Below are 72089 nucleotides of genomic sequence, written 5' to 3' on the forward strand. Positions count from 1 at the left end.
ATAACACTAAGGCTATTAAATTACATCAATTAGGTTTAAGTAGCAAAGCTGTATGAGTCTGAAACTGCCGGAGACTTCTTCTTTCATAATTTTCTCCGCGTTTCAAAAAATGTTGACTTTGATTGCACAGAATCCTTGAAATTTCCACAAATGCGCCAGTACTGAGACGACTAGAATTAAAACATGTTTACTTCCGGGTTTACTTCCGTAAACATTGCAGGAAGTGCGACGTCATGACGCCATGTCTGTATTCGGGTCAGTTTGGATTCACATTGGAGTCTGGACAAATTTTGTTTGTAATATGAATAACTACATCAGAAGATAACATTGGCCTAACGACGCCAATGCTTGTTAGTCTTTTTTTTTTTTATCCTTAATTTTAGATATTTAATATTCATTGGATTTGTTTGGATTAAAATAATAGAGAGAAATGTACATTATTTTTGTTTTTGAAAATATAACTAAAATTAACGCTTCAGTATATCCTGTTAGCTATTCTGTTGGCAAAAAAAGAAGAAATATATTTTCTGTATCTTGATTTTAGATATTTAATCGGTTTTGTTTATAGATAAACAATTCAATAATATTTACTTTGCATTTGTGCCGACATTACATGCCAAATATAATACAAACAAATAAGTTACATTATTTTCAGATGCCTCAATGTACCTTTTTAGCAGCGGGATTACACCTAAATTAAAATATGTTATTCCGTATCAATCGTCCACTTTTTTTTAAGAAATGGAATTAAACGGTAAATCAATAAACTCCTGCATTCAAAATTCTGCATTGACTCTAGCAGTAGTTGTCTGTCACTTCAGTCCAATAATATTGTATTTTATTACTTTTTTTTCTGGAAAAAAAAGTGTTCATATTCACCACAAGGGCACATTAACATATAGAAAGACTGCCTTTTCTGTCCATAGTTGCTATGGTGAATTACAGGATCAGCATTTTAAACGCGGAGTTTGTTGAACCTCCTACCTAGAATACGCCCCTTGTACCGATATCATCAATATTTGGATTGTTCCGCCCACCATGCTAAGATCAATAAATGCTGTTTTTGGTAACAGGACAGAATGCTGCAAGCAGTCAGTGAGGTCCTTCCTGTCCTACCTGTGGGATGTTTACTCTTCATCCAAACCAGCAGGGACACATATCTGGATGCTGATGGCTCTTTGTTTCACTCTAGTCCTTGTTACTGGCGGTCTGCTTCACCACTGGCTCTCCAAAACTCTGCAATATGATTACGACGCATCCCTTCACACAGCGCTGGTTTACAGCGTGGTCACGTTCTTGGCGTCTTTCCTTTGTCATCCACTGCGTTGTGTGCTAACAATGATCCTGCCGACCGTCTGCACCAAGCAGGGCCGCAAACTCCTCATCTCAGCCTCTGTCATGATCATGGTGCTGAACGTCATCCCCAACATTAGCGTGAATGTCGGGGCGGTGGTGCGTACCCTGAAGTGCACCGCTGAGGGCTTTTCAAAGACTTTACTGAACTCATCCGAGCTTTTAAACACAGCAAGGAAGGACATCGTTAAGGAAGCCATTAAAGTGAGGAAGGAGGACCTGAGCATCGTCACCAACTTAGTGAAGTTGAATAACTTCACACATTTCGACGTGTCAGAAGTCAAAAGCAGGTTTGCTCAGATGATCGGGCAAATAGAAATCAACTTTTCACGGATTAGGACCCTGCTATCAGAATACAAGCTGCTGTCCAACCGGATTCTGGCAGCCATCTTTGTTGCCTTGCTGATCTTTGAATCTGCTCGCTACCTGAGATCTTATCTGACATCAGTGAAGTTCGATAACAACTTCCAACAGCTCCTTCAAAATGAAGCTCTCAGCGCCACCAAAACATCTGCTACTTTGGTGGCAAGGTGCAAAATAATCAGTCGGGGATGCACTTCAAGCATGGTTTCACAGCTGGTGGTGACTTTGTATTTCACTGCATTAGCTTTAATCGTAACTTTGGACTATATTGTGTACCATGTAGTTCACTTGATTCTGCCATTGCTGCTGGACTTTCCTCCCATGTCTGCCGCCATCAACATCAGTTATAAGGTAAGAAACCACCTTGCAACTCCTCATTCACCAAGTATTTCATCACCCATTATACTGTAGGCAAGGCAAGGCAAGTTTATTTATATAGCACAATTCGTACACAAGGCAATTCAAAGTGCTTTACAGAAAGTGACAAGAAGGCAAATATATATATACATAATAATCATAAAAATAATCACAATTCAAATTCAAATCAATCAAGTAGTGTGAATAAAATAAATTGAGTTGTCATATGAACATTGAAATAAAAGTGTTTTCAGCCTCAATGTGAACATTGCCAACAACAGATCTTCTGGAAGACTATACCAGATTTCAGGAGCATAAAACTGAAAGGTAGTCTTACCATGTTTGGTACTGTACCTACAAATACTACAAACACAATGGCACCTGACCTTTGTTATAAATCCGTTTCAAAGGATCCGTCCGCTGACAACCGAATCATATGAAAACCGAAACAATCTCTCAAAAATCAAAGGACCAGCGTGTACCTAAAAGGGTACAATGCTTGTTGCTGGGGATGTACCTTTTTGAGAGGCATTTCTGTACTGTTCAGGCCCTTTCATTTGGATTCATGCACATGTGCGGATGCGGGTGGGAGTACATGAATTCCAATGGGGAGCATGTCTCACCAAAACACCAGCATATTAATATAATAATAATAATAATATAATGGCTGTTAAGGTTATAGCACTGTATTGGATCAGGCTTGCTCTTGTTTTTATGCATATTTGAAATAAAAATATATCAATCAATCAATCAATCAATTGTCGCATCACTGCAGATGCCGCACCGATCCACCTGTCGATATCAAGATCCACTGTTCCATCACTCGTGAACAAGACTCCGGGGTACTTGAACTCCTCCACTTGGGACAAGATCTCCTCTCCAACTTGGAGATTGCACTCCAACCTTTTCCGGGCAAGAACCATGTACTCGGACTTGGAGGTACTCATTCTTATCACAGTCGCTTTACACTTGGCTGCAAACCGATCCAGTGAGAGCTGAAGATCCTGGCCAGATGAAGCCATCAGGACCACATCATCTGCAAAAAGCAGAGACCTAACCCTGCAGCCACCAAACCAGATCCCCTCAACGCCCTGACTGCACCTAGAAATTATGTCCATAAAAGTTATAAACAGAATTGGTCACAAAAGGCATCCCTGGCGGAGTTTAACCATCACTGAAAACGGATCCGACTTACTGCCTGCAATGCGAATCAAGCTCTGACACCGATCATACAGGGAGCGGACCGCCACAATCAAACGGTCCAAAACCCCATACTCTCTGAGCACTCCCCATGGTTGAAGGTCTTAAACCAGTCCACAAAGCACATGTAGACTGGTTGGGCAAACTTCCATGCACCCTCAAGAACCCTATCGAGAGTATAGGCTGATCCACAGTTCCACGACCAGGACGAAAACCCCACTGCCCCTCCTGAATCCGAGGTTCAACTATCCGGCGTAGCCTCCTCTCCAGTACACCTGAATAGACCTTACCGGGAAGGCTGAGGAGTGTGATCCCACGATAGTTGGAACACACCCTCCGGTTCCCCTTCTTAAAGAAAGGAACCACAACCGCGGTCTACAAATCCAGAGGCACCATCCCCGATGTCCACAAAATGCTGCAGAGTCTTGTCAACCAAGACAGCCCTACAGCATCCAGAGCCTTAAGGAACTCCGGGCAGATCTCATCCACCCTGCCACTGAGTCTTTTAACTACCTCGGCAACCTCAGCCCCAGAAATAGGAGAGCCCAACACAGATTCCCCAGGCACTGCTTCCTCATAGGTAGACATGTAGGTGGGATTTAAGAGGTCTTCGAAGTATTCCCTCCACCGATCCACAACGTCCTGAGTCAAGGTCAGCAGCACACCATCCCCACCATACACGGTGTTGACGGTGCACTACTTCCCGCTCCTGAGGCAGAAGATGGTGCTCCAGAATTGGTTCGAAGTCATCCAGAAGTTGTTTTCCATGACTTCACCGAACTCTTCCCATGTCCGAATTTTTGCCTTGTCGACCGCCAAAGCCACGCGCCGCTTGATCAGTCGGTACCTGTCCGTTGCCTCCAGGGTCCCATGAGCCAAACAGACCTGATAGGACTCCTTCTTCAGCTTGACGGTATCCCTCACCAACGGTGTCCACCAGCGGGTTTTGGGATTACCGCCACAACAGGCACCACCTACCTTGCAGCCACAGCTCCGATCAGCCGCCTCGACAATAGAGGTACGGAACATAGTCCACTCGGACTCAATGTCCAGCGCCTCCCTCTTGACATGTTCAAAGTTCTTCCGTAGGTGGGAATTGAAACTCTCTCTCACAGGAGACTCTGCCAGACTTTCCCAGCAGAACCTCACACTACGTATGACCAGCATCCTCCCCCACCATCTGAGCCAACTCACCAACAGGTGGCAATCGGTGCAAACCTTCTCCCCTCTCTTCACCAGGGTGTCCTGGTGCCAAGTGCACATACAGACACTCTTATGTTTGAACAGGGTGTTCGTTATAGACAATCCGTCATGAGCACAAAAGTCCAATATTAAAACATCACTCGGGTTCAGATCCGGGTGGCCGTTTTTCCCATTCACGCCTCTCCAGGTTTCACTGTCATTGCCAATGTGACCGTTGAAGTCACAAAGCAAAACAAGGGAATCACTCAAGGGAGCACTCTCCAGTACTCCCTTGAGTGAATCAACAAAGGGAAGGTACTCTGAACTGCTGTTTGGTGCATAAGCACAAACAACAGTCAGGACCCGTGCCCCCACCCAAAGGCGGAGGGAAGTTACTCTCTAGTCTATCGAGTTAAACTCCAACTCTGAGCCGAGGAGCAAAAAGAATTGCCACCCCAGCCCAACGCCTCTCACTGCTTGCAACGCCAGGCTCCTTCCCAGGCTCATTCCCCCCCAGCAAGGTGACGTTCAAACTTCCAAGAGCTAACTTCTGTAGTCGAGGATCGGACCGCCAAGGGCCCTGCCTTTGGCTTCCGCCCAGCTAACACTGCACCCGACCTCTAAGCCCCCTCTCATGAGTGGTGAGCCCATTGGAGGGGGGACCCACATTACCTTTTCGGGCTGTGCCCGACAAGGCCCCATGGGGACAGGCCTAGCCACCAGGCGCTCATCATCGAACCCCACCTCTGGGCCTGGTTCCAGAGGAGGGGCCCCGGTGACCCGTGTGAAATCTGAGTCCTTGTTTTTTTCTTCTTCATGAAGGTCTTCGTGCTGCGCTTTGTCAAGTCCCCCACCTAGGATCTGTTTGTCTTGGGAGATCCTACCAGGGGTAATAGAAGCCCCCGGACAACATAGCTAGCTCCTAGGATCATTGGGACACAGAAACTCCTCTACCACGACGAGGTGGTAGCTCAGAGAGGAGTGCTAAATAGACAATATGTGTAATATTTTTTTTATTTCTGGCAGTCCATATACTGTATGTTGACACACGCATAGGACGGCGGAATCTCTGTCCATTGTCTGTCTTTGCGTCACAACCGCCTTCTTTTTCACAGCCATTTGTGCCTAACTGTGCCAGTTTCAAACGTACAGAAGCAAAACATCAGTCGCAAAACAGTTTTAAAGTTAAAAAGTTAAAGTACCAATGATTGTCACACACACACTAAGTGTGGTGAAATGATTCTCTGCATTTGACCCATCACCCTTGATCACCCCCTGGGTGGTGAGGGGAGCAGTGGGCAGCAGTTTAGCCTAGAAATATCACATTGCAAGTGTTAAATGATTACATTTTCATATCTTCCTCCCACTCTTGTGGGTGTTTCAATATTCAGCATATATTCTCCATATTCATGAAGATTATTGATTACTCATTATTGTTGCTGTAAATGGTTTCACTGCTCTTGTTTAAACATCTGACAGGTACAGTGGTTTCCTCCTGCATTTTGCATCATCCCACAATCCTGCATCACGCGACAGCTGACTGACTATCATCAAGAGTACAAGTGGAACTTCAGCCCCGAACAGTCGCTGTGTGACGCCACAACTTCAGTGCCCAACGCAGGCGTGACCACGCTCCTTGGATGTCTGTGGCTGATGAGCTACATGCTGGTGTTTGTCGAAGTGTACGCCTTGAGGATACGCAGGAACATTTCTGCATCTTTTTATAAAAAACAAGAAGAAAGGAGAGTGACTTACTGTATTGCAAAAGTACAAGAAAAGCAGGATATAAAGAAGCAGGAGGATGTTTCTGTTGAGGTTGTCAGCACATGAAACTCACAGGGAAGATCATTAGCAAGGCAGGCAGAAGTAGCATTAGTAGTGATAGGTATTAACCCCTTTGTTTCTTCTTTTGTTTTGTCAAACTGTGACAATGTGCCAACACCACGACCCATAATGATACATAAACATTTGACAAACACTTTGTATTTGCATTACGCCATTCATGATGTGCTGGACTTTATTTTTCTGTATGTACAGTAGACCACTTATAGGCCACGGTTGTCCAAACGTTTTCCACTGAGGGCTGCACCCTGAAAAATCAAATCATGAGGGGGCCATTTTGATATTTTTCATTTTCAAAACCAATATATGTAGATGTACCATACATAGATTTTTTTTTTACCTTTAGGGTTCCCCTTATGTTTGGTCATGGGGACCCCCAAGCGTTTCAGTCATAAACATGTGCTTAAATATCTAGATCAACTTTAATAATAATACATTTATTTGGTATAGCGCTTTTCAGGGTACTCAAAGACGCTTTACAGGATAAAAATTAAAATATAAAACAGTTCCAAGTAATAATACATAATACTGGAAATATAAAAGCAGTACATAGTAATAATACATAATAACACTGGACATTACGAGACGGGACATTACAAGATCTGTTAGTGTCGGTCATCTTACCTTAAAAAAGTACACAGTTATAGTTACAAATTATTTCTCCCAAATAGTAATTGAGTTAGTAATTCAGTTACCTCATTGTAAGAGTAACTAGTTACTCAGCAAAGTAACTGAGACGATATTTTTAATTTTGTTATTTTATACATTATTACGTTCGATAACATCTTTAACGTCAAAGATGTTAATAATAACTGGTTAAAGAGTAAAAATACTATATACAGCATTTAACAAAACGTTTAGACTTAGACTTTGACTTTGACAAACTTTAATGATCCAGAAGGAAAATTGTTCCACACAGGAGCTCAGTTACAAAGGATGGAAAGGATAAGGATAGAAAGGATAATACACACATGGGCAAAAAAAGAGGGCAAAATCAAAAGGTATAAAGTAGACTAAAAATGTACCATAGTAGCAATATAAAATATAACATATGTAGGCCGCGGGGAAGACCCAGGACACGTTGGGAAGACTATGTCTCCCGGCTGGCCTGGGAACGCCTCGGGGTCCCACAGGAAGAGCTGGACGACCTCGGATAAGCGGAAGAAGATGGATGGATGGCATATGTAATATTTACATATTATATATACAGTATATAGTATATACTGATATATTATATTATATTATAATATATTATTATATTATATATACACAATACGGCATTTATCTGAACTCAATAGATTGCAGTGTGCCATTTGATATGCATAGAAAAAAAAAAGTATAAAAAATGTATATTCCGTAACAACATCAAACATTAAGACTATAAAACCCAATACCACCTGTCTACCAAAATACACCCTGAAAGAACTTTAGATAAAGCTGTTAGCATGTTTTGGGCAAATGACATGCATGCAAGTAAAACTTAAAAAAATGTTCCTGAATGACATTCTCACAATAAATTGCATTTGAGTACAAATATTGGGGTCTTTTCTTAAGCTAATTTTAATTAGGGAACAGGGCTAGTTCTAGGCAGGCATGTATGAGGGGGCAGTCAGAAATGTGAACGGGGCATCATGCTGCAGCACTTTTTTTCTATGCTAATACTGTAGTAACATTGCTGCTTTCTTCAATGAATTTGGTCATTAGTTACAGTATATGTCCAACTCCAACCTGGATAAGTGGACTGCACATTCAATATATGTTTTATGTCGCCTTGCAAATTTTTCCACAAATTTAAATGTCTTTAAATACACATTAATAATGATCAGACACACTCTAATGTAGTTTAGAAATTGCAATAATGTGGTCACTATACTCACTGTACCTTGGTTTAAAATAAAAACATGAATGATTATTTATATTTCTATATTTACGTCAGTATTTAGGATATCTAGCGATTAGCGCTCTTGTTGCCAGCTAGCGATTAGCAGAATAAGCTGCCAGCTAGTGATTAGCACACCCGTTGCCAGCTATCTATTAGTGGCATTATACCTATTTGAATATCTTAGTAATGCACACCAAATTGGCCCTTGTGTGTGAATGTGAGTGTGGATGTTGTCTATCTATCTGTGTTGGCCCTGTGATGAGTTGGCGACTTGTCCAGGGTGTACCCCGCCTTCTGCCCGAGTGCAGCTAGGATAGGCTCCAGCACCCCCGCGATCCCGAGAAAATGAATGGATGGATGGATGCACAATAACAAGGTACCGTTAGGAACAGTTCTATTGAAAACACACTTTATACAAGATATACAAGTAGGGGGTCTACGCACCATCTCTTCATCAATTTGGGGGTCCTTGACTTGGAAATCGTTGAAGACCCCTGCCCTGAAACAAACCTGTGATGTTCAAACGTTTTTTTTAAGGTCTGCGTCTTTCTCATGTCAGTTTATGTTACGCCATCGCCCCACTAGATGTCATCACTGTGCTTTGGTCAGAATAAAGAACAACACTTCCTGCAACACATCAGACATCAGACAAGTCTTTCCAACAACCAGGAAATGATTGTAGACACAACAAAATGAAAATAAATACATTTTATTTTTAGTATCAAAAATCACTTCATCTCTTTTTGTGTGTCATCCTGCTTCAAAGTCTTTTGAAGCCTGGGATGTTATTTTAAGACTTTCTCTCAGAATATGAATAGAACACAACGTTTTATCTATTTTTTTCACGCCGTTTTTGTCATAAACATCTTTAGTAATGGTGACACTCCAGACGTCACATTTGTGTGTCACAGTTTCTGTAACAAACTCCTGCAGGTTTTTTGGACAAATTTGGACATATTGTGCAACAGACATGAAACAGAGTAGAACATTATTTGTTATGTTAAAGCGGAAGGTTTATTTTGCATAAAATGTATCCTCTCATACATCCTTACAGTGATGTGCGGTGAGGTTGATGGCTGGTGAGCAGTGTTGGGACTAAAGTAACGCGTTACTGTAACGCCGTTAGTTTCGGCGGTAACTAGTAATCTAACGCGTTATTTTTTATTTTCAGTAACTCAGTTACCGTTACTACATGATGCGTTACTGCGTTATTTTACGTTACTTTTTATGTAGTATAAAGTGTGTTTTATCGGAGCGCTGATTGTCGTTCTGATTCTTCTTGTGTCACAAGCCGGAGAAGAGAGAGAGAGATGCGCTCTGTGTGGGTGTGTCTGAGTGTGAGTGTGGGGAGCAAGGGGGGGGGGGGGGGGGGGGTGGCGTGTCTGATCATGGCGGAGCCAGAAGTCCACTTTGCTAACATGGAGATATTTTCACTACTTTTCTTTTGTCGAGCACAAAGAAAAGAACATTTTAGTTAAATGTAAATTGTGCTTTGGATCAAAGATCCCATCTACTGCCCAAAACAGCAATTCAAATCTGCTGAAACAAGCTACATAAGCAACATGCTTCGACGAAGCTAGTAAAGAGAGATAGATGATCCAATGACACTTCACCTCCACCATTTAAGGATTAACTCTGCCTCTTCTCATCATTCACCGCTGAAGGTACACACACTCTGTCAATCAATGTTCCCTCTAATTGTTCATGTGTGAGCAAACGCAAAAAGTCCCTGAGCATTGAGTGGAGCCCATGTGAGCAACATCACACGTGCACACTGTGGCTACACCAGCAGCACACCTGTCCCAAACATGACTAAATAACAAGTTCAATCTCCATCCATCCATCCATTTTCTACCGCTTGTCCCTTTCGGGGTCGCTGGAGCCTATCTCAGCTGCATTCGGGCGGAAGGCAGGGTAGGGTACACCCTGGACAAGTCCCCACCTCATCACAGGGCCAACACAGATAGACAGACAACATTCTCTTATTATTAGAATCAAATGACAGCAGTCATTTCCATTTCTAATAGAAGTGTTTAGGCCCACTTATAATGACAATAACAACAAATATTGTTTTTCATGAACTGTGTACTTGTATTGTTTGTCTGGGTGGAGGTCCTGCTTTGGAAATAATTGGTACCCCTTTCAGACATTGCATTTAGTTCCCATTAAAACATTCACATGTTGCACAATGAGATGTAAGCAGGGGATCATGTGTACATTCCTGCAACTTCCTGTTTGTAAAAAATATATTTTTATTAGTATTTATTTAATATACTAACAGCATTTAATGATTCATATTTATAAATGAAGATTCCTAATAAATGACACTAGAATAAGCACACATTTGATTGGTAAATCATAGTGTAACGACCTGGAATTACACTTTATGTGTGGTGTTGGAGTTGTCCGACTTTTTGTGTGGCTGTAAACGCATCACTGGCTCAGTGCCATATGTGCAAGTGTTGGCGCACGTGAGAAAGAGCGAGCGGCAGCTCTTGATAAAACAAAGTTACTTTTGGTCTGGTGTGTACTGCAGAAAATGACCACTTTTGCTAGATATCATTTTTTTTACTAATGTTTTGGTGATGTGTTTATGGCCGACAATAAAGAGTTTTGCTCAGTAAAGTGATGGATGGAATTCATGTCCTCAAAGCGTCTCGACAGACGTTACAATATTTGAACAATGATGACGAAAACGGTTTTCTCTGTCGTGTCCGTGTCGTGTCGAAAATTGTTATGCGCTTATTTTTTTATTTAATTTTGTGCGTGGCATAGATTTGCCGTGCGCAGAGGACGCTTGAGCACTGCGCAATTGCACATGCGCGCTCCTGAGAGGGAACGTTGCTGTCAATTCTCTTATATACTCTTTCATTCTAGACTTCTAGAGTGTTTGATTATCACATCACTCTAAATGTATAGACTATAAAGTTCACAAACATAAAGAGGGATGCTAGTGGGCCAGGCCAATTTTTCCTTATCTCTAAACTAAAACTGGGGAAATGTGGAGTGTCTTCTGGGCTTCAGACATGATTTTGTGTCAGAATTACTTGAGGAAGAAAATGCCTGGTTAGGCTTTGTGTATGTAGTGTGTGCCTTTCTTTCTTTACAGCTATGCTGTTATTATGCTGTTTGTTACTTATGTACGTTATGTTGCAGCTATTTAAAATAGTTTTGTCAATTTGTTCTGGCCAGAAACAAATTGGTCTTTGTAACATATCTTTGTCTTTGTGTGTTGTATGTAGAGCACATTGCTTAGCAGAGTTGAGTGATGCAAATGCATGTCAAGTTGATCAACAGATTGTATTATTCTCCAGTGCAATAACAGTACTGAAATGAAGGCTAAAAGGGCATTAATGGGAGCTTTAAAAAAAAAAGACAAAAAGAAGTAACTAAATAGTTACTTTTCACAGTAACGCATTACTTTTTGGTGTAAGTAACTGAGTTAGTAACTGAGTTACTTTTGAAATGAAGTAACTAGTAACTGTAACTAGCTACTGCTTTTCAGTAACTAACCCAACACTGCTGGTGAGGCACTGACTTCATCACAGTCAGATTTACAAACATATGAACCCTAAAGAGTATCTTATTCACCATTTGATTGGCAGCAGTTAACGGGTTATGTTTAAAAGCTCATACCAGCATTCTTCCCTGCTTGGCACTCAGCATCAAGGGTTGGAATTGGGGGTTAAATCACCAAAAATGATTCCCGGGCGCGGCGCCGCTGCTGCCCACTGCTCCCCTCACATCCCAGGGGGTGAACAAGGAGATGGGTCAAATGCAGACGACAAATTTCATTACACCTAGTGTGTGTGTGACAATCATTGCTACTTTAACTTAACTTTAACTTTACACATACAAACTGTAGCACACAAAAAAGCACATTTAATTAAAAAAAAGGCGTTATTATGGTCTTACCTTTACTTATAAATGAAGTCCACAACTAAAGCCCTCACTTAAACTTTGAATTGATTGAATCTATTTAAAAAAAGTGTAACCGAGGGTTTATAAATGTCGTCTATACTGTATGAAACTACAAAATAACAAACACGGAGGCTCCAGTTTACACGAGGACCACTTTTTTTACATTCTTTCAAAAACCTCCGCTCCACTCCATGTCACATCACTTCCGTTCTTAGCGCCTTCAAAATAAGAGCTCAAGGCATATACTGTATAACAGCACATAACAGGAACTTAATATCACAAAGAGAAAAGCCCATGAAAATAGGTTACAAAAGTTATTTAATAAGAAGCCAAAAAGTGCAAAAACAATAATGTTCGTGTTGGAGGAGTTGTGAATTAGATACACCTGCAGTCTGCAGGTGTACCTAATGTTGTGGCCCTGCAGTCATTCACAACTCCTCCAACACGAACATTATTGTTTTTGCACTTTTTGGCTTCTTATGAAATAACTTTTTTAAATAGATTCAATCTTGCACGTGGAAAGTTTAAGTGTGGGCTTTAGTTGATATAACAATTTTACGGCGGGGGTGCGTGCAGGAAGCGAGCCTCAGACAGTGCGTCTTTTGCAGCCGTTTTATGATCGCTCAGCACAAGAAATACTTTACACACATACAGTTGTTGACAAAATACACTGTACATTATATACCTCAGCTAACTAAACTATGGAAATGTATAATATAGTTCATATAGCAATACAGTCTCACTGCACAGCAGGCCAGCAGTTAGCCGAGTCATTGCACAATCCATGTTGCGGCACTGAGTGACGTGCCTCAACTGGCTGCTGTTCACCGCACCGTCTCTTCTTAGTATTTGAACGGCAAATGTGAAAATTCAGCCATTTTGAATAAAAATAATCTAAAACTGGTGAAGTTAAATGGAAAATAACTCTATAGTATAATCACTGGATACATATAACAATTTAATTTTTTTTTTTTCTTTTTACTTTTTTTTTCTTTCCATGATGGCAGGTGAGGCCCTGCCTCACCTGCTTCTAGTGACTGCACATCACTGCATCCTTACATGACATACTGATGGACCCTGCAGCTTCAACGAATGTGTCAGCTTTGCAATAGAGCAGTTATTCCCAAACACTGTGCTGCGGCACACTATAACACTAGTTTAGTATGTTGTAAGATCATCAGATTTGTAGCAACTGGTCAAAAAATTACTAGTTATTCTAGTGCAATCAAAATAATTATTTTAATCAGATTAATCACACTTTTGAAATGTGAATAATCATGATTATTCACAGTTATTACTTGCTTGAATAATTCAAATAAACGTTTAAAAATGTCTTGATATATTGGGATATTTTTAAAAGAATGAATTGTATTCATACACAAACATTTTAAAAAGTGTTACTTGAATGCATGTCATTTATTTGCTCAAGACTTGATAACAGAAGAGTATGAAGTGTACATTTTGAACAATTCTGCGAGAGTGTTGCAAATAGCAAGGTGCTGGTGTACAACAATAAATCATTTACAGAACACATCCATAAACATAGCCCAGAGTGCACTTTTGTCTGCATGTATTCTTCCTTTAACCAGTTGCTTCGGCAAAAAAAACAAATATGCAGATCACTGTGGCGTTATTTAAAGTCCCGTCGGGCTGTATTTGGAAGTGAAATTTGCCAGTCTAACTCTGAGGCCGCCCCTTCCTATAAGCAGATATTGCGCTGTGCTTGAGGCCTCGCGATCTGTGTGAAGAAGGGCATGTAAAATATGAATTAATTAATGACAGGCACTTCATATAACATTTGACTGCAAACTTATCCCTGACTTTTTCCTGCTCACTGATCACTGATAAGAATATAATGGCAAATGTTCACATCTTTCAACAGCTTCTTTCTTGCCACGTGCATCCTTTTTGACCCTCGGGCCATGCCATAGCGGGGGTAACTTGACTGCAGTTCACTTGCTACTGATGAGCCATAAGCGAGCAAAAATGGACAAAAGAGATTCAACACTATGGAAATATCAGGTTCAAATCCATGGCAAGCTGTTCTCCCGACAACAGAGGACTCTTTTTCACCGTAGAAGAGGTGACACCCCTGCAGCAAACGCCTGCTGCGCGTGTCGTTCAGAGGTGAGTGGTGCTTCACTTCTGTGTTCAGATTACGGTTAAGGTGCAGTAATAACATAACATTTAGATTGTTACTGTGACTGATTTAGTAAGTAAGATTACATAAAAGTTCAACAGAAATGAAAGACGGTCGAAAGGAGACTTTTGTTTTGCGAACAGTCGATCCAACATCAAAACATGTCAAGACACTCTCTCAAACCAATCACTTTTCCGGCTTCAAAATAAAAGCGCTATGCTATACATCCGGTTTAACTACGTTTACAAAATCAAAATGTCTTACATTACGATCATGCTTTGTCAATAGGGATGGCCACTGGATCCGGTACTTTTTTGGCACCGACCAAAACCAGCCGGTACTACCGGGCACCGATTCATGTAAGATCCAGCGGTGCCATGTTTCGGTGCCTGGGTTGCGCGTGACTTCACGTCTGTTTAAATTAGCAATTGCGAGTGGCGAGTACTTACAATCACTGGAGAGGAAAACAGGCGATTTCTAAGTGGACATGCTCTTAGTAAATTTGCAACCCATTAATGTTTCATGACAAAAAGCCACCCATGCCAAATAGAAAACGCTCTAGAGTGTGGCTCGTCTATTCCAAATGCGATGCCCATGCAGATTACGCTTCGTGCAATATTTGTGATGTAAAAATCAAAACATGTGGCGGGAATACTTCCAATCTGAGGAAGCACCTGGTTTCTCATGGCTGAAGAGTGCAGTCAAGTTAGATGTACGACTGCATTGTGTATTGACCTTCCCAAGAAGGGGACGCAAACCCACGGTCGTCCGATTAAGAGGAAAGTGTGCTGGATGACTTAGCTCTAGCTGCTAACTTAGCACACTAGTTGACGCTGTCAGGGAGTGAGACACTCGTGATTTAGGGCTATATAAATAAACTTTGATTAATTGATTGAATGATATTAAAACATTTAATAATTTGACAGCAATAAAGAAAGAGACAAGCAGTAGGAAATGGATGCATGGATGGCATAGCATATCTGTGTCAGCAATGCATAGTGACAGGAAGAACAAATAAATGCTCTTCCACTAGATGGCAGGAGGTACACCACTAAACTGTGGATCCACCTGTCGTCATTCATATCTTCAACATTTTTGTTGGTGTTGTGCTGTGAGACTTTTTTTAAAATATGAAACATGCGCCTTGTTGGCTCAATAAAGGTTGAGAAACACAGCATGACAGTGCGTTAGATCTACTATTTCTGTGTTTTATGAAGATCAAAATTCCTTTTCAATCATTTGCCGTACTCCAATATTACAAAAACCATGTTGTCATTATTGTGATTTTTCCAATCTGTTAGTGAATAACAAAGCAAAACAAAAAACCCTATGATATAATTGATACATTTTCTGGTGACTAGTCATTGCAGCAATGTTTTAATTGCAGACTGAGTCCTCTGTTGTCGCAATAATTACAGTACAGAATTTATGAAAACAGCAATGACTATGTACTTGCCTTGGCATTTTGAGCTTGGAAGAGGGTGAAATTGATTTTGAAGTTGTTGGTGGTACAATGCAATGCATTACAAGTGCAAATAATGATGTGTGAGGGAGGGCTGCACAGGAAATAGAGAGAGGACTGAGCAGACCATCATGCTAGATTGCACTTGAGCATTGTCACCATATCACACTGAGCTCACTATTCCCCTGCAAGTGATGAAGTGATGGTAAGAAGACAATTTGTATTATCTTAAATGTATTTACTTCCTGTTTGTATCCCCCCTTGAATCTATCAATAATTTGTATGCTATATTGCTAAACAATGCTGATTGTAAAATACCCAATAGTCTACATTTATCCATTATAGCATTTTATTCCTAAATGCAGTTTTTATTCATTTTTACTCATTTTATTGTGAAGGCTAATGTATTTTTCACCTTGCTGAATTTTTTTATAGTGACTGACACTAGATAGTAAAACCAAGGAGAGATGCGAGTGAAGTTTTAAAGAGTAGGTGGTGAGTCTTGCTGAAGGGCTCTTCTACGTTAGTCAGGAAGGAGAGCAACATCTCTTCAAGTTACAATTGTAACCATTCATCTTCTATCCCAAAGTCATATTTATTCATGGAGGGGTTTAATAAAGTATATAGTGTTTTTATACATGTTTACGGGAAATAAAATGTTGTTTATATGACTCCAAATGTTTAATATAGTTGGCTGTTTTGATTGAAATTACACATACAGTAGAGTGAAATTACACAGTCATGGAGTCATCATGATGTAGATTTGATCCCTAAAGGGGAACTGCACTTCTTTGGGAATTTACCAATCATTCACAATCATTATGTGAGACAAGCAGACATATGTTTTTCCTTGTCCTATGCATTTTAACCAGTACATAAAGGCAAGCAAAAGTTTGCTTGAAATGGAGCTTATAGGAATTGTTCTATTCTGCATATAAAGTGCTTAAAAAAACATCCAAACACCTCCATCAATGGTTCATGTAGGAACAAGCACATTCATGATAACATGTAATATTTACATATTTTGGTGATCTCAAGAATATGGCGCCGCATTAATTTAACAAGCCTATCACAAATGTTCACTTTTTTCTTCAACAACATCACTAAATACTACTCACTGAAGACTTCATGACATCCAAAAAACATAATAAAACATCACTTACTGTACAATGTCTGCTCTCCCTGGGATGCCGACTGCTAGAATGTTAATATTTTCCTGTTTAGATGAGGAATGACTCATTAGCCCTGCAAAGAAAAAAAGGGGGTGGCACCCACTGTCTTTTCCGGTCTTTTTTGACATTTCCAGGTCAAAATTGACCAACTTTTCGCATTATGTCCTCAACCTTTTACTACTAAGGTGAGGGGAATGATTAATGATCTAGAATAAACTTTCATGATTTCCGAGGCGAGGAAGCAGCTCACCCGCTCATGAAGTCAATACACCAGCATAAGGAAGTTACTTCTCTGACAATGCACTGCTTAAAAATAGGTCTTTAACGTTATCACCTATAATAACAATTTCGCTAATACTGTTAATATTTAGGTCATAAATGGAGTATTGTTTGCAGTTTTTGGATGGTTATTTAGATGGCTTCATGAGCGGAATAGAGGACATCCCTTTGACTCCATTGTAAACTGAGTTTTATTCACCCTTATGTAGGCTATTATAGCTATTATATGTAGGCCTTCTCTGATGCGTCTGCAAAAACGCATAGTATTATTTCTTTTGCACCTGTGGTGGAGAATGATGTTTATGGACGTGGTATCTGGAGCTCTTGCAAGTGTTTGACTGACTTGCTTCATTTGGTCCTTATGATTTCCACGTCTATGGGAAGTGGTGCTTCCCAGTCCTCTGCTTTGGAGGTGAGCTGTCTGAGAATAAGCCGACCCTGAACAGAAACTGGTGCAACAAACCCAAGGGGGTCATACAAGCTATTGACTGTTGACAAGACACTCTGGGGGTAAAGGGTTTGTCATTGTTTACTATTTGAAATGGGAAGGTGTCTTTACGGATGTTCCATAGAAGCCCAAGACTGCGTTGGAGAGGGGTATCATCAGCAAAGGGGTTCAAGTCCTTGATGTCTTTTGAGTGATCTTTAGGGGGAAATGCCTCGACAACGGCGTGTCGGTTAGATGCAACTTTATGCAATCTGAGGTTGGATGCGGCAAGCATCTTCTGTACCCGTTGGAGAACACTGACGGCTTGTTCTACTGTGTTGAAGGACTTCAGCGCTTTGTCGACATAGAACTCATGCTCGACCAATGCACGAGCGTCGCTGCCATGGTCGGCCTTTGCCTTTTGAGCTGCTCTCTGCAAGCCATACATGGCCAAGGCAAGTGAGGGACTGTTCCCAAAGAGGTGAACTCGCATCCTATATTCCACAATTTCACAGGTTGAGTCATTATTTGTGTACCACAGGAAACGGAGAAAGTCCCTGTGGTTTTACTCGACTACAAAACAGTGTTTTGTCGTTTTATGTTTTATGTCGGAAGTGATGGTGGCTTGTTCCTTTCTGAACCTAAGCAGTCTGTTATTAAGGTCTGGGCCTTTAGGGCCTTTATCCTCTTGATCCATGGCCACATTTGTCTACTACTACTAGGAGAGAGATGCATGAATTACAATCTAAAATGAACATTTACCAACTTTGAGACAAAGCAGAAGCAGCCATTGGCTGAGTGTGTCAACAATAGCAGTTTAAGCTTAAGTATTACCTCACTGCTATCAATGTGCCACTAAAATAGGGTGCTGCGTTGGCGTTCATAACAATATCGCTCATATTTGGTACATTTGCGGGTCACAACATGTAAATGGAGTATTGTTGTCGGTTCCTGAATGTTTTTTAGAGGGTATAATGGGCGCAATAGAGGACCCTCCACCCATTGACTCAATTATTAGCTATTTATTTACGATTTAAGCAGATGTGTTCTTGTCTTACATAAGAATTGTGAATGATAAACAGCATATCGTTTTCCTATTTTTTCATATTTCCAATATTACTGATCTGATAATATGGTCAGAGTGCAGTTACTCCAGTAATGTAGAATCTACAGAAATTGCCAAAGATATTCAGAGCGAAATATTCAAAATGGTCGACTGAATTTGCGGCATTTTGTGATGTTTAGACGGTATTTTCACATACTTTGCAGATTGTAAATAAAATTGGATATGGTTTAATGGATACAATGAAACACAATTAAGCCTTTAAAGTCAATTTGCTTTTCTACTCTACTGGTACTTCAATTATAATCACAGCAAAAAAGACACGAAGCAAGCGAACACGAGCGCCAATTTTGGATGACGTCATCAAATTTCAATGCATTGACTGGTCTGATGGATTTTCCTGTGCAAGTGTGCTTGTCGGTTTCTGAAGTAAAATGGAATATTTAACCATGAAATGTGAAAGATAAGTGGCTTTTGCAACTTCCTGGTCTAGAATGGTGTAAACTAATTTATGGTACGAAATCAGCAGAATGGTGTTTATTGTTTTTTGCATCTGAACACTTCATATAATCATCCACATTATGGCACTTGGGAGAAAAACAATGGAACTTTGTCAATGGACCATGTCGACCAATCCTGAAGCTGAAGATTTTGACGAGGAATTTCCTTATACTTGACTTGAATGTCAGACATTCATACAGTATAAGGAAAGACATTCAGGCTAAATAAAGTGGCTAAAATAATTATGGTCCATGAAATATATTCAGACCAATCCAAAAGATGAGGCATAGAACACAAAAGATGATAGACTTCACACTCACAATAATGCAATTTAATCGCAAAGGTTCCACTATATTGTGTGTTTCAGTCCGCCTCACTCACTATAAACCATACTTGCCAACCTTGAGACCTCCGATTTCGGGAGGTGGGGGGAGGGGGACGGGGTGGGCGTGGTTGGGCGGGGACGTGGTTAGGGGCATGGTTAAGAGGGGAGGAGTATATTTACAGCTAGAATTCACCAAGTCAAGTATTTCATATATATATATATATATATATATATATATATATATATATATATATATATATATATATATATATATATATATGTATATAAGAAATACTTGACTTTCAGTGAATTCTAGCTATATATATATATATTTATTTTATTATATATATATATGTATATATAAATAAAAGAAATACTTGAATTTCAGTGTTCATTTATTTACACATATACACACATAACACTCATCTACTCATTGTTGAGTTAAGGGTTGAATTGTCCATCCTTGTTCTATTCTCTGTCACTATTTTTATAGCCATGCTGAACACCCTCTCTGATGATGCATTGATGTGTGGCACGCACAAAAGTGCTTTCATCAAATGCATTAGAGTCTGGAATCTTCCATCTCTCCCTAGCATGGCCCAAAACCGGTCAATCTTTGCTTCCTGGGGAAGATCTTCAGTGCCAAGCACTTGGTAGTCCACTACTTCTTCCCGGAGGCTATCCAGGTCCAATCGCAGCTGCGACTTGGAACTTACAAGCTGTTATGAGAGTAGCGTATGTGTGTGTGTGGCCCTTTAATAGGTGAGCATGTGAGGTGAGTGACGTCAGTGAGTGTGTGGGCGAGAGAAGAGAGGGAGCGGTTGCGTGAGTGCGGGCGGGGACTAGTTTGTTTTGTGTTGGATTGGCTGAGTGCAAGCAATCAATAAAGCAAGATTTGCAACTAATCGCCGGACTCAGGCAGGAAAGGTGCAACAAAGCGTATTTCTTCATCTTACTCGTCGTCGGCATCGCCATGGCTGTATCTTCCTCGTTCTTCTGCTTCGTCTCCTTGTTGTGTGCGCAGTTGTGCACTGCACTCTCTAAAAGCCGTATACGTTATTGATGTTAAAGATGGCAGTATTGTCCTGTTTAAGAGTGTCACAACATTGCTGTTTACGGCAGACGAACTGCTTTACGGTAGACAAAAACATGACTGCTGTTGTTGTGTGTTGTTACCGCGCTGGGAGGACGTTAATGAAACTGCCTAACAATAAACCCACATAAGAAACCAAGAACTCGCCCTCGATCATTCTACAGTTATAATGTGTTTGGGCAGGCACACTGTTTATATCGTGGGAAAGCGGACTCAGGTCCGCATGGAGCTGGAGGCCACGCCCCCTCCAGCTCCGCCTGAATTTCGGGAGATTTTCGGGAGAAAATTTGTCCCGGGAGGTTTTCGAGAGAGGCGCTGAATTTCGGGAGTCTCCCGAAAAATCCGGGAGGGTTAGCAAGTATGCTATAAACGGACATAATGCTAGTACGTTATTTTCGGCACAACCTTCACAGAACAAAAATAAAGTTACACCAGCGCTGCACATGCTTATACACGCAAATCTAAAGACACGCTATATTCTACATTAGCTTATAAATGGCAGCAACAAAGCAGCAAATTTTTCTCACGCCAACAAAAGCTGAGGTCAGTGTGGGAACGTTTCAGCTACTTAAAAATGTCATTGATCACAATGACATTTATAAGTAGGGTTCAGCGGTTGCGGAGGCAAAAATTCAGACATGGGAGGAGTTCAGGGAAGCCATGGAAAACGACTTCCGGACGGCTTCGAAGCGATTCTGGACCACCATCCACCGCCTCAGGAAGGGGAAGCAGTGCACTATCAACACCGTGTATGGTGAGGATGGTGTTCTGCTGACCTCGACTGCGGATGTTGTGGATCGGTGGAGGGAATACTTCGAAGACCTCCTCAATCCCACCAACACGCCTTCCTATGAGGAAGCAGTGCATGGGGAATCTGTGGTGGGCTCTTCTATTTCTGGGGCTGAGGTTGCTGAGGTAGTTAAAAATCTCCTCGGTGGCAAGGCCCCGGGGGTAGATGAGATCCGCCCGGAGTTCCTTAAGGCTCTGGATGCTGTGGGGCTGTCTTGGTTGACAAGACTCTGCAGCATCGCGTGGACATCGGGGGCGGTACCTCTGGATTGGCAGACCGGGGTGGTGGTTCCTCTCTTTAAGAAGGGGAACCGGAGGGTGTGTTCTAACTATCGTGGGATCACACTCCTCAGCCTTCCCGGTAAGGTCTATTCAGGTGTACTGGAGAGGAGGCTACGCCGGATAGTCGAACCTCGGATTCAGGAGGAACAGTGTGGTTTTCGTCCTGGTCGTGGAACTGTGGACCAGCTCTATACTCTCGGCAGGGTCCTTGAGGGTGCATGGGAGTTTGCCCAACCAGTCTACATGTGCTTTGTGGACTTGGAGAAGGCATTCGACCGTGTCTCTCGGGAAGTCCTGTGGGGAGTGCTCAGAGAGTATGGGGTATCGGACGGTCTGATTTTGGCGGTCCTCTCCCTGTATGATCAGTGTCAGAGCTTGGTCTGCATTGCCGGCAGTAAGTCGGACACGTTTCCAGTGAGGGTTGGACTCCGCCAAGGCTGCCCTTTGTCACCGATTCTGTTCATAACTTTTATGGACAGAATTTCTAGGCGCAGTCAAGGCGTTGAGGGGATCCGGTTTGGTGGCTGCAGGATTAGGTCTCTGCTTTTTGCAGATGATGTGATCCTGATGGCTTCATCTGGCCAGGATCTTCAGCTCTCGCTGGATCGGTTTGCAGCCGAGTGTGAAGCGACTGGGATGAGAATCAGCACCTCCAAGTCCGAGTCCATGGTTCTCGCCCGGAAAAGGGTGGAATGCCATCTTCGGGTTGGGGAGGAGACCCTGCCCCAAGTGGAGGAGTTCAAGTACCTCGGAGTCTTGTTCACAAGTGAGGGAAGAGTGGATCGTGAGATTGACAGGCGGATCGGTGCGGCATCTTCAGTAATGCGGACGCTGTATCGATCCGTTGTGGTGAAGAAGGAGCTGAGCCGGAAGGCAAAGCTCTCAATTTACCGGTCGATCTACGTTCCCATCCTCACATATGGTCATGAGCTTTGGGTTATGACCGAAAGGACAAGATCACGGGTACAAGCGGCCGAAATGAGTTTCCTCCGCCGGGTGGCAGGGCTCTCCCTTAGAGATAGGGTGAGAAGCTCTGTCATCCGGGGGGAGCTCAAAGTAAAGCCGCTGCTCCTCCACATCGAGAGGAGCCAGATGAGGTGGTTCGGGCATCTGGTCAGGATGCCACCCGATCGCCTCCCTCGGGAGGTGTTTAGGGCACGTCCGACCGGTAGGAGGCCACGGGGAAGACCCAGGACACGTTGGGAAGACTATGTCTCCCGGCTGGCCTGGGAACGCCTCGGGATCCCCCGGGAGGAGCTGGACAAAGTGGCTGAGGAGAGGGAAGTCTGGGCTTCCCTGCTTAGGCTGCTGCCCCCGCGACCCGACCTCGGATAAGCGGAAGAAGATGGATGGATGGATGGAAAAATGTCATTGATTGATTGATTGACTGATTGAAACTTTTATTAGTAGATTGCACAGTACAGTACATATTCCGTACAATTGACCACTAAATGGTAACACCCGAATAAGTTTCCACGTTAATCAATTCATGGTAAATTGAAGACAATGGCTCACCCATTTGCAAAAACCTGCCAAAATAAAGTAGTCTAGCGTGAGTCATGAAGCAGAGCCAGCATGGAGAGCGGACTAGAGCAAAGGACTACAAAGTAAGCCAACTGCTGACACTTTCCACCGCCAAGTCACATTAACACTGATCTTAAACCTTCCAACCTACCTGTACGCACCTAAGCAGCCCACTTCTTGTCGGTCATTAACCTCGTTCAACACACAGTTATCTGTTAGAAAATAGTCTTTCTGTGTCAAACTAATGTAAGCAAAATGGTCGAATAGACAAGGGGAGAACATTACAGTCAACAATAATGCATATTACAAACAAAATGTGGGTTTTTTTTGTTGCTACCAAGCAAAACTATTTTCTATCTCCAGGTTTCCTTCTGCTGCCCCTGAAGATAAATCCGCCGTGAAGCTGAAGCATTCCAAAATGGAGAACCACACAGCCAACGTTCAGAATGTCACCTCGCTTGTAAACATGACCAGAATGCCTCTGAACCCAATGGAAGAGCAGGTTGTGACCATATTTCTCACAATACTCATCTGTGGCGTCGGGATTGCCGGTAACATCATGGTGGTGCTGGTGGTGCTGCGTACCAAGCACATGGTGACTCCGACCAACTGCTACCTCGTCAGTCTGGCGGTGGCTGACCTCATCGTGCTTCTAGCCGCTGGTCTGCCCAACATCTCTGATGTTGTAGCTTTCTGGATATACGGCTACACGGGATGCTTGTGTATCACCTATCTGCAGTACCTGGGCATCAACGTGTCGTCTTGCTCCATCACCGCGTTCACCATCGAACGATACATCGCCATTTGCCACTCCATCAAGGCTCAGTTCATATGCACTGTGTCCAGGGCCAAGAGGATCATAGCTGGAGTGTGGATCTTCACATCACTCTACTGCATTATGTGGTTCTTCCTGGTGGATACTGATGAAAGAGTCTACGCTAATGGAGTGGTGGTTACCTGTGGCTACCGTGTGTCCAGGAGCCTTTACATGCCAATCTACTTCCTGGACTTCAGTTTGTTCTATGTCATCCCTCTCATGGTGGCGACCGTGCTGTACGGCCTCATCGCCAGGATTCTCTTCATGAGCCCTGTGCCGTCACACCTGAGCGGCAAAGCTGCAGGGGACTCGGTTCACCAAGGTCGCTCCAGCAACACTAAGAAGGGCCACAAGGGGGCAGTGTTTGTGAGGAAGCAGGTAAAGTGCCGGAAACATCCTGGCCCAAGATCACCATCATTCCTTCCTTGCCTATGACCCCTTCAATAGTGCCTGTTTTTTCGCTCGCTGCTAGGGTGAATGAGTGTTATGCTTCTTCTTCTTCTTCAATTTTGTTATATAACTAGGGGTGGATGATACTGTGAATTTTTATATCGATCCAAGGCCAAATAAATACAGGTTGGTATCGTTTTAAAAAAAAAAGTAACAATGTGACAAAAATATTATTTTAAAATGCAGACAGAGCAGCAGAGAAAGAGAGAGAGAGGGATGTGCTGTTTGCACTGATGGACTAGAAGGGACAAAATATTACATTTACCGTATTTTTTGGACTATAAGTCGCAGTTTTTTTCATAGTTTGGCCAGGGGTGCGACTTATACTCAGGAGCGACTTACGTGTGAAATCATTAACACATTACCATAAAATATCAAATAATATTTTATATAGCTCATTCACGTAAGAGACTAGACGTATAAGATTTCATGGGATCTAGCGATTAGGAGTGACAGATTGTTTGGTAAACGTATAGCATGTTCTATATGTTATAGTTATTTGAATGACTCTTACCATAATATGTTACGTTAACATACCAGGCACATTCTCAGTTGGTTATTTATGCCTCATATAACGTACACTTATTCAGCCTGTTGTTCACTATTCTTTATTTATTTTAAATTGCCTTTCAAATGTCTATTCTTGGTGTTGGGTTTTATCAAATAAATTTCCCCAAAAAATGCGACTTATACTCCAATGCAACTCATACATGTTTTTTTCCTTCTTTATTATGCATTTTCGGCCGGTGCGACTTATACTCCGGTGCGACTTATACTCCACTAAAATAACTACCGTTACACATACACTATATTGCCAAAAGTACTTGGTCACCTGCCTTGACTCACATATGAACTTGAAGTGCCATCCCATTCCTAACCCATAGGGTTCAATATGATGTCGGTCCACCTTTTGCAGCTATTACAGCTTCGACTCTTCTGGGAGGGCTGTCCACAAGGTTGCGGAGTGTGTTTATAGGAATTTTTGACCAATCTTCCAAAAGCGCATTGGTGAGGTCACACACTGATGTTGGTCGAGAAGGCCTGACTCTAGGTCTCCGTTCTAATTAGTCCCAAAGGTGTTCTATCACGTTCAGGTCAGGACTCTGTGCAGGCCAGTCAAGTTTATCCACACCAGACTCTGTCATCCATGTCTTTATGGACTTTGCTTTGTGCACTGGTGCACAGTCATGTTGGAAGAGGAAGGGGCCCGCTCCAAACTGTTCCCACAAGGTTGGGAGCATGGAATTGTCCAAAATGTTTTGGTATCCTGGAGCATTCAAAGTTCATTTCACTGGAACTAAGGGGCCAAGCCCAACTCCTGAAAAACAACCCCACACCATAATTCCTCCTCCACCATATTTCACTCTCGGCACAATGCAGTCTGAAATGTAGCGTTCTCCTGGCAACCTCCAAACCCAGACTGGTCCATCAGATTGCCAGATGGAAAAGCGTGATTCATCACTCCAGAGAACGCGTCTCCATTGCTCTAGAGTCCAGTGGATTTGTTGCACAGGTGGTATCCTATGACAGTTCCACGCTGGAAATCACTGAGCTCCTGAGAGCGACCCATTCTTTCACAATTTTTTGTAGAAACTGTCTCCATGCCTATGTGCTTGATGTTATACACCTGTGGCCGGGTCAAGTGATTAGGACACCTGATTCTTATCCTTTGGATGGGTGGCCAAATACTTTTGGCAATATAGTGTATGTGTGAAAAATAATGTCAGTAGTCAGTATAGAGCAGAAAACTTGTGAGGATCAACGAGTGCCTGAGTGAGCAGCAGAGACAAAGAGAGAGCTGTTTTCACTGGCAGACTAGAAGGGACAAAAATAACTAAAATAGCTAAAGTTAAAAGTTAAAGTACCAATGATAGTCACACACACAGGTGTGGTGAGATTATCCTCTGCATTTGACCCATCACTCTCACCCCTTGGGAGGCGAGGGGAGCAGTGAGCAGCAGCATTGGCCACGCCCGGGAATCATTTTGGTGATTTAACCCCCAATTCCAACCATGATGCTAAGTTAGTGGGTCCCACTTTTATAGTCTTTGGTATGACTCGGCCGGGGTTTGAACTCGCGACCTACCGATCTCAGGGCGGACACTTTAACCACTAGGCCACTGAGCAGGTCTACCATGTAACTACCATTACATGCAGATATTTGTGAAAAATAACTGATGTAGTCAGTAGAGCACAGAGGGGAGGGGCAAAGAGTGCCCGAGTAAGCAACAATGACAGAGACTGCACTGTTAGACTAGAAGGGACAAAAATATTACTCCATCCATCCATCCATCCATCTTCCTCTGCTTACTCGAAATCGGGTCGTAAGGGCAGCAACCTAAGCTAAGCAGCCTAACTTCCCTATACCCAGCCACTTTGTTCAGCTACTCCCGGGGATCCCGAGGCGATCCCAGGCTAGCTGGCAGACATCGTCCTCCCCAACGTTTCCTGGGTCTTGGCCTCCTGCCGGTCGGACGTGCCCATAACACCTCCCCAGGGAGGCATTCGGGGGGCATCCTGACCAGATGCCCAAACCTTCTCTCTGGCTCCTCTCGATGTAGAGGAGCAGCAGCAGCTTTATGCTGAGCTCCTCCAGAATGACTGAGCTTCTCGCCCTATCTCCAAAGGAGATAGGGTGTCAAATCAATGGAAACTTCAAGTTTGATATCATTATCGGCTTTGCGTGTGAAGCAGCTCACCGGGCACACTGAGAGAGGAGAGAAAGGCTCTGCGAAGGGGGAAGGGGGCCTTCTCTGCGCCGTGTGGGGTTTGAAAGAGACGTTGATTTTGTTCTGCTTCGCGTATTACCGTAAACAAAATAAGTTCCGTGTCTTGTGCCCAAATTAGCTGCACTCACCTTCTTTTGTTCCTTTTTCTACTCCTAGTTACGTGTTCTCTGACTACCTCGTGTGTAATATTATCTTAACTCACCATCTGCCTCTCATCTGCTGCATCTTGGGGTCACGTCGCTAAAGCTGCATCCACGTTCGTGACAAAAAGTTTGTAAACCAAAAAGTTTGCAAATAGAAGGGTTCGTAAATCAACGTTCCACTCTAATGAAATTGACGAGTAGTATCCGAATTCCCTAGTTATACAGGTAAATGTTACCTGAAGAGTTAGTAATTAATGTTTGTTGTAAGGTGCCTGGAACAAATTAGTTCACTTCACATTTATAGCCTATGAGAAAAATGTTATTAAAACGTGATCTTGGAAGTCAATTCTTTAATTATGTATGAAACGTTACATTGGTAATGATTGTAGTAATGTGGTTGGACAGATACAGTACATAGTTGTTTGAATATGATATGTTTCTTTACTGCTCCAGATCACCAAGATGCTTGCAGTGGTCGTCGTCCTCTTCGCCCTACTGTGGATGCCTTACCGCACCCTGGTGGTGGTCAATTCTGTCATCGATCCGCCGTACCACAACACGTGGTTCCTGCTCTTCTGCAGAATGTGCATCTACACCAACAGCGCCATTAACCCCATCATTTACAACCTCATGTCCCAGAAGTTCAGAGCCGCCTTCAAGAAGCTATGCAAGTGCACCAGGCGACACAAAGAGGAGGCGACGGAGTACAACGTACGCATGTATTACAGTGTGACCAAGGACTCCTCCCATGAGAGCAACGAGCTGGTCACTGAGCAGGACGAGGTCAGCGACCGCACCATCAAGAGGTTCTATTCAACAGATGATGATGCTTGATACAGGTTTTGCAAGTATGTACAGAACATCTTGCATCATCAGTACATGTTATATCATGGTATTTCAATGCAGAAGTGCCTTTAACTTTAAATGCTTGCCAGTGATCCGTAGGATCTTCCTATTCTCTCATTTCTAATATTCACATAATCCCACAAAAAAACATGGCAGCTCTTGCAGTCGATGTGTGACATTTGTGTTTTATTGTATGTCATCTCAATGTATGTTATGTGTACTTCAATGTACTCCATAGGACAACTAGTATTATCATGGAGATGAGTAAGTGATTTGAAATGCAAGCTAATTATAATTTCATCAATGCATTATTGCCAACACCTGAAGCATCAATAGAGTGTTAATGTTGTCAAGAGGCAGTTAGTGCTGTGTATAGTGTTAATGTGATGAATTGTGAGTGTGTGTGCATGCGTGTGTTTTTGTGTGTGTGTTACTGAACCACAAGTGACATTCAGGTGTTCCAGGTGTGTTAGTTCAGCAGCAGACAAATACAATTACGATAGCTATTGTATATATTTGATGAGTTCATGTGCTAAAACCGATATCTCCGTTTTCCTTGTTTTGAGTAATGTTTTTTGAGGATTTTGCTTTTTAAACAGCCAGCCTGCTAATGTGGGTTGCAATTGCATTGTTTCTAACAAATCATAGTGATAGTCTCAATTTGAAAAATGCACATTTATTGCAAAAATTGGATTTTATTAATCTAGCGCAAATTTTGCAGCAAAATCAAAAACTTCCAAACAATGTTTCTAGGCAAAAGGAGACTAATCATGTATGGTGCCCGCCGGGCCCTAAAAATGAGTGATGACAGATAATTTTCTTTCAGAGGAATGCTTATTCCACCATTGTAATGAATTAATTTCATCCAAACAAACACCTTTTTTGTCAGGCAGTGTTGGTGACGAACCCCAAGATGCAGAAACGGCAGGCTGGATGCAGAAAAACATGATTTAATGTCCAAAAGAAAATGCAGGAAAACAGGAATCAGGAACCAGGAAACAGGCAAACTGGAAACAGCTAACATGATACAGTTAACAGGAAACCAAGAAACAAGGAGCAAACTGCAAAACAGGAACAGCTCACAGCAAACAATACTCCAGCATTGACTGGAGGTCGAGGCAGGTATAAATAGTGGCCTGATTGGCAATTGCCACCAGGTGTGCCAGACTGCCAATCAGGTACAGGTGAGGGAAACAAGCGCTCAGGGAGACGTGTAGGAAAAGGAACCAAAATAAGAGCGCTGACAGGAAATAAAACACAAACAGAGGAAAAACTAAAACATGACCAAACTGTCAGTGACAAGCCTGACATTTTTTGGGTGACCCCTGAAAAGGGAGGTCAGAGGTTTACATTGCCCGCTGCATCATGACATCATTACATTGACAGCTGCATTACAAGACAACAACAGCAGAGTAAACACAGAATTCAGTTCGTCATTTGAGAGAGTAGCAGACGCACACGCTAGACAAGCATTTTTCCCACAGCTCTGTGCCGACCTTTCTTGCTAACATACCACTCAAATTTATCAGGACAGCGTCTCTTTTTGTACCCAATATGCGAGGGCACCACACGCTCACTGATTTCCTCAAAGTTACTCATTATTGCTGCTTTAATTAACTTACAATCATGGCGAAACAGACACGACCGCTGATGTCATCAAACGTTGATGCACTGATTGGTCTAATGCAGTGGTTCTCAACCTTTTTTCAGTGATGTACCTCCTGTGAACATTTTTTTAATTCAAGTACCCCCTAATCAGAGCAAAGCATTTTTGGTTGAAAAAAAGAGATAAAGAAGAAAAATACAGCACTATGTCATCAGTTTCTGATTTATTAAATTGTATAACAGTGCAAAATATTGCTCATTTGTAGTGGTCTTTCTTGAACTATTTGGAAAAAAAGATATAAAAATAACTAAAAACTTGTTGAAAAATAAACAAGTGATTCAATTATAAATAAAGATTTCTACACATAGAAGTAATCATCAACTTAAAGTGCCCTCTTTGGGGATTGTAATAGAGATCCATCTGGATTCATAAACTTAATTCTAAACATTTCTTCACAAAAAAATAAATATTTAACATAAATATTTATGGAACATGTCCACAAAAAATCTAGCTGTCAACACTAAATATTGCATTGTTGCATTTCTTTTCACAGTTCTTTTTGACAGACATTTTAGTGAGGGTCAAACCATCATGGCATGGGGGAAACTCTGGGTTTATGGTAATGAATGGAATAGCCTACTTGATTTGATGTTCAGTTTATGAACTTACATTCATATTTTGTTGAAGTATTATTCAATAAATATATTTATAAAGGATTTTTTGAATTGTTGCTATTTTTAGAATATTTAAAAAAAATCTCACGTACCCCTTGGCATACCTTCAAGTACCCCCAGGGGTACGCGTACCCCCATTTGAGAACCACTGGTCGAATGGATTTTTCTGTTTACCACACTTGGGTCTCCAAGTACCACCATAATGATCAACGTTAAAATACAGTAGCGTAGTAGATCTAAATATTCATTAAATACAAGGCAGAGGTTTTAATTAACAAGAATATTTAATATTGTTGGCCACTGTAACATTACATACAGTTTGAAAAGGGATGCCATGTTTGGCATAACACTAGATGGAGCCCACAGTTTGAGAATGTGTGTATACTATTTGTGGTACTCTCAGTTCAAAATCAGCAAAATCGGTTTATTGGTTTTTGCGCCTGAACTTTTAATTTTTGAATCATTAATACGACATCTAACAGCAACATTGAGTTTTTAAATGGTAGTACAACCAAACACAACTGTATATTTCAACAGCAACAGTCATGCGTTGTTATTGTTAGTGTATGTAAATGTAAATATGAACCAAGATAGAAAGCAAAATGTGCATGTATTTTTGAATACATGAATATGCGTCAAAGTACTAGATAGTTGCACAAATGATGTCATTGTACAACAATTTTATTTTTAGTTGGTAGTATGGGTCATTAAGTGTGTGTAGTTATTTTATTTTTATTTTAGTAAGTGTTTTGTTGAAGTTTTGTTCCATTCAACATGTTTTTATTAGTCTATTATTTTGTGTGACTAATAAAAATAAAATGGGACACCTTGTGCTCTTCTACTTGTTTTACTGGAAAACGTGAAATGTGTGTTCAGTTGGAAAAAAAATAGACTAATTATATTTTTGACATATTGCATCGTTTTCCTTGTGCATGCTTTGTTGATGTCCTCCTCCCTTAGGACCTGATTTATATCTGCCAGTTGGAGTCAGCATATGGCTCAAAAGCAATATATCCTAAAAAATAATAAAGATGTCTCTAAAAGTGAATAAAAAAATTAGCTCGGCAGTAAGAGATGTACATTTTACTGTTTGAAACTGATAGAAAAACTTCTTACTGTGGCTGAGAAAGGTCACAACAATTGAAAACGCCACAACACAACATAAAGCCACATCATAACAACTTTCCACCACTTATGAACAGTATTTTTTTGTAATAATCTGATTATTACACCTGAGTGTTTGGGCTTCCAGTTCCTTTTCAGAAACACCATATGTTTTTTTATGTTTTATTTTATTTGAATTTAACTATTGTTTTAGAACATGGGTGTCAAACTCTGGCCCGCGGGCCAAATTTGGCGGTAGTGGGGGGTGTATATTGCAGCCAAATCGTGTTGTGGCCGAAAGTTGTGTGGTTTAAAGTCGTGTTGTGTTGTTTGCATTCGTTGTGGCCCTTCTCCACCACCGTATTAATATTGAGTACTTCTGCACTATCGATACAAGAGATGTCTCAAAAAGGCAAACATTTAATAATCTAATTTGATCTACCAAATCAGCACCAAATAGAACATATTTCGAGGATCCACATTTAGTCAACGTTTGCCTGGATTTAGTGAAGATGTCTTTATTTAGAGAGAAATCTATTGAAATGTGCACCAACAATCTTATCTTGGCAAAATGACAACATATCAATGAGCCAATCCTGATGACACAGTATATATACAGTATATACTGTATATATATATATATATATATATATATATATATATATATATATATATATATATATATATATATATATATATATATATATATATATATATATATCAATTTAAGTGAAGTTACTTATATTTATATAGCGCTTTTCTCTGGTGACTCAAAGCACTTTACATAGTGAAACCCATTATGTAAGTTACATTTTATACCAGGGTGGGTGGCACTGGGAGCAGTGACACAAAGGCAGTGACTAGGATGACGGAAGCGGGTATTCAACCTGGAACCCTCAAGTTACTGGCACGGCCGCTCTACCAACCGGGCCACGCCGTTTATTAATCTGGTTGTAAATTGCATCTATGGCATATTGTTCTCACGTAGTTAAACAAGGAAGCTAACAAATCTATATCACTGCATATTACAATGTACATCCAGTCTAAACCAATGTGCCATTGCAATACCTGCATTGGCTTTGTGTCACTCTCATAAACTACATTCAAACATTAACTGTGATATGGAAATACATTTCAACAACTCAATATACACATGCCACTAAGGATATAAAACATAAAAAAGGGGCTCGCTTCATGTCAGGCTGCTGCATGTCAATAATATTACATAGAGCTTTTCTCAGGAGTGTTGAAGCAAGGACATGTTTATAAATTGTATATGAGGACATTTCCCTTGGAGACATCTCAAGTGTGTCTAACAGAGAATCAATAAGAGGAATGATGATACCTGCAGCATTTAGCTACACAGCTGCAACATACAGTATGATGTACTTACTTTCCATACTTTCAAATTCCGTATTTTCCGCACTATAAGGCGCACCGGATTATAAGGCGCACCTTCAATGAATGGCCTATTTTAAAACTTTGTTCATATATAAGGCGCACCGCATTATAAGGCGCATAGAATAAGACGCTACAGTAGAGGCTGGGATTACGTTATGCATCCATTAGATGGAGCTGCGCTAAAGGGAATGTCAACAAAACAAATAGTGATTGTACTGACACTTCTACTTGCTGCTCTCTGTTCAGCAACCCACTGTTCGAGTTTGTCCTCCAACTGCAGCCATCTCGCTTTGTTCCCTCGGAAACTCTGTTGAGTCTTCTTTACTTGGCGCAGGTCATCATGTTGCTTCCTCCACTTCCGCACCATTGATTCGTTAATGTTAAATTCTCTCGCTGCTGCTCTATTCCCGTGTTCTACTGCGTGACTGATCGCCTTGAGTTTAAACTCTGCGTCGTAAGCGTGTGTCTTAATAGGAGCCATTTTGGGGTCTTTACATAAAGTTTAGGTCTCGCAACTAGTTGAAATACACTTGGACTCCAAGTGTATTCTGGGTAAATATTGACAATATTGTCGTCGGCGATCCACTTGTAAATTTTTGGCATGGCGTAAATTGAAATGTGAGAGTGAAAATAAAGCCAGTTATAACAACACAATGTCTCATTCAATATTTAACACTCCACCATTCTGAGCTTCTATGGGCTCGGTCTTAGGCCATGGGAGAGCCCTGCCCTCCCCAACCCAGAGCCGAGGGAGGGGCCCGGCTCATCCCGTGGCCCCAGGACGCCCACCCCCCAGCCTTCGTGGTTACGTAACCGCCGTTTTTATTCAAGTCAATGTTTCTGTTTCCACAGTTTGGGGTACAGCACCGCAATGGTGCTGCCGATCCAGATTAATGCGCTAAATATACGCAGTGCATCTATTTTTGCCGTTCGCCTTAAGATGGCAGATCAATTCAGCTAAAATCTGCTGGTGTTGGACAGGAAGTCATGCACAAACACAAAATAAATGATTTGATTCAGGCCATGTCCACACAAACACAGATAATTAATAAACGCATACTTATCTCTGCCTTTAAGCCTCTTGTCCACACGCAGACGCACACTTTTGTCTTTAAAAATACAGAATTTTACAAACGCTGGCTAAAGTGTAGAATTCCAAAACTCTCCGCTTAGCGTATGCGTGTACACGGCACGAACGGAGACTTGTGATGACGTCATGGATGTGCGCTGTTATTTGCAAAGCTCAACAACACTGCCTTGCTGCCTTTAAACACACTATAAGAGGAATTACTGTATGTTTGCTATTTTCACTTTACATTGATTAAAAATGTCACGTTGTTGGGATGACAATTAATATGTGACGGAATTAAGGAAGCAGCATGAGACGACAAGTGTTTGATGTGGAAGACGTTAATGGGGTCTCAGATTGAAAATAAACTTTATTCCCTTGGAGATGAGGCCAATGAAGTCTGATTACTTCTGATATGTCTGTGAAATTAATGTGTTTTCTTTTTTGGATGTCCGACTAATTGTTAGTGCTGTGTTATTTATTTTATTAGTTCTGACGGCATTATATTTGGCATCGTTGGTAACGTAAAGAAGGCGTGGCTAAAATAAATGTCTGTGAGCAAAACGAACGACTTGAGCCTTGATTAAGACCTCGGAGGGAGTAACACCTAATATTTATTACATTTACTGAAGTCATTCGTACTTTTTATATTATTAGTTATGCAAGATTGTATCCGCCCTGAGATCGGTAGGTCGTGAGTTCAAACCCCGGCCGAGTCATACCAAAGGCTATAAGAATGGGACCCATTACCTCCCTGCTTGGCACTCAGCATCAAGGCGTTGAGATTGTGGGTTAAATCACCAAAATTATTCTCAACTGCGGCCACCACTGCTGCTCACTGCTCCCCTCACCTCCCAGGGGGTGGAACAAGGGGATGGGTCAAATGCAGAGGCTAATTTCACCACACCTAGTGTGTGTGTGACTATCAGTGGTACTTTACTTTATTTACTTGTATTTATTATTATTTGTATATTTATTTTTGTATCTTCATATGTTTTACTTGTATTTTAACCTTTATTCCAACTCATGGTTCTTACTATTTTACAGGTTTTATTATTTTTACTTTCCAGCGTTCCTCAGAGGGAGCTCTTTGTATCAGGGATTATCGGCCGGGCTGTGGTTGGTGGTCGTGGTCTGATGACTTCCCGGTGCAGATGGCTCCTGTAATAGTGTTTACTCACCTGGCTCCTCTGTACTCAGCCATCCATTCATTTGTTCGTGTGTGTGCGTATGCTTGTGCGTGCGTGTGAGCGTGCGTGTGTGTGTGTACAATGATGGAGGATGTCTGTAAAGCACTTTGTGTTGCATTTCTTTAATGTATGAAGAGCGCTTTATAAATAAAGTTTGATTGACTGATTGTTGCAGGTTGTTGCAATACAACTAAATAAGTGGTCAGTGCATTTATTTGATTCTGGAAAAAAAAAAATAATAATAATTTCCCTCGGGGGTTAATAAAGTATTTCTGATCTGATAATAGGAATATGAGGAAAATACCTCTCCAGTCAAACTGATTCGCGCAAAAATGGGAGAGACCAAACGAGATAAGTTTAATTTGCAATTTCTGACTTCAAAGAAGAAGGGTTTAGGTTAATGTTGGGATGGAAACAATTTAAACGACTTAAGCCAAATGGGATCCCGAAAATCAGTGGAAAAACCTGTGGAAAAAAGCTAATTGGCCTTCTCCAGCTTTGTGGTCAAAAGAATCTTATCGCAATATCTCCGACTCAGAACTTCAGAGCCGTCTTTCAAAGAAGTCATGTTTGTTTAAACTAATGTAAAATTCAATAACACATCATATTTACAAATTATTTTATTTTATTTTTTATTTTTTGCTCATAATGTTAACTACATTAGTTTTGGATTATATGGACCAGAGCAACAAAAACATGAAATGAAGTGATCAAAACAATACTTTTATAAGCCTTTATCCACACAAAGCTCTCCCAACCACAATTAAAGGCACATTCTACGGTGCACAATGAGAATAAGAAATACCAAAGTATAGCTAGGCAGGGAATTAAAAAAAACAAAGTTGTCCTGTCATGTAGAAAGTGATAAATCCCTGTTTCCATTTGACCTTAGGGCCTGTTAATGTATGCGCTTATGTCTAGTCTCTGTGTATCACAATATGTCATAACAGAAATGTTAAAGTCCCAAAAAATAAAGAAGACTAATACCAATAAAATGATAGTTTCTTAGTCAGTGTATCATCAAATAGTTTTTAAAGCTTTTAACTTAAAAATGAATTTAGTTTGTTTCTGAACATAACTTCATAGCCCCAAATAACTCATCTGCTTTTGTTGCTTGGTGCATTTATTAAAGACTATACTGTTAAGTACTGCTTGGTTTAATTTAATATTCATGTTGGCATTTCTCTATTTTCATTTCCAGCAGAAACACTCTGCATACTAAGTAAAGTGAGGAACAATGGCTGTGGGATTTTATTCCCACGCAAGTGCAGCTACACAAAATCTCTCATTTATTACACAGAATACTTTGCAGGTAAGACGTGTAAAAACCATCCAGGGAGTCCTCTGATGCACATGACTGCATGCAGCGTCAACCTATACAGTATGTTGCATTCATCTTGCATATCTTTGACCGGATTTATCAAGTTGTCATGAGCCTTTCATACAGCGTCATAGGGGGTTATTTGCACAACACACATCAATGAGTGTGTGCATGTTGCTAAGAGACCGTCTGCCCATCTATACTGAGATGTACATTTCTCTGATGGGCTGATCAGATGCAAATATGCATGTTTGTGTTCATATTAGTCACTTGCAACATCCATTGCCTGGCAGGTTAAACAGACCCGTCATCGTCTATCATCCAGGAAATATGTGTTACTGGTTAATATATGTGTTGTATTGCTGATTTGTTTCCAATCTATATATTATAGACAAAAGTGTACTGTGGTCTAAGACTTGTTGTTTTTTGGGGGGTTTTTTCAAGAAGAAATTTGTGAAGTCAGATCAAGACACCAACTTTCTAAAATGGTCCCCACAACGTTAGAAACACAGTATGGTGGTGGTAAGGCGGACGCCATCAATATGTTGCTCCATGGCAGTGATTCTCAAACTGTGGTACTTGTACCAATAGTGGTACGCGGGCTCCAGCTAGTGGTATGCCAAAAAATCACTTAATTAAGTATTTAAACAGTGTTGCTCTTCAAACTGTGTGTAATGTTTCAGTGGCCAAAATGTTAATTATACTTGTTAAATAAAACCTCTGCCTTGTGTTACGGCTCAAGCACCCGCCGCCGCTTAGTCCTCTCCTGTCGTGGCCGCACCCCTCCTCACTCTGCAATCGACGCACCTGACACTGATGAGGACGCTGCACAGTATTTAGACCAGCGCGTCCTGTGTTCCAGTGCCAGAACGTAGCTACCAGTATTGTACAGTAAGCCCACACGTCTCTAGCTCCTTTTTCATGTGCCTACTCGCTCTGTGTGTTTCCCCTCTGTGCTCATTGTGTCCTGTCCTGTGTTGTCATTCCATAGTTCCTCTTCATTCCCTGAATTCAAGCTGTGTGTCTACCCGGATTCCCTCTCGTCTTCATGCTGCCTTCCTGGATCTCGATCTCTCACCTGGACACGGACTCTGACGCCTCGCTCCTGCCCTTGATCTCTTGCTTGCCCACGCACCTCCGAGCCTACCTTGCCCCTTCTGGACTTCCGCACCTCTCACAGCACGCACCTACAACATTGTACGGTAACACTCACCAGTTAAACGCATCACATAGTCACACACCACGTATTTGGTTTACTTACACACGTCACACGCTTGTGCTAATATACACGCCTAAGGCTAAAAGACGTCCTTGTCTCAGTGCTGTCTCCTCCACTGTACCATTACACCTTGTGTTTAACAATATACTTAGGCCGACTACACTATTGCATTTTAATGTTGGTCAATATGGTGGTACTTGGAGAGCTAAGAGTTGTCTGAGGTGGTACATGGTGATAAAAGTTCGAAAACCACTGGTCTATGGAATGAAATAAAAGTCATGTCTCATCATCTGTTACTGTAATGTATGAGGGGCCGTTAGGGACATTATTCAGAATTACCTCTTACATACACTACTGAAATGCTCTCACACAAACAACTGAAATCTTTTTCTTTTATACACACTACTGAAACACTCTTATAAACACTACTGAAATGCTCCTACATACACTACTGAAATGCTCTCACATAAACAACTGAAATGTTTTTCTTTTATACACACTACTGAAACACGTAACACTACTGAAATGCTCTTACATACACTACTGAAATGCTCTTATAAATACTACTGAAGCACTCTTATAAACACTACTGAAACACTCTTACATACACTACTGAAACACTCTTATAAACACTACTGAAATGCTCTTACATACACTACTGAAACACTCTTATAAACACTACTGAAATGCTCTTACATATACTACTGAAACACTCTTATACACACTACTGAAACACTCTTATAAACACTACTGAAACATTCTTACATACACTACTGAAACACTCTTATAAACACTACTGAAACATTCTTACATACACTACTGAAACACTCTTATAAACACTACTGAAACATTCTTAGATACACTACTGAAACACTCTTATAAACACTACTGAAATGTTTTTGTCTCACGCACACACACACACGCACACACATCTGGAATTATTTTTCACTAGTACCGGTATGTATAAACGGATTTCACCCGTGCTTTTTACACGTCCGTGTGAGAGACAACAATTTCAGTAGTATGTGTGCAAAGATTTCAGTTATGTGTATGAGCGCATCTTACCAGTGTGTATGCAAGCATTTTACCAGTGTGTGTAAGAGCATTTTACCAGTGTGTGTAAGAGCATCTTACTAGTGTGTGTGAGCGATGTTGCATTCCGGTTCCGGTCACCAATAATCCCCACCCCTTTTCAGACAAGTTTTTTTTTTTTTTTTTTTTTTTTTTAAGCCAAGTTGTTGACAAAATGTCTGCCGACAAGTAGCTTAACCGAGGCGGGAGCTCCACTTCATAATGTGAGGGCTTCAGCGGAGAATATAAGAACACTTTCAATGCAACAAGGGTCGGGCTGCCGCTGTGGGTCACCCCTGCAGGACGCGGCACCTGAGCGGCCACACAGGTGCCTTTCTCCTGACAGCCAAGCAGCCTGGAGCAAATGTTACCTTGCGAGTTTACACTGCAGCATCATCAAGTGCAACGTTTCAGTTCATGGACATCGAAGCAAGAGGAGGAAAAGGTGATTAGACATTATTTATTTCTAAATGATTGTTGAATCCCTCGAAATGTAAGGCGACATGGCATTGTAGTGAGCTACAATGGTAACATGTCGAAATGTGAGTCACGTCGTGGTACGTCAGTAGCTAATCAAATACTAATGATAATGGATTACAATTATTTAGCGTTTTTCTATCGACTTGATAAGGGGTCCCCAAACTACGGCCCGCGGGCCGGTTACGGTCCACCAAAGTCCAACATCTGGTCCGCTGGAGGAAAAAAAAGTTGTATTATTATTTTCAATCTGTCTTTTCTAATCCATTGTTTGGTGTCCCCTAGCCGCTCAGGCAAATCATATTGTCTAAAAATGCATTTCCCTGTATGACTTATATTGTCTTGGCTGTTTTCATGTGATCTGATTGTTACATTATTATTCCAGGGTCACCACACAGCTGCGTGACCATTTCAACAAGGACAGAATAAACAACCTCTGGATTCATGGAACTTCTCTGCACACAAATATATTAATTGGAATATTCAATCAATTTCACATAAACATATTAAATATCCTTTTTTTTTTGCTCAAAAAAGGTTCCTTATGCCTCATTGGTGTTGTTAGGCCTGTTTTAGGGGGGCTCAAGCCCCCCTAAAATATTCTTAAGCCCCCCTAAATAATTTGGGGACAATTTTTTTTTTTTTTTTACAAATACATGCCGACATATTCATTATAAAGTGGCCCGAATATGAGTTTAAATAAATAATTATATAACCTGTCATTATTCACTCAGTTTCCCCTCACTTCATAGCGTAAGGTAGAGAGCCCCTTTAGTGCGTCGGTATCCAATCCATTCCACTTGTTCATATAGAAAATGCCCACATCACTCAAAATCCAGTCCGCATTTTCTTTGCGACCTTGCATATATATATATATATATATATATATATATATATATATATATATATATAATATATATATATATAAGAAAAACCCAGACACCATCTTTGTAGTCATTTTTCTCCTGCGTGGACTTCCGTCTTCCTTTACAATGAGTGAAGCTGCACGAAACCTTGTGTCTGCAATTGTAAATAATTTAGTTTTTAAGTTTTTGTGTTTCTGGTAGAGTCTATATAAAGTAATATACATTATCCTATTGTTAAAATAATGAAAAAAACATCATTAAATATATTTGTTTTATTGTATTGTATTTTCAGAGGGAGGAAAAACCAAGACATTTAATATCAAATGTAAAATTAATAAATACATAAAAAGAAAAAGAAAAACAATGGTTAAAAGCCATTGTCCCGGGGAGCATTTCATTTCGTCACGTGCATTTTTTTTACCGTCCCCGGGACGACGGGACTACGTTAATCTCAAACCCTGGAAGTTACATTTTATTGTTTGCATTATTTGTTTCAGCATTGCACTTTGAAGATGATCCCTCAACTCTTTGACAGCTTTGGCTCTTTTTCAGATCAGCAGACGGACTCTAAGTCTTTCTTATTTACAGTATATATAAACCTTTCTCATTTCTATTCAGACTTCCATATATATTTAATTTCCTTAACGGCTTGCCATAATATATATATATATATATATATATATATATATATATATATATATATATATATATATATATATATATATAATTATATTTAAGCCAAATTATCCCGATCCAGATATTATTTTAATTCAAGTAACTAAGTAATATTTCCAGGGCTTTAATTTACAACCATTTTAGTCACATATGTGCCCAAAATGTAATCTGTGCAACTTCAAAATATTTGGGAACAATCAATTATTGTATTGTGAGCTAAAGTGGTGGCATTAGCCTCTATGTTGTGAATTAATAACATAAAGGCTAATGCCACCACTTTCATTGTGTTTCAGTGTATCTTGAAGGATCATGCAAGTAATTGTTTCTTGTTGATGCTGTAAACAAAATATCACTGTGCAAAGCCATGTTTGTTGTTGTACTGAACACAGATTGAAAATAAACCGACTGAAATAATAATAATAACAATGAATTATTTATAAGTCTTTGTTAGCCGTTTGTGAAGTGTTTTGCTCGTGCGCTACGTTCGCTCGCATCCTGTGCATCTCCTGGGGGCTAAGCCCCCCCTGTCCTTAAAAGCTAGTGACGCCCCTGTTTTGCCTTATTATTTATATACCTTTCAATGCTTCTTGTAGTCAGACAATATATATTGTTTGTCTAAAATCATAGTTTAAGTTAATGTGTTAATATTTACACCTAGCCTAAATACAATAATCATAAGACAAAAAAATTGTGTAGCACAAACATTTGGGACAAGTTTGGGGAGATTTTGACAAAGTGTGTGTGATGGTGGGGGCTGGATGACATTACTCGTCAGAACATAAAATAACTTAAAAACCTCAATGGTAGAAACATAAATGTTTACAGCACAAACATATTGCAGTGTTATTTTGATATTTGCAATAATAAAGTGGGCAACTTCATATATGTCTGTATAACAGGTTCCTTTATTTATTTTTTACAAAATGTTAATTTGCAGAATACACTGCACAAGAGAAGAAAACATTTTAACAAACCTTATATATCACATATTGTTCACTGAATAAAGTGCAGAATTGAAGTGAAAATGTATATTCCATAGTTGCCATCATTTTCAAGTGGGTTCACTTGTTGAAAAATGTTCATTGTTGTCTCATTAATGTTTACATCTATGTCTGGAATTACACACCGACAAGTATTGAAAGCATATGAATAATAAGACATAAGGAACCTTTCTGAGCCAAAAAAGGTTGTTTTCAACACACTGTTGAAAATAATAATCACAATGTTTCTATGTGAAATTGATTGAATATTCCAATTAATATATTTGTGTGCAGAGAAGTTCCATGAATCCAGAGGTTGTTTATTATGTCCTTGTTGAAATGGTCACGCAGCTGTGTGGTGACTCTGGAATAAGAATGTAACAATCAGATCACATGAAAACAGCCAAGACAATATAAGTCATACAGGGAAATGCATTTTTAGACAATATGATTTGCCTGAGCGGCTAGGGGACACCAAAAAATGGATTAGAAAAGACAGATTGAAAATAATAATACAACTTTTTTTTTTTTCAGCGGACCAGATGTTGGACTTTGGTGGACCGTAACTGGCCCGCGGGCCGTAGTTTGGGGACCCCTTATCAAGTCGATAGAAAAACGCTAAATAATTGTAATCCATTATCATTAGTATTTGATTAGCTACTGACGTACCACGACGTGACTCACATTTCGACATGTTACCATTGTAGCTCACTACAATGCCATGTCGCCTTACATTTCGAGGGATTCAACAATCATTTAGAAATAAATAATGTCTAATTACCTTTTCCTCCTCTTGCTTCGATGTCCATGAACTGAAACGTTGCACTACACCTTCTGAGTAGCCTCTGATTTACTAATGGTTTCTAATGTTGTAAAAATGTTTTGAATAAATATTACATTTCAACATTTCTGTCAATGAAGATTTGCTCCAGCCTGCGACACAATGTCATTTTGATAGTAGGCTATTATAGCTAATATAGACACTTTACATCATGCGTTGCCTTCATTACAAGACTTATATACGGCTTTTTATTTTTTGCGGCTCCAGACAGATTTGTTTTTTGTATTTTTGGTCCAATATGGCTCTTTCAACATTTTGGGTTGCCGACCTCTGCTCTAGAGCCATAGGGGGGCCAACCCCCGGTGTAAACATATTGAGTGTGAATGTGTGTGTGAATGGGTAAATGTGGAAGTAGTGTCAAAGCGCTTTGAGTACCTTGAAGGTAGAAAAGCGCTATACAAGTACAAGTACAACAACAACAACAACAACACTTGATGATGCTGCAGTGTAAACTCGCAAGGTAACATTTGCTCCAGGCTGCTTGGCTGTTGGGAGGAGAAAGGCACCTGTGTGGCCGCTCAGGTGCCGCGTCCTGCAGGGGCGACCCACAGCGGCAGTCCGATCCTTGTTGCATTGAAAGTGTTCTTATATTCTCCGCTGAAGCCCTCAAATTATGAAGTGGAGCTCCCGCCTCGGTTAAGCTACTTGTCGGCAGACATTTTGTCAACAACTTGGCTTTAAAAAATAAATAAATAAATAAAAACTTGTCTGAAAAGGGGCGGGGATTATTGGTGACCGGAACCGGAATGCAACATCGCTCACACACACTAGTAAGATGCTCTTACACACACTGGTAAAATGCTTGCATACACACAGGTAAGATGCGCTCATACACATAACTGAAATCTTTGCACACATACTACTGAAATTGTTGTCTCTCACATGGACGTGTAAAAAGCACACACACACACAGGTGAAATCCGTTTATACATACTAGTGAAAAATAATTCCAGGTGTGTGTGCGTGTGTGTGTGTGCGTGAGACAAAAATATTTCAGTAGTGTTTATAAGAGTGTTTCAGTAGTGTATGTAAGAATGTTTCAGTAGTGTTTATAAGAGTGTTTCAGTAGTGTATGTAAGAGCATTTCAGTAGTGTTTATAAGAGTGTTTCAGTAGTGTATGTAAGAGCATTTCAGTAGTGTTTATAAGAGTGTTTCAGTAGTGTATGTAAGAGTGTTTCAGTAGGGTTTATAAGAGTGTTTCAGTAGTATTTATAAGAGCATTTCAGTAGTGTATGTAAGAGCATTTCAGTAGTATGTAAGAATGTTTCAGTAGTGTTTATAAGAGTGTTTCAGTAGTGTTTATAAGAGTGTTTCAGTAGTATATGTAAGAGCATTTCAGTAGTGTTTATAAGAGTGTTTCAGTAGTGTATGTAAGAGCATTTCAGTAGTGTTTATAAGAGTGTTTCAGTAGTGTATGTAAGAGCATTTCAGTAGTGTTTATAAGAGTGTTTCAGTAGTGTATGTAAGAGTGTTTCAGTAGGGTTTATAAGAGTGTTTCAGTAGTATTTATAAGAGCATTTCAGTAGTGTTTATAAGAGTGTTTCAGTAGTGTATGTAAGAGCATTTCAGTAGTGTTTATAAGAGTGTTTCAGTAGTGTATGTAAGAGTGTTTCAGTAGTGTTTATAAGAGTGTTTCAGTAGTATTTATAAGAGCATTTCAGTAGTGTATGTAAGAGCATTTCAGTAGTGTTTATAAGAGTGTTTCAGTAGTGTGTATAAAAGAAAAACATTTCAGTTGTTTATGTGAGAGCATTTCAGTAGTGTATGTAAGAGCATTTCAGTAGTGTTTATAAGAGTGTTTCAGTAGTGTGTATAAAAGAAAAAGATTTCAGTTGTTTGTGTGAGAGCATTTCAGTAGTGTATGTAAGAGGTAATTCTGAATAATGTCCCTAACGGCCCCTCATAGTAATGCGTCAGTCGTTGTGCAATGTTTCCGTCCACACTCTGACAAGGCAAACATGTTGACATTTATTGGTGCTTCTGACCTCCTATTCCGCTCTGCTGCCTCTCAGCATGTTTGGCTGCAGTTAAAATGTTGTTAAAAGGTGTTACAGTTTCCTTGTTACACACAGGCTATCAATCCATCTGGGGAAAAAAACACAAATGCATACATACAGTCAAGGGACGTTAAAGCATAGGGGTGGTTGTACCCGTCTCACAAACACTTGGGGCCCCAAGGCATTTGTAAAGATTTTGTTTAAATATGTAAGTTATACAATGTCATAAATGTTAATATAAAATATATAGCCGTGAAAATTTTATAATAAAGTTGCTTGAATCACCCTACACCGCCCATCAAAAATGCTAAATGGTTTGTTCCACCTGGATAGCAGCAAACCTAACTTGGAGTACTTCACTCAAGATGGACTTCATAACGTCATCAGAGCTCACCTTTAAGCATTCACACACAGCACCAACATTTTGAAACAAGGAGGAAGCATTAGATACAAGTATTAAAAAAAGTGTATTTGTTGCATCATAGTAGAAAGGTATGTACAAGTTTTACTTTTGTATTTCATTGTATTAAAGAACCCTTAAAAAAAAGTTAGAAACAGTGGTGTCACTGGGTTCTAAAGATAGGGGGAGACTGCAGAAAACGCACTAATAATAATATAATGATAACATTAAGAGTGTATTATTATGATTGATACAACCCCCAAAGCCAGCTAATCTCTACTTTACACTCTGAAGTAAAGAAAAACTTGACAGATTTATAATCATGTTTAAGTGAAGAATGACAAGTAATATGATATTTTTAAAATTATTATCATATTATGGCCACTTTATATTGAATTTGTAGGTACATTTTTGCAAAAAACAACAACATATTTTTTTAAACAACCTGATTATGTTCTTTACATGAGTTTCAAAAAAACAGTTTTCACCCAAATGCATGCAAGTCAGGAACATGTTCTGCATATCTATCAACAATTCTATCGAATGTCATCATCTTGCCCCTGACATAATTGGAAGCAGAGCTATGTAGACATACATGTTGCATTATCATTCCACCCAATCCACTGATGATCTCACTGTAGTGATCTTGCATACATCCTCTGTGTTAAACAAAAACCTGGCAGCAGAAAAAGGCTTTCAGTCTAATATGGCAAGTTTTATATAATAGAGCTGGATCTTGTACTCGCTAAAAGAAGACAAGAAATACCATTATTAATTCTACAGCTGAAAAATGTATATTAAAGCACGAGCATGAACACAACATTGGCATCAGGCACGGGTGTAAAATATATTACAGACTTGTCTGTTTGGGATTAAAAAAAAAAAACTAACAAATCCATTTATGTAGGCTTGATGCATACTAAATGTTTGACAATTCGAATTAAATAGCTATTAGTATTCACATAAACATTGTATTTAGCATGTATTTTTATATTGTGCATGACATAATATAATATACATGGAATGGAACTTTATTGTCATTGCACTTAAAAAGTAACAACAAAATGTATTTTCAGTATAGTACATTACAATACAATATAATACAATATAATATGATTAATTCATTAATCTTTAATCTACAAGTGTCCATTGATTTCAAATGTACACAGGTTTCTGTAGGTGAAAGAACAAAGAAGTGACCACAAAATATACACATATTTTTTGATAATGACACAATGTAGCAAATTGCATTTTTCTAAGATTATCAAAACAAAGAAAGCTGAATTTTTAGTGTGAGAGCAACTGAATCTGCATTTTCAGAAACATTATTTATTTATTCAAACCAGATACAAATGACAGATTAGACCAGGGGTCGGGAACCTTTTTGGCTGGGAGGGCCATGAAAGCCAAATATTTTAAAATGTATTTCCGTGAGAGCCATGTAACTTTAACTCTGAATACAACTAAATGCGTGCATTTTTAAGTAAGACCAACATTTTTAGAGTATAATAAGTCTCTTTTTCTTTTCAATAACATTGTTATTCTGAAGGTAACCAATAATAAATAAAATACTTCTTACCATTAATGCTGCATGGTTTTTGTGATGGCTTCGTAGTCTAGTTGATACATGGTTATTTTTAACACTGTGATGACCAGCGGAATTAGTCATTACTTATCGTCTTAAGCAATGTCAGCTAGGATTTATCTGAGAGCCAGTTGCAGTCATCAAAATATCCACATCTGGCTCTAGAGCAGGGGTAGGGAACCTATGGCTCTAGAGCCAGATGTGGCTCTTTTGATGACTGCATCTGGCTCTGAGATAAATCTTAGCTGACATTGCTTAACACGATAAGTAATGAATAATTCAGCTGGTAATCACAGTGTTGAAAATAGCGTTCAAAATATAAAACATTCTCATGCATTTTAATCCATCCATCCGTTTTCTACCGCACCTGTTCAAGAAGTCGCATTAATGGTAAGAAGTATTTTATTTATTATTAGTTAGCTTCAGAATAACCATGTTATTAAAAAGAATAAGATACTTATTATACTCTAAAAATGTTGGTCTTACTTAAAAATGCACACATCTAGTTGTATTCAGTGTTAAAAAAATATTATATGGCTCTCACGGAAATACATTTTAAAATATTTGGCTTTCATGGCTCTCAGCCAAAAAGGTTCCCGACCCCTGCTCTAGAGCCATAGGTTCCCTACCCCTGGATTAGACCTTATTGGCTAATGTGTTAATACCAATTTACTTTCTACAACAGTACAGTAAGTTATTATGTAGTCATCCAAAACATCATTATAGATCAAGCATCAAACATCAAACAAATGTCATACTTTCATACTCGTTACTCAGAGTTATTTTATTTCAGTGTCAATATTTGTTTTATGGGCCTTCAAAGCTCTCCGGTGAAAAACGATTATTTACAGCGCCAAATGGTCACTCATAATCAATACTGCAATCCCAGATGTCATAAACAACTGTGCACACACAGGTCTTGAGAATCGATTGACGGTGCGCTTTCATATTTCAAGGGGCAACAGGTCCAGTGACAATTTGCTGCAAATGTGTATTTCATACTGTATGCTGCAGCAAGAGAGATTACACCCTCAAAAATCTTACTTCAGGAGAGAGTTGATGAACAATTTGAAAGAAAAGGCTGAAAGATGGATTGGAGGACTCTTTGTCCTGCAACAATAAAAGAACAATAACTAATTGTGTGGAATAAAAAGCCCTTTTCAGCACAACATAGGAAGAAAATAAAAGTGAGATTTCATTTCATGAAAGTAGTTATTGATGGGAAGAACAGGATCAACATTGAATTTATCTTTTATTAGTTTTTAGTCATACCGTTTATTCCAATGATGCCAAAAATATTGCAGTCTAGGATTCGTATGAAATGTGTCAATCATCCATTTCTCTACTGTTTGTCCCTCTCGGTTCTGGGGGGAGGGGGATCCCAGCTGCACTCGGGCGAAAAGCAGGGTAAACCTAGGACAAGTTGCCATCGCATTGCAGAATTTGTCAATCATACTGTATAAAATTGGTTCTCAAAATTTTTTCACAAAGTAGCACCTCAGAAAACACTTGGTTCTTCAAGTTAGGCAAGGCAAGGCCAGTTTATTTATAGAGCACAATTCGTACACAAGACAATTCAAAGTGCTATACAGGAAATCACAAGAAGGCAAAACCAAAAATAAAATAATCATAAAAGTAATGATAAATCAGATTATAAACATAAAATAAAATCATCATACAAACTATTATCATTCAAATTAGAATCAAAGAGTGTAGATAAAAATATGTTAGGTTTTGATATGTTCAATTATATAAAATAGTTGTCAGCCTGGATTTGAAGTACCAACATAATGACCAACATTAAAAAACAGTAGCCAAGCAGGCCTTAGTATTCATTCAAAACAAGACACAGTCTTTATTTAACAAGTATATTTTATATTTTTGGACACTGTGACATATTACACACAGTTTAAACAGTAACACTGTGTTTGAATATAGGAAAAGAAAACACTGTACTTAAACCTGCATTTTGCTCCCACATTTTTTATTCAGCAAAATTGTCAGCATAACTTGATGTAAAAAAATATTTCAAATCAAAATTCAAATGCAAAATATTCAGTTATATAAATGTAACGTCAGTAAAAAAAATTGGCAAAATTAGGTACACTTTCACTTTGTGATATCCAGAAGAGCTCTGGACATCACGTGACTAGTTTTGTTTACACCGCAATGTTGGCAGGAGAAGCAACACCTTAAATCTTTCATCTCCGTAATATCGCTAAAATTCATTCCATTTTGTCCACTAGTGACGCTGAGATCATTATTCATACGTTCGTTACGTCTCGTCTCGATTACTGTAACGTATTATTTTCGGGTCTCCCTATGTCTAGCATTAAAAGATTACAGTTGGTACAAAATGCGGCTGCTAGACCTTTGACCAGAACAAGAAAGTTTGATCATATTACGCCTATACTGGCTCACCTGCACTGGCTTCCTATGCACTTAAGATGTGACTTTAAGGTTTTACTACTTACGTAAAAATACCCAAAGTGTCAATCTTTTTGACACCGAACGTATGTTGTCAACACATCAAGAGCTGCTGTCAGCGCAGGATTCGAGTGGCGATTTTAACCACAAATATGAAATGTATAAAGAATTTGTGAGTATTAAAGTGCTCCAAATGGTAAACTATTGTAACCGAGGGCCATGGTAAGATGTGGTGCAAGCTCAGCAGGTAGGAACTCAAGAAGAACTATCTAGTAAAGTATTGTATTGTTCAACCCTGCTCAGTGGCCTAGTGGTTAGAGTATCCGCCCTGAGATAGGTAGGTCGTGAGTTCAAGGCCGAGTCATACCAAAGACTATAAAAATGGGACCCATTACCTCCCTGATTGGCCCTTCTTGCATCAAGGTTTGGAATTGGGGGTTAAGTCACCAAAATGATTCACAGGCGCGGCCACCACTGCTGCTCACTGCTCCCCTCACCTCCCAGGGGGTGAGGGTGATGGGTCAAATGCAAAGGATAATCTCACCACACCTTGTGTGTGTGTGACAATCATTGGTACTTAAACTTTAACTTTAACTTTAAACACGGCCATTGTCAAGAGCTCTCTTTTGCCCACCAGTCACACACGTCCACCTTTCCAATAGTGCCTATATAAGGCTTGGTTTCGATTGATCAACATGTTCACCATTGTGCTTGTAGAATTGAGTGATTCCATACTTGTTTCACACTCTTGATCTAAAAAATAAAAATGTTCCTGACCACCAAAATAAATGTTCTTGATTCATCTTAGTATTTCTTAAACCTTCAAAGTTGCCATTTGAAACGACTATACGTTTGCGTCATGTCTGTTATCTTTTTTTTTTCTACAAAATTAAACAGAGATTGTATAATCAATAATGTTCTCTGTGATTTCACGTCACGTTATTTATTTCGGCGTTGGAAGGCAGCTGCTTTCAAAGCGAAAGTAAACAAGCACTGAAATATGATACAACCTTCTTATCAGTGGAAAAAAGCTCTTCATCAACCAATCAAAGCATGAACAGACGTTTGGTTGCAGAGCTAGAGGGGGAAAGGTGAATCAACAGCACCATCATGTGGCCTACTGACAAGATGTTGACTTTGTGGCTTTAAAAGGCCAACAAACAATGTTTCCCTTCTGAATGATCAAGGAAGGTATATTCCAAAAGGACAAAAAAAAATGTAAATTCCAAATAGGGCATAATATTTGTTGTTAATATACAGTAGTTAGTAAATAATAGATATACAGGTACTATGTAAAAACACAGAAAAATAGACTGGACTCCTAAGGGTCTACATTATATGCAGTTCTTTCTACACCGCTGCAAACTACAACCACAAAAATAAACATATTTTCCTGAATATCAGAGTATTGATGTCCTTCTACAGACTTGTTTTGATGTTTTTTCTTGGGCTCTCGCTAGATTGTGCAAGTGTATTTTATGAGTCTACTTTAATTTCCCTCTATTGAAGCGCTCCCATGGGGAGACGAGTGATTAAAGGACAAGCTCGGGCTGCTTCTCAGAGGAGGAAGTTCATTTTGTGATGAAGCTGCATCTCACCGCTTCCATCGACCTTATTGAAGCTCACTCACATCACAGTTGTTATTATTAATCATCTCCTTACCTCCTCGCCTCCTACTTGTTGTTGTGCCTCAGCCATTATATATGTTACTATGTGTGAGGTCCGACAAGAAGTCTGTCTTCATACAATTTTATGTAAGACTGGACCATTTAATAACAATGCATCAATATTCTAACCCAGATAGGAATTGTCCAAGTCTGTCTTCCACAAATGAACCCGGTGATGGGTATGAAAAATAACAATAGTTTTTCTGTGGAAGGGTTCATAAAAAAGGCAGCACGGTGGAACAATAAGAGGGTCCTCGGTTTAATTCCCGGACTCGGGCATTTTCTCTGTAGAGTTTGCATGTTCTCCCCGTGACTGCGTGGGTTCCCTCCAGGTACTCCAGCTTCCTCCTACCTCCAAAGACATGCACCTGGGGATAGGTTGATTGGCAACACTAAATTGGCCCTAGTGTGCGAATGTGAGTGTGAATGGTGTCTGTCTATCTGTGTTGGCCCTGTGATGACGTGGCGACTTGTCCAGGGTGTACTCCGAGTGCAGCTGGGATAGGCTCCAGCATCCCCCATGAAACCGAGAGGGACAAGCGATAGAAATTGGATGCAAGGGTACATAAAAATGCTCAACTTCTCAGATTTGTTGTTTTATGTTGTGATAAAAACTAAGGCTCTCAGGGGAAAAAAATGTGTCAATGGCAGTAAATAATTAATCAACATAATTACCGGTAATTGTCTTAATATTTATTTTGGGTCTGGAGGCAGCTGCTTTCAAAGCGAAAGTAAACAAGCACTCAAATATGACACAACCTTCTTATCCGTTGGAAAAAAGCTCGTCATCAACCAATTAAAGCTTTCGAACATGTTGAAAAGAGAAACTGGAGATTGTGATGTATCATGTTGTATACTTGCATGTTCGAAATAAACTCAAACTCAAACTCAAACTCAAAGCATGAACAGGAGTTTGGTTGCAGAGCTAGAAGGGAAAAAGTGATCTAATAGTGCCATCAAGTGGCCAACTGATAAGATGTTGACTTTGTGGCTTTAAAAGGCCAACAAAGGCCTGAATTTTCCCTTCTGAATGATCAAAGAAGGTATATTTCTATGTGACAAAAACATTTTTTAAATTCCGAATGGGGCAAAATATTTGTTGTTAATATACAGTAGTTAGTAAATAAAAGCTGTACAGGGACTAGCAATAGAAAATGGATGGAAGGGTACATAAATATGCTCAACTTCTCAGATTTGTTGTTTTATGTTGTGATAAAAACTAAGGCTCTCAGGGAAAACAATTTGTCAATGGCAGTAAATAATTAATCAACATAATTAATGGTGTTAATATTTTTATTGCATCTTGACAAGCTACACCTTTCTGATATGACATGTAATGAAAGCATAGCAGGAGCAAAAGATTTAACCCATTTTGCAGGGCCGCCCTTGGCTAACATTTATTTTGGATCCCTCTATTACAAAGATATTTCACCTTTTTATGTATGTGAAAAAATTCTTATACTTTTTTTAATCAAACTGGGATTTATTTGATTCATGTTTTGTACTTAAACAAATTCGTATGAAATACATTGTTCAATAATTTGTTTTTTGTGCAAAATAACACATTTTAACATTATAGAGATGTTCTGATTAGGATTTTATGCTGCTAATTCCGATAGCTTTTTCAATGTATTTATGGCGAGTTTAGCATATTATCTTAGCAGCTAAACAATATCATCACAATATTTAAACTAGTTTCCTATTCTCTTCCTCTGTGTAACATGTTCAACCTCATCCTCCATCCTAACGTTACTTCACAATGATATCCAACATACAAAGAATTGCAATTTATTTGCCATAATGGAAGTGATTATTATTAGCTTAGAGGAGCGGCTCCATGCTGTGGAGGCACATAGTTAGCTGCTAGCTGTGGTGGACTGAAAATAAATACATTGTCAGCAAGAGGGGATCTGTGTTTGGGATGTGCGGTGAAATGCATTCATCGGAAATGGCGATCACTTACTTCATCCATGAAAATCGGCCGATAGTGGTCGTTAAGGCTGATCAACCGGCACATCACTAAATAAAACATAAAGTTGCGTATTTTCCTGGGACATCTCCGTCCGGTATTCGATCTCAGTACGTCTGGTTACTAGCCCAGTACGTACACTCAGGAGTGCATGTAACACAACATTTTGGGCCCCCATCCCAACCTAAACCCAACGTCACCGCCCCATATGCACACACTTGCCATGTTTATATTCAAGATTCAAGATTCAAGATTGTTTATTGTCTTATGCGTAGTTAAACAGACAGTTTGCCATACAATGAAAATCTTACTTTGCTAGTCCACCCTTCAACAAGTCACACGGTACTTAGCTAAAAATAAAAAATAAAAATAAAAATGTATATACAAGGCACAGTAAGTAACATAACATTATTGCACATTCTGATTGACAGTCAACAGTATAAATATGGAGGTGACATTTGGTCACAGCAGCAGTTAAAGTGTCTTTAGTGATCAAAGGTGAAAAGTGTCTACAGTGATGGTTCACAGTTCGGGGGTGGTCATGGTAGCTGTCTTTTGTTCAAAAAGACAAAAGTAAAACGGAGGGGGGGGGGGGGGGGGGGGGCTAGCATTCACAAGTTAGCATTCACAAGCCTGATGGCCTGTGGGTAGAAACTGTTTGTCATTCTCGTAGTCCTGGATTTCAGGCTCCTGTATCGTCTGCCTGATGGTAGGAGGCTGAAGAGACTGTGCTGGGGGTGTGTACTGTCCTTTATGATGTTGTGTGCTCTCCTGGTGGCCCTGGTGGCACTCAAAAACTAATTATTGCATGGATTTGGTTGAAACCAGCTTTTTAAAACACATGTAAAACCCCTAATTAGGTATTTTGACTTTTTAAAGATGGGATAAACATACCTAGAACATATCTGGATAATGCTTAAAGGTGAGCTTTGATGACATTATGACGTCTTTTTGATAGGGGATGTACAGTAGTCTTAGATATCTTAATTTGATTCAAGCAAACGTATTTTATTTCACGGCTATACTAATTTGATATCATCATTTATGATGTCTTTTTATAGCTTTCTTATTCAAATGGCACTTCATTGCCCTGTTTAAACTCTGCGCCATGGGGGACAATCAAAGTATCTTGGGAAACTTGCCAATATATTCTTATCAGGGACTGAGCAGGAAAGAGCTAGCAAAAATGTTGTGGTAAAGTTGCATTTTGCATGTGCATTTTCACGCAAAACGAGGCCCGGAGGACATGCATGGGTTTAATTGACATTTTGAAAGTTAATTCATACATTTTAGTACAAAACATGCATCTAATTAAATTCAAGTTTAAAAAGTATAAAAATTGTTTCCTAGGCTCCAGTACCCCGCCGCACCACACCCCAAGAGAGACAAGCGGTAGAAAATGGATGGTAAATTAATACAAAAAATTGTGGGGGAAAAAAATATGTGTGGGGGGTGGGGGGGCTTGAAATAATATTCTGCTTAGGGTCCCAATTTAGCCTGGGGGGCCTGCTATCATTTATCTTTCTGTTAATATCATCCAGTGAAAATGTGAGTATTTGTCATATTTGTTTTTTGTTTAAACAATGTAAAAAAAATTGGCGAAGCACATTTAAGTTGGACAAGCTGCATTGGTGTCCTCCGGCCACTAGATAGCAGGCTGCATGCTCAGAAAAGTTGCAATAAGTGGCAGTCTGCAAGTTTGCAGCATTTGAAGAGCCCCATATATTAAATAAACATACATAAAATACAAAAATATAAAATCTATAAGGGTGCTGAATAGATTGGCATGGGATTAATAGGAATGGCAGTGTAGTATAAAAATAAGGGTATACATCTATCTATTAATTTTCATCTATCCTCACAAATACTGTAAGTATTCAGTCTTCCTGGGGTATTTACAAAAAAATAGTATTATTGCATGTCACAATAAGTATGTTAAAGTTAAGCTAAAAGGACGCATGGTCAAACACAATAAACTTCAGTAAATAAAGGTTATCCTGCAAAAAAAAGCTGACAAAATATAAGATAAAAGACTAAAATTTAGGAAAGAAAATACTAAAAAGTAGTAAAATGTTCTGTTCATGCAGCTAGTTAATTTTACTTGATAAGACATTCTAAATTAAGATTGTTTTTATGACTATAAATTAGCAGGACTTTTAAGATCAAAATAAGTATTTTATTTTGAAAAAACAAACAAACTTGCAAATCTTGAATCAGGCATCCTCGGTATTGCAGAATCTTTAAAAAAGTTTTCTATGTGGGAATCTAAATATCTTATTTGAAGAGTTATTTTCTCAATTTTAACATTTTAAACTAAACTAGACAAAATAGAATTATGCATATGTATAATTGAGATTATGATGTAAAGTCAATGACATTTGTCTCTAAAATGATATTTCTCCTGGTTACCTTTAAGGTTATACTGTAGTTTAGAATATTAGTATTAGCTATCTTACTAGTTGTTGTACTGTTGTTAGCCTTAATGTTAGCAAAAAATCAATTTGGGGTTTGCCACATATACTTATATATTCCTACATAGCACATACACAGAAGGATTGCCTAACAACGTTTTTACTGAGGCTATCAAAACGAGTAAACGCATGTGATTAATCGCAAAAAAATAAATATGTATGTATGTTTATACATACATAATTAGTTATGTATCAACGCAGATTAATAACCCAATTTATTTTGACCGCATATGCTCCTTTACTCTAACCGTGGATGGTTACTTTAAAGGGGTCATATTATAACACTTCCTTGTGGTCTACAATACATAACGTGTAATGATGGTTATTTGGTCAAAATTGTGCATAGATTATGTTTTAAAGACCATCTTCAAACCATATAATTAAGATTATGATGTAAAATCAATGACTAAAAATAAGTAAGTAGCTCTATAGGGAAAATTTCCAGAAATATAATTTCAAATCTTGGCAGGTGGCATGTAATTTGCAGTGTATATGTAAAAAAAAATGGTGCATCCTGTGTCCTTTTCCAGCTCTACAGGGGGATCACTGTCATCCCACAGGGGCAGAGTCCGGTGCCCAGGAGGATTATGGGTAGTGAAAGCTGAACTCTCAGGTGGCTTGCTTGGCCTTGGACTTGGCAGCAGCCCTGCACTGTCACCAGGGGCAGATGGTCAGCTGCTCACATGAGTGCACGCTCGCAGAGGAAACACACACACTGCGGATCTCTCCTGACTTGAGTGCTACAGTTTGACACTTGCAGGTAGGCCACGCTTATTACTTTGCAAAAGTGTTATTTATTCACGCAAAACCACTCACTTTTTTTTTTCTCAGAGAAATAACAAAGATTTGCCTGGAGCAAAAGTCATAGTTTTTCATTGGAGTGAATGTGTTTCTATTGTGGATAAGTGGAAAGCACTTTTACACTCACCTTGCTAAAGCTCCACTAATACCATCTGCTGAACGTGCGGCTCTGCCTCAACAGCTTATATCTCCTCTCACTAATAAGCCTAGACCAGTGTGTAAACATCATGGCGAGCATAAAATCATGCCAGGAAAAACATGCTGCTGTGGGTCACTTCCTCATCTGCATCCTGCATGTGAACAAAAGAAGCAGGGGAGAAGGGAAAATGCTCAACTCAAAGAAGAATTGGGGGATCTTCCTCTCCTTCCTTTACAGGGAATTGCACCTTTTTTCAACACGTGAGCTGAGCCGGAGTGCAATGGGCCCCATTCAGCCACCGTTCTTAAGAAAAAAAATTGTTCTTAGGCCCACTTACAAAGTTTTTAAGGAGATTTTTGTATTCACCAATGTTTTCTTAGCTGGGATTTGTTCATAGGTAAAAACAAAATCTACGAGTGCTCCAGAGCACTTTTAGGGTGGCCTATTTGTTCTTAAGTGTGACAAGTTCTCTAAGTTGTCTAATGTTAAATTAATATCATAGATAGATAGATACATACATACATAGATAGATAGATAGATAGATAGATAGATAGATAGATAGATTTATTTATTTATTTATCATTTATAGATGGATAGATAGATAGATAGATAGATAGAGATATATATAGAGAGAGAGATGTGTAGATTTACCATGAATTGATTAACGTGGACCCCGACTTAAACAAGTTGAAAAACGTATTTACCATTTAGTGGTCAATTGTACTGAATATGTATACTGTACTGTGCAATATACTAATAAAAGTTTCACTCAAAATCAATCAATCAGTCAAGATGGATAGAGATAGATATAGATAAGACAGACAGACAGACATATAGCAAAATGAGCAATATATAGACATTTCAAAATACCATGTGCGTGCACGCGCGCACGTACGCACGCACGCACACATACACACACACACAAACACACACACACACACACACACACACAATCATCAATTACCGGGGCGTTGATTTAGTGACACAATGGCAATGCTTTTGCTGCTACTGCAAGATGCCGCAGATCGTGCCCTGGGGAGGGAGCGCATATTTCACGACCATGTAGACCTATTTGCCCGAAGTGACGAATATTTATTTGAACGCTTTAGGCTACCTCAGCAGTCCCCCCTTTCTTAAACTTACGTTTTGACATTATGTATTTCCCCCGCGGGATAATACGAATTTCTCTTCTGTAATCTGTTTGTGTTTTCTCCGTGTGTTTGATCTTTGGCTTTTCCGACGAAATTGTGCCCTAATATGGGGAATTAAGGGCGTTTACCTTTGCAAATTACGGAATTAAGGGTGTTCACATACGCATATTGGGGAAATAAGGGCGTGTTTATATGCAAATTATGATGGACACCCACGCGCTAACCATTTGGCATTCAGCAACTTAAGAACAGCAGGTGGGAACAATTGGGCCGTTTAAGAACACGTCATGAATTTGAATGGACTCCTCTTATGAAATCACTTAGGAAGAAAGATAAAAGGAAAAGTTAGGAACTTATTGCTATAATATAACTTATTGCTTATCCCAATATGTCTAAATAGTGTGTGTTCTTTCTGCAGGATAAAAGAGTTAAAGACACTCTCATTCACATGTGGGACATCCCAGCTTGATCACGCCACCATGAACAAGGCAGTTTCTCATGCTGAGCATCTGTGCTGGAAACTGTAATCCGCCTCCAAGATGGCGGACACGTCATTAAACGTTACTAAGGAGCCGGCTGCTGAGATGGACATTTGCATGTTGGATATCAACCACAGCCATGAGGTCATCCCGTCCATTGTCTGCTCCGTCTGCCTCTCCTTTGGACTTATCTACTGCTTTCTAGGTAAACATTTCACAAGCTAAACCTGATAATGGACATAACCCCTTCATGCACGACCGCTCCTGGATAAATTGAGGTCCTAGGCAGAATTGTATTTCGATTCCCTTGTTACAATTTTTTCATAGTGTTGTCAAACATTTTTTTTATCAAATGATTATACTTTTACATTTTGATTAATCACAAATAATCACAGAAAATTACTTGGGTGCATGATTTAAATTAACTTTTGAAAAGACCCCAATATTTTGACACAAAATGTAATTCTATTGACAAAATGTCATCCAATATCATTTTTTAATGTTTTTCTTGAATGAATTTATTTGCTCAAAACTTGGTAACGCTTTTATCTAAAGTCCTTTTTTTTTTAAAGTCGGAGTCAACACAGGCATTTGCCGGGTTCCCAGATATTTCCAGGGTCTTCAAAACATCACATTAAAAACAATTCCTTATTCAGGCACAGCCACCGTCAAGTGCTCTCTTATTCCTATAGCAGTGATGGGCAGTAACAAGCTACACGTAGCTAACCTACGTAGCTTAAAGGTGCCATATGTAGAAATGTAATGTCAAGTCATCATTAAATGGCCCTGATATGTCAAAAGGCATTAATATATCATGTTCTTTTCGAATACCTCTATAACTGATAAGGGTCATTCAGCCGGGATATGCTCGTTTCAAAATTAATAGATTTACAGCCCCAAAATGTTGTTATTGTTTGACCAATTAGAAAGTCTGTGAGTGTGTCACATTCAGGTTGCCAGTTACGCACCGCCCTCTTCGTCAAGCTCCTGCCACTGGTAAAGTTACTAAACATGTCACACCTTAGTAAATATTAAAGGCGTCGTTACGATTTTCAACTTATTCATGACAAAGCCAGGAACAAAACGAGGAATTGAAAGATGGAGACGGTTGAAGGTGGAAAATATTTTTAATCTGGTGCCAAACTTGCTCATTTCCTCCTTGATGGGTAAGTAAGGCATTTACGTTTTCTTATTACTTGTAATAAATGGAAATGGACATTTCGTATGTAAACTATAGTCTATGATCTTGTCTAACAAAGCTAGTATGTTCGTGCAACGAATGATTAGCATGCTAGCCCGGTCAATGACACATCTACATATAGGCTAACGGGGGAAATAAATGCCCGTTAGCCTATATGTCCATGTGTCATCCAACTGACAGGGCAAAACATATTTTCGACAAATAAAACCTATGTGGATATGGGTAGTGTCAGTGCCTATTTTGTTCTCAATATGCTAAGGAAATGCGTTCCAACATTAGCACGGCTAATTGCGGTTTCTGGTACTGTATGTGCATCAAACACATATGGGTTGGTATTTGCTTGGCACAATATAATGCATTACATGTAATGATTTTCTACTTTGTGTATTGACATGGTAGTTGGCTATATGATTTATGCGTAACATGGTTTATGCGTAACGTGGGTTGGCTCATAGAATTGCACTCTGCACTGAAAGATGGTGATGTGCGTACATGGAAGAGAATGCAGTGTGTCAGGTTGGATGCAACATGGAGTTATGCTGAACGAAATGTGGCGGTAATTTTACTGTTGGCCTTGGCTTGCCATCAAAGTAGGCCTATGCGATATGTAATATATTATATATTATTATATATAATTATTTTGATGGTGGTCTGTGCGGGCAAACTAGACATTTTAGCAGAGTAATGCCAACAATCTGTCCCGACTCTCGACGAAAATATTGCTGCGTAACTTTTCAAATACATTTGGCTAATCGGCATCAGTAAAATGTGGCATAATTACTTAGTAAACCATCTTGCAAGAAGCATAAACAAGAGAAACCTATAGCGTAGGACTTGTCGATTGCCATTTGAAGTTCCTTGGAGTAGGATTCGGATTTGACTGCGTATCTGGCAACCTCAGTCATGGAGAGTGGGAGGGGACTACAGACGTTTGACCGTGATTGCAGTACCATTTCTGGCCACATTACTACATATGGCTCCTTTAAAGTTAGATTTTACAGTAACTTGGCGGTAGCTTAGCTACTTTATTGACGAGTATCTTTTCCTGTAGCTTAGCTACTTTTAGACCCATGTAGAGAGGTAGCTTACATCAAAGCTACAAGCTTCAAAGAGAGAAAATGGACTGTGAATCCAGGCACAAAAAAATATTTAGAAATTACAATGACCTGGATGAATGAGGACATCAATCCATATGGAGAAAATCCTTAATGATAGGTTGGTGTTCGTCTGATGAATCACAATTGGCTAAGGTTAGGGCGAAACATTACGGACTGGCCAATCAGAGGAAGGATAAGGCGGGTCATCAAAACCAGGAAGCAAAATCATAACAGACACGCACTCATGTCACATGACAACGAGGGAGTCAGAGACAGAGGGACGCTTCAAGCTGACCACTAAAAAAAATTGTTTAATTTAAAACGGCAGAGGAATTCTCCCCCACAGATATTAGATTGCTTTGTAGTGATGAAGATGACATGCAGGAAACCCACAATAATGTGTGTCCTTAGCCATATTTAGACAAATGTATGCGTTTAGAGAAAACAATGCCCCAAACCTTAGGTTTTAGTTGTTTACTCTGTAAACCAAAATCATACTGCTCTCTTCATCTAAGACGTCCAGCACAAATTTAGGAGTTCATGAAAAGTTTTACTGCATTACCAACCATTACCAACTGTTCCCAAAAAAGTCATTGTTTTTTTTGTCAAGATACAGATGGATGCTGTTTTTTTACTGTAGGCAGAGAAAGTGAATAACATTATAGGGGTGGGCCAAAGAAAAGGCAATCTAAATAAATACAGTGGGATGCGCGGACCCCTAGAGGTAATTGTAGGGTGTCCCCAGCTCAATGACAGATAGTTAATAGTAATGGACCCTTATTGGGTTACTGCCGTTGAATGTAGCTTTGATGTAGCAAGCTACCTTTGCCGTGTAGCTTGTAGTGTAGCTTGCTACAATTTTCTGGGGATAGCTTCCCCTGTAGCTTATCTACATTTAATCGAGAGCAACTTGTAGCTTAGCTAACTACGTTTTCTCAACACTGCCTACCAGTCATACACATCCAGCCTTCACAATAATAGAGGTACGCGTCACATTTGGTGCAACTGCGCTAACAAATTAATAATGTCTGAAAAATGGCTTCCACTTTAATAAATGTGTACTAATGTTCCTATCAATTACAGTACAATAGTTAGGATCAGTTTATTGTGTACCTGCAAGTGCATGGTAGTTGCTAACATGATAGATGACCATGTTGTTTTTGACTAAATACATGCCTGGGGCACTTTTCAAGGCACTCAAGGTCACCATAAAGCACTTAAAAGCATTTAACAATTACAATCAAACAATAAAAAAATGCAAGCACGAATAAAGTTTGCAGCAGAGCAACAATGGAAAAACCGACATGAGCGTCAATAGAGAGATTAGTTTTGATAAGCTGAACTGAAGGTGGTTTCATTATGATTTATTTCAAATAAAAGGAACATAATACTGCACTAACAAGTAACAAGAAGAAAAATAAAATTGCCAAGAAAAATGTATGTTTTTAATTCTCACACATTCAAAGTTACTTAATGTATAATAATATACAAATATTCCTGATGCAAACAATAGTGTGAAAAAAAAATGCTTACATTTGTTAGATATTCTGTTTTAGCAATTTAATCTAATTATTTAACTAGAAAACAACATATTATAAAAGGTTAAATTGGCTAGTTTGACCTCCCCTGAACTCAGCTTTTATTTGTCACAGTCATAATAAGTGTGCACTGAGCACTAAGACGTTGCATGAAAAAGTGAATTGTGGCTTTAAAATACACACAATCAAGGCAAAAAGCGAGATTGCATCATGTAAAATTAAACAAAGCTTGTAATAAAAAGATGCCCAACAGTCCATATAAATAGCTGGTGATTATAATCCTAAAGTACTGTATTGTAAAGAATGTCAAACCTTTGCAAGCATATTACCAAGCCCTACTCGCCTTTAGTTAGTGTAAGTGTGCTAAGTGGCAGATGTACAGTAATGTGGGTTAAAGTGGATAAGCTCCAATTTGGACACAGATCTCTCCCTAAAGGAAGTAAAACTGGCATGCCTGACTTCCACACAGTACACACAAGTATTAAATAACATATCAAGAAAATTCATAATGTTTTGCTTCCTTTTTAACTCCTTGTGTGAACACTTTTCCAGCAGTGTTTTGAGGAGTGTGGAACCTTTGGACTCACACTTGAAATCATGTGACAGTCTGTAAACAACCTCTCACCGCTCTCACAAATTGAATTGAATTATGAAAGTAGCCTACTTAACATTGCATGTTTATTTATTCTTATTATTTCAAGCAGGCTTCTTTGTATTGTTTTTATTCATTCATATTCTACCCATTATCCTGCTCAGGGTCTCTGGTGAGTTACAGTGTATCCCAGGTGACTGACTGGGACAGAGGCGGGGTAGATTGAACTCGGTTGGTTGTCATAATCATAACTCGCCACGGGAGAGCGCTGTCTCTCAAATTAAGGAATGGAAATTTACGGAATTAGGAGCAGAGCTCACCAACATAGTCTTCTCAGAAGTAAAAACACATAATTATTTCTGTTATACGTGTCAAATTGTAGATATTCATCAGTGTATTTGTTTTATATTTTGCACAATGGCTTAAATAACAAAACAATTGTTACCCTTGAAATGTGTGAAGAGAAGGTTGAGTTGAGTTGAGTTGAATTTGTGTTTGTTTAGAACATACAACATGATACATCACAATTTTTAGTTTCTCTATTTAACATGTTCGAAAAGGAGTAGGTAGAAGCAGAGTTTATTTAATCCTAACCCTTTTCCTTTACATAGCAGTTGCTCAAACTTTTGTTCACTTCCTGTTCTCAATTTATTCACAATATACTCCATAACTAATAACATTAAAAATAAATAAATAATAATTAGTGATTGATTGATTGATTGAGACTTTTATTAGTAGATTGCACAGTGAAGTACATATTCTGTACAATTGACCACTAAATGGTAACACCCGAATAAGTTTTTCAACTTGTTTAAGTCGGGGTCCACTTAAATTGATTCATGATACAGATATATACTATCATATATACTATCATCATAATACAGTCATCACACAAAATAATCATCAGGGTATATACATTGAATTATTTACATTATTTACAATCCGGGGGGGTAGGTTTGGTTGTTATCATCAGTCATCAACAATTGAGAACAGAGAAATGGATATTGAAACAGTGTAGGTCTGACTTGGTAGGATATGTACAGCAAGTAGTGGACATGAATCAATTTAAGTGGACAAGTTGAAAAACGTATTCGGCTGTTACCATTTAGTGGTCAATTGTACGGAATATGTACTTCACTGTGCAACCTACTAATAAAAGTCTCAATCAATCAATCAAAAACAGAGAGAGAGAGGAGAGAGAGAGAGAGAGAGAGAGAGAGAGAGAGAGAGAGAGAGAGAGAGAGAGAGAGAGAGAGAGAGAGAGAGAGAGAGAGAGAGAGAGAGAGAGAGAGAGAGAGAGAGAGAGAGAGAGAGAGAGAGACAGAGAGAGAGAGAGAGAGAGAGAGAGAGAGAGTTGCCTGGAGGTGTACTTTTATTGCGATTTTGAAGGAGGATAGAGATGCCCTTTCTTTTACACCTGTTAGGAGCGCATTCCACATTGATGTGGCATAGAAAGAGAATGAGTTAGGACCTTTGTTAGATCGGAATCTGGGTTTAACGTGGATAGTGAAGTAAGTTATATTTCATATGGTGAGATGAGTAAGATTATCTAGAAAATGAAAGGATGGATGAGATCAATTCAGAATGTTTATCATGGTTCTGCTTCTTTGTACTTTGTAAACTCATTAAGTTTGAAGAGTTTTTTGAAGTGGATCATATTAGTACATTGTTTGATTTCTTTGGTTGATCCATTCCATAATTTAATTCCACATACTGATATACTGAAGGTTTTAAGTGTTGTACGTGCGTACAAATGTTTTAAATTACATTTTTCTCTAAGATTATATTTCTCCTGGTTACCTTTAAGGTTATACTGTAGTTTAGATTATTAGTATTAGCTATCTTACTAGTTGCTACACTGTTGTTAGTCTGGATGTTAGCAAACAATCAATTTGGAGTTTGCCACATATACTTATATATTCATATATAGCATATACACAGAAGGATTTCCTAACAACGTTTTTACTGGGGCTATCAAAACGAGTAAACACGTGATTAATCGCAAAAAATATTGCATTAGCATTAGTTATGTATCAACGCCGATTAATCACCCAATTTATTTTCACCCCATATGCTCCTTTAATCTAATCGTGGATGGTTACTTTAAAGTGGTCATATAATAACACTTCATTGTGGTCTACATAACGTGTAATGATGGTTCTTTGGTCAAAATCGTGCATAGATTGTGTTTTACAGACCATCTTCAAACCGCTTTTTGACAGTCTTTTTAGAATGCGGTCTTATTTACGTGCCTCCACTTCGTCTGCGGCTTCTCAACGGAGTCTTTTGACAGCTATAACTTCGGACTTTATGCTACTTTTTATTAAAAATGGCAACAGCGGAGGATGCATGTGCACGTACGAGCAAGTCTGCCGCACAACAAGATAATAGAGAAAAATAAAGAACTTACTGACTACAGCGTCGGACTAGAATGGCGGACTCGAGCAAAACTCTTCGAGTAAATCTTTACTGGAGAAATCCACTGACGTCACACTTGGGAAAAATGCCACAAATTGGTCAAATTCCAAATAGCTCGTTTGGAGGAAGTATGAAGAAAGGCAAGATTGTGTAATTCATATCTCTGCCATGTCTCTTGGGTTCAATTTCAAATTGTCTTATGCTGATCCCAAATACCCCAAAACAGGTATCAACGGGTGTAAAAAATGGTTTTGCATAATAGGTCCCCTTTAAAGGTGACGTGGGTTGTTATATGGTCAGTGATCAGGTCATTGCGTACGTCAGTGCAGAGATGAGTGAAGGGACTCCGACTGGTGTGCTCGCTGGCAAATTTGGCTTTAAAATGCATCCTGGTGGGACTTTGGATAGGAGTGTTATCAAGTTTTCAGCAAATAAATTACATATATTTAGAATTAGTACTAGTAGCATGTTTTAATTAACCTGACTCTCACCAGATCCTTGTAGTTCGCTGAGCTCCACACAAGGATCTGGGACTTCTCAATAGGACATGTATTTCAGAAGGCGGGGCCTTGTAAAAAAAATCATTGTATGTGATTGGATAAACCACTTGTCCGTTATCTTGAATGACGTGCTACTTCAACCACTCACATCGAAAACAACCCGTGACGCTGATGAGAGCGACGCTGGGAAATCCAAAACAGAACAGCCGACATATTGGATAACGACAGAGTGAAAAGTTAGATAAATTTACCGAAACAACGCAGCAATGTCAGTAGACATTATCCCCAATAATCCAGCCTCACGGATCTGATCCGCTACCAGAGCAATCAGCGAGGACACAATTATAACGACTAGGTTCTGCACTCGTCCCATTTCCTTCACCACCAGTAGAGCAAATTGGTAAATCAAACTCTTGCCAAACCGGTCGGAAGATGGGCCAAAACATCCTCGCCACCAATAAATGCCTTCAAAACTATAATAATAATAAATAATTAATATTTGATGGATTCGACAAAACAGTTGCAATAGCAGAATCAATGTCAGCACACGACTCCTCGCTACGTGCCGCCATTGTTGTTTGAATGAAACAGACGCTTCGGCGCTACGTCACATCTATGAAATCCCGCCCGGTGATCCTGATTGGTTTATTATTTTTTGCTATTATCTTGAAGGAGTTTGCATTGCCTTCGAGCCCAGATCCTTGTGTGGAGCTCAGCGAACTACAAGGTAATGGCGAGAGTCAGGTTATGTTTTAATGTTCCTGTATGACATTCTGACAATTACATTGCATTTGTGTCAAAATATTGGGGTATTTCTTTAAGTTAATTAAAAATGTTGCAAGCAAGTAACTTACTGTGATTGATCATGATTAATCACAAAAGCCTGTGGTGGGGTTGGTTGTCACAATGTGTCATGACGTTTTTGGTCGTTAATTACCTCAATGAGTTGTAAAATGAAAAGGCTGCACATGTTCAGCCAACAATTGAATTTAGGGATGTTTATTGAAATATGTTTTGATGATCAGCATTAAAAGTGTGACATCCAACCCCGTTCTCCACTTCGCCGCCGGACTGGTCGCCAATCAGTCACAGTACACACCACACACCACAAAGACAACATATTTGATGTTCAAACTGATAAACATTTTTTTTTTTGTAAATAATCATTAACTTTAGAATTTGATGCCAGCAACACGTGACAAAGAAGTTGGGAAAGGTGGCAATAAATACTGATAAAGTTGAGGAATGCTCATCAAACACTTATTTGGAACATCCCACAGGTGAACAGGCAAATTGGGAACAGGTGGGTGCCATGATTGGGTATCATTCCATGAAATGCTCAGTCATTCACAAACAAGGATGGGGCGAGGGTCACCACTTTGTCAACAAATGCGTGAGCAAATTGTTGAACAGTTTAAGAAAAACCTTTCTCAACCAGCTATTGCAAGGAATTTAGGGATTTCACCATCTACGGTTCGTAATATCATCAAAGGGTTCAGAGAATCTGGAGAAATCACTGCACATAAGCAGCTAAGCCCGTGACCTTCGATCCCTCAGGCTGTACTGCATCAACAAGCGACATCAGTGTGTAAAGGATATTACCACATGGGCTCAGGAACACTTCAGAAACCCACGGTCAGTAACTACAGTTGGTCGCTACATCTGTAAGTACAAGTTAAAAGTCTCCTATGCAAGGCAAAAAACGTTTATCAACAACACCCAGAAATGCCGTTTGCTTCGCTGGGCCTGACCTCATCTAAGATGGACTGATACAAAGTGGAAAAGTGTTCTGTGGTCTGACGAGTCCACATTTCAAATTGTTTTTGGAAACTGTGGACGTCGTGTCCTCCGGACCAAAGAGGAAAAGAACCATCCGGATTGTTATAGGCGCAAAGTTGAAAAGCCAACATCTGTGATGGTATGGGGGTGTATTAGTGCCCAAGACATGGGTAACTTACACATCTGTGAAGGCGCCATTAATGCTGAAAGGTACGTACAGGTTTTGGAGCAACATATGTTGCCATCCAAGCAACGTTACCATGCTTATTTCAGCAAGACAATGCCAAGCCAGGTGTTACATCAACGTGGCTTCATAGTAAAAGAGTGTGGGTACTAGACTGGCCTGCCTGTAGTCCAGACCTGTCTCCCATTGAATCTGTGTGGTGCATTATGAAGCCTAAAATACCACAACGGAGCCCCCCGGACTGTTGAACAACTTAAGCTGTACATCAAGCAAGAATGGGAAAGAATTCCACCTGAGAAGCTTAAAAAATGTGTCTCCTCAGTTCCCAAACGTTTACTGAGTGTTGTTAAAAGGAAAGGCCATGTAACACAGTGGTGAACATGCCCTTTCCCAATTACTTTGGCATGTGTTACAGCCATGAATTTCTAAGTTAATTATTATTTGCAAAAAATATATAAATTTTATGAGTTTGAACATCAAATATCTTGTCTTTGTAGTGCATTCAATTGAATATCGGTTGAAAAGGATTTGCAAATCATTGTATTCCGTTTATATTTACATCGAACACAATTTCCCAACTCATATGGAAACGGGGTTTGTAAGATTTCAAATGTCAAATACTGTTATAGTTGTTTCTGTGCATTGTCTTCCCAGGATACCGCTGCTTCAAGATTGTCATGTTCTTCTCTGGCTTCCTGTTTGGATCAGCTTCTGTGTTGCTGCTGTACCACAATGAACCCGTGCTGGGGGCTCACCTGGGGGCTGAAACCAGAGCTGGGATTGGTCTGGGCGTGGGGGTGCTCGTTGGCCTGGTCACCCTGCTGGTGCCCACCTTGGGGATCCTCTTATGCGGCCTCCAACTGGGCTGCCTGCTCTCCTCTGCCACCCTCGTGGTCGTCGGACAGTTTTACCGCATCACACCAGAGTGGGTGCCTCTCGGCGCCATCATGGCTGCCGCCGTCGCCGCGGCTGTGTTCATCCTGCAGTGGCAGAAAGTGTTTGTCATCATGTACACGTCTGTGTTTGGTGCCATCACTGTGATGCTGTGTGTGGATTACCTAGTGGGAGCCTTCATGCTGCCTGATCAGGTGTATGATGTGTTCTGTCAAGCAGCCCCACTTCCACTATGTTGGTTTAACTGGGCCATCGGTGGAATTGGCCCTGCTTTAAGTCTGACAGGAGTGTTGGCGCAGTGGAAGTTTACAGCCAAAGGAGCGTCTCATACACAGGGTAAGACAGGAGGGTGTTGATGGTGAAATACAGTTGGGAAGGGATTTATATGGCCCCATTCCTGGGTGGATCTCGCATGATAGGAAGCGGGGGGGGTTCATCATTTTGCAATGCAGTTTGCTGAAAATGATGGAAAACACCACTCTGCATAGCAACTAACGCTGTGGTCAAAGTTGGAATTGCCACAAAACACATTTTAAGTAGAGATGTCCGATAATATGGCCGATAAATGCGTTAAAATGTAATATCGGAAATTATCGGTATCGGGTTTTTTTTTGTTGGTTTTTGTTTTGTTTTGTTTTTTTATTAAATCAACATAAAAAACACAAGATACACTTACAATTAGTGCACCAACCCAAAAAACTTTCCTCCCCCATTTACACTCATTCACACTCATTCACACAAAAGGGTTGTTTCTTTCTGTTATTAATGTTCTGGTTCCTACATTATATATCAATATATATCAATACAGTCTGCAAGTGATACAAGCCGTAAGCACACATGATTGTGCGTGCTGCTGGTCCACTAATAGTACTCATTTTTCAGTTAATTTTACTAATTTTCATTAATTACTAGTTTCAATGTAACTGTTTTTATATTGTTTTACTTTCTTTTTTATTAAAGAAAATGTTTTTAATTTATATATCTTGTATATATAATGTGTTAATTCCACCACTGTATATATCGGTTTCGGTTGATATCGGTATCGGTAATTAAAGAGTTGGACAATATCGGAATATCGGATATCGGCAAAAAGCCATTATCGGACATCCCTAATTTTAAGATATTCAACACTTTACTGCCGTTTGGCAGCTGACGGGGATAGTGCACCCCTCCAATTTGTCACAATTCATGTGTCAGGTAAACCGTGATGAATGGGGCCGTATGAATTACCTACCTATTGTACACTACATTGTGACGCTCATATTGTATCCCCTCCCCAGGTTCACACAAAACAATGAAGAAACATTCCAAAAAGCATAATTTTGCAGAGTCAAGAAAAAGGCCTCCACATTACCGTCGGCGTAGGCCTCCAGCTCTTAAACGCTACGCAGGAGATGTCCTTGCACCGGTCAGTGTACAGGCAAATTAAAAACTAAAAAAAACAACATTCATAATTTTTCACAAAAATCATTGCCGTTATGTTTGCACTTTGCAGAGTTACCTGCGCAGCCTGCAGGAGCACCAGGTGGGAACAGGCTCATCCAGCAGCAGTGTCAGCACCATCACACACACTCTCATTGACTTTGACTTCCAGACTGGCTCCATGGTGCCTCTGACCGCAGCCTCGCCAACCTTTACGGTGTGAAGGAGCAGAGGGACTAATAATCATGCGTGGAACATTTCTGAGAGATACAGTGCATCTGGAAAATATTCACAGCACTTCACTTTTTCCACGTTTTGTTATGTCACAGCCTTCTTCCAAAATGGAATAAACTCATTTTTGTCCTCAAAATTCTAAAGACAATAGCCCATAATATGAAAATTGTCATCTTTTTTTATATATATATATTTTGCAAATTGATTAAAACAAACTAAAAAAAAGTATTCAAAGCCTTTGCTCAATACTTTGTTGATGCACCTTTAGCAGCAATTACAGCCTCAAGTCATTTTGAATATGATACCATGAGCTTGGCACATCTATCTTTGGGCAGTTTCGTTGATTCCTTTTTGCCCAATCCTCTTTGCAGCACCTCTCAAGCTACGTTGTTTTGGGGTTTTTTATCCAGGTTGTCTCTCTACATTGTTGCATTCATCTTTCCCTCTATCTAGACACGTCTACCAGTTCTTACAGCATGATGCTGCCTCATATATCTTTGGCCTCTTGAATAGCATCATTGATGTTATTGTATACATTTGTGTATATCTGTTTTACACTGTGAGAAATGGTGACAGTAACACTACTCGAAAAACATTAATATGATTATGGCTCAAATATTTAGTTAATTCACTCTACCATGCAATATAACTTAGCAACAAGAGCTCTAATACACCTTTTGTGAAGCTGGCCCCCATGTCATTGCAAATATTAGCGTAACACTACATTCTTATGTGCTACATTTGTGCTGGTTTGTGGTGTAAAAAAAAAAAAAATTGTGCTGTTAAGAGTTTTAGGTCATTCTAAAATACATTTTCTGACCAGTTACGTCACTCAGCAACCCACCTTGTCCAAATCTCACCAAACTTGCCCTACAGATTAGGGCTATCAAAATTAACAAGTTAACTTATATGATTATTCACAATAGGTTACCGCATTAATCATGAACACACTTACATTCAGCAATTTATTTGGACCGCACAAGCTTTTTTACCTTAACAGTAATCGGATCAATGCAAACGTCAGTAGAAAAATTAGTGAGGAGACTCCTGCTGCTGTGCTCGCCGGCAAATTTCACTCCAAAATACAGCCTGAACAAACTTTAGATAAAACTGTTACCAAGTTGTGTGCAAGTAAACAACATGCATTCAAGTAAAATGTTTTTAAAAATTTCCTGGATGACATTCTGACAATACAATTGCATTGTGTACAAATATTGGAGTCTTTTCTTAATCTTATTTTAATTATGCAAGCAAGTAATCACCTGTGGGTTAATCATGTTTAATCCAAATTCCTAAATGTGATTTAAAAAAATAATAATAAACTGTTGACAGTCCTAATATACATAAGTGTGTTTTTACCGTTTTAATGTTTTTAACGCTTTATTATTCACGTTTGATGATATTTGCACAAGCTGGGGGAGCTTTGTGACATCATCGCAGTGTAAAAACGTTCATTGAATTCACAGCAAATTGCTGGCTCATAATTGCATTACTTTTACAGTACCGTATTTTTCGGCCTATAAGTCGCAGTTTTTTTCATAGTTTGGCCGGGGGTGCGACTTATACTCAGGAGCGACTTATGTGTGAAATTATTAACACACACGGTGGCTTCACGGTGGCAGAGGGGTCAGTGCATCTGCCTCACAATACGAAGGTCCTGAGTAGTCTTGGGTTCAATGCCGGGCTCGGGATCTTTCTGTGTGGAGTTTGCATGTCCTCCCCGTGACTGCGTGGGTTCCCTCCGGGTACTCCGGCTTCCTCCCACCTCCAAAGACATGCACCTGGGGATAAGTTGATTGGCAACACTAAATTGGCCCTAGTGTGTGGATGTGAGTGTGAATGTTGTCTGTCTATCTGTGTTGGCCCTGCGATGAGGTGGCGACTTGTCCAGGGTGTACCCCGCCTTCCGCCCGATTGTAGCTGAGATAGGCTCCAGCGCCCCCCGCGACCCCATAGGGAATAAGCGGTAGAAAATGGATGGATGGATGGATTATTAACACATTACCGTAAAATATCAAATAATATTATTTAGCTCATTCACATAAGAGACTAGACGTATAAGATTTCATCGGATTTAGCGATTAGGAGCATACTTGCCAACCTTGAGACCTCCGAATTCGGGAGATTGGGGGGTGGGCGGGGTCGGGGGACGGGGTTAAGGGGGAGGAGTATATTCATAGCTAGAATTCAGTGAAATTAAAGCATTTCTTATATATATATATATATATATATATATATATAGTACAGTAAACAGTAATGAAAACACAGTTGTTCTACTAACTGTACTGTCATATACTGTACACTTATTCAGCCTGTTGTTCACTATTTTTTATTTATTTTAAATTGCCTTTCAAATGTCTATTCTTGGTGATGGGTTTTATCAAATAAATTTCCCCAAAAAATGCGACTTATGTCCAGTGTAACTTATATATGTTTTTTTCCTTCTTTATTATGCATTTTCGGCCGGTGCGACTTATACTCCGGAGCGACTTATAGTCCAAAAAATA

The 72089-nt window shown here is 39.6% G+C and overlaps 3 protein-coding genes across 4 annotated transcripts in view; all 3 read left to right on the forward strand.

The window, feature by feature from the left end:
* Nucleotides 1-6968, forward strand: part of ocstamp (osteoclast stimulatory transmembrane protein) — an 11139-nt gene extending 4171 nt beyond the window's left edge. Inside the window, exons 2-3 of the mRNA XM_061971575.1 lie at nt 1074-2067; nt 5935-6968. Coding sequence (XP_061827559.1) covers nt 1074-2067; nt 5935-6285 — 1345 coding nt within the window. The 3' untranslated portion in view covers nt 6286-6968. The remainder of the gene's footprint in view (nt 1-1073; nt 2068-5934) is intronic.
* A 7140-nt stretch (nt 6969-14108) lies between these two features.
* Nucleotides 14109-28197, forward strand: LOC133613790 (thyrotropin-releasing hormone receptor-like). Its single transcript, XM_061971585.1, has 3 exons — nt 14109-14227; nt 23521-24352; nt 27750-28197. Exons 1-3 carry the CDS (start codon nt 14133-14135, stop codon nt 28128-28130), a joined length of 1308 nt encoding a protein of 435 aa, XP_061827569.1. The 5' UTR covers nt 14109-14132; the 3' UTR covers nt 28131-28197.
* A 27602-nt stretch (nt 28198-55799) lies between these two features.
* On the forward strand, nt 55800-69788 carry LOC133621728 (transmembrane protein 198-like). Of its 2 annotated transcripts, XM_061984039.1 has the most exons (6): nt 55800-55913; nt 57663-57928; nt 67687-68262; nt 69207-69334; nt 69422-69451; nt 69521-69788. In XM_061984039.1, the coding sequence occupies exons 2-6, from the start codon at nt 57784-57786 to the stop codon at nt 69569-69571; spliced, it is 930 nt and encodes a 309-aa protein (XP_061840023.1). In that variant the 5' UTR covers nt 55800-55913; nt 57663-57783; the 3' UTR covers nt 69572-69788. The 2 variants fall into 2 exon arrangements, with proteins under 2 accessions (XP_061840023.1, XP_061840015.1); XM_061984031.1 differs by having other exon boundaries at nt 69422-69788.
* The last annotated feature ends 2301 nt before the right edge of the window (nt 69789-72089 follow it).

The sequence above is a fragment of the Nerophis lumbriciformis genome, linkage group LG01 (genome assembly GCF_033978685.3).
Source record: "Nerophis lumbriciformis linkage group LG01, RoL_Nlum_v2.1, whole genome shotgun sequence".
Classification (NCBI taxonomy): Eukaryota; Metazoa; Chordata; class Actinopteri; order Syngnathiformes; family Syngnathidae; genus Nerophis; species Nerophis lumbriciformis.

Bases quoted from the DNA above. Each gene is read 5' to 3' on its own strand.
- LOC133613790 (XM_061971585.1), top strand. From the start codon at position 14,133: ATGGCAAGCTGTTCTCCCGACAACAGAGGACTCTTTTTCACCGTAGAA. The intron at 14,228-23,520 runs GTGAGTGGTGCT...TTCTATCTCCAG, and splicing joins GCTGCGCGTGTCGTTCAGAG to GTTTCCTTCTGCTGCCCCTG. The intron at 24,353-27,749 runs GTAAAGTGCCGG...TTACTGCTCCAG, and splicing joins CAGTGTTTGTGAGGAAGCAG to ATCACCAAGATGCTTGCAGT.
- LOC133621728 (XM_061984031.1), top strand. From the start codon at position 57,784: ATGGCGGACACGTCATTAAACGTTACTAAGGAGCCGGCTGCTGAGATG. The intron at 57,929-67,686 runs GTAAACATTTCA...TTGTCTTCCCAG, and splicing joins ACTTATCTACTGCTTTCTAG to GATACCGCTGCTTCAAGATT. The intron at 68,263-69,206 runs GTAAGACAGGAG...TCCCCTCCCCAG, and splicing joins AGGAGCGTCTCATACACAGG to GTTCACACAAAACAATGAAG.